At 40.1% G+C, this 72,089-nt stretch overlaps 2 protein-coding genes across 5 annotated transcripts; one reads left to right on the forward strand and one right to left on the reverse strand.

Annotated features, from left to right (window-relative positions):
- Window positions 1-3,042: 3,042 nt before the first annotated feature.
- On the reverse strand, window positions 3,043-50,146 carry LOC124301010 (cadherin-89D). 4 transcript variants are annotated; one of them, XM_046755634.1, is made up of 21 exons: window positions 50,093-50,146; window positions 26,384-26,519; window positions 20,881-21,011; window positions 20,103-20,261; window positions 19,494-19,602; window positions 19,204-19,406; window positions 18,839-18,967; window positions 16,942-17,890; window positions 16,239-16,397; window positions 15,969-16,146; window positions 15,160-15,418; window positions 14,699-15,002; window positions 12,891-14,524; window positions 12,177-12,389; window positions 11,449-11,537; window positions 10,697-10,780; window positions 10,511-10,579; window positions 9,520-9,723; window positions 6,213-6,416; window positions 4,696-4,902; window positions 3,043-3,939 (listed from the first exon to the last, which is right to left on the reverse strand). In XM_046755634.1, the coding sequence occupies exons 2-21, from the start codon at window positions 26,466-26,468 to the stop codon at window positions 3,510-3,512; spliced, it is 5,799 nt and encodes a 1,932-aa protein (XP_046611590.1). In that variant the 5' UTR covers window positions 26,469-26,519; window positions 50,093-50,146; the 3' UTR covers window positions 3,043-3,509. The 4 variants fall into 4 exon arrangements, with proteins under 4 accessions (XP_046611590.1, XP_046611579.1, XP_046611570.1 ...); XM_046755623.1 differs by lacking the exon at window positions 50,093-50,146 and adding an exon at window positions 49,827-50,084; XM_046755614.1 differs by lacking the exon at window positions 50,093-50,146 and adding an exon at window positions 27,669-28,031.
- Window positions 50,147-56,764: 6,618 nt separating this feature from the next.
- Window positions 56,765-59,205, forward strand: LOC124299429 (uncharacterized). Its single transcript, XM_046752625.1, has 2 exons — window positions 56,765-56,826; window positions 58,162-59,205. The coding sequence occupies exons 1-2, from the start codon at window positions 56,791-56,793 to the stop codon at window positions 59,158-59,160; spliced, it is 1,035 nt and encodes a 344-aa protein (XP_046608581.1). The 5' UTR covers window positions 56,765-56,790; the 3' UTR covers window positions 59,161-59,205.
- The last annotated feature ends 12,884 nt before the right edge of the window (window positions 59,206-72,089 follow it).

Genomic DNA, 72,089 nt, shown 5'->3' on the forward strand with positions numbered 1-72,089 from the left:
CCAGGTTTCCGGACGATATTTGAGAGCGAATTGTCGGATACGGGGTGAAAGCGGGGAAATATTTCCGCCCCCGCGACGCTTTCATTGCGTCCTCATAAGAGGCCGAATATATCATTCGTAAATAGGTTGCCTGTTCGCGGAGGCTGCAAGTCCAATTGTAATTGGTTTTAGCCACCGTGCTCCCGTTACCTCCCGCTCAACCAGCTGTGTCATGGCCAATTGCCTGATAATTCGAACAATTTTACTCAACGAACTGCTAGCACTTCACCCCCCTTCCTCCCCGATACACCCGTTACCTACGACACACCCACGCCTTAACGACCCGCCTGATTTTTCATACAAATTGCTTATTTTAAACGTACGGTATGCTTTAAGGGGACAGGTTGTAGACTTTTTTTTTTTATTTGTTTTTTAATGTCAGTCGGTATGAGAATGATGTATAATAGTATTAAATGATGACAATTACGATTAACGGTAGAACAAATGAAGACAACGTGTTATCGTGAATAAATGAACGAATGAATATTTTATAGAGATAAATTCTACGAAACTTTTGCAATGGAAACGTATCGAATGACATACAATTTTTAACGTACGTGAAAATAACACGGGTCAAAAAAAGGAATTGTTGTTTTTTTTTTTCTTTTTTTTTTTTTTTTGTTTCCTGGGTTTATATTTCAATCAATAAATTTTGGTTCTATACATCGAATAGTAATCAAAATCTTCATTTATTATTTATATTGTTTGCTTTTTTATTTTTTACGTTGATATATGAGTCTTGAAGTTTTTGGATGATGGTATAAACAGCGGGTAGCAGCACGTTGAAATAAAAAACATATTTTGTGCAATGAAAATGTTTTTTCTTTTATCAGTTACGTGGAAGAAATCAAAATTTGATATCTGTAACCTAGATTCAAAATTCGTATTGACCGGTGCAAGTTTCTTATTAACCACGAATATTGTCTCGTTATTTCTCGATTTCATTATCGAAGAGCTATAAAGAAACGATAGAATTTAAAACGTTTATAAAGTAGCATATATGTATATGAGTGCGCAATGAATAATTGTATAAATTGATAAAATATGATGCTGACATTTTATCGTGGTATCTGAAACCCTGTACATGGTGACGAAATTCGGACACTAAGATGGAGGCTTTTTAGTATTATATTCCTAAATTAAGGGTGTAGTTTCAGCGAGGAATCGATGAAAATGATCGACAATAACTGATGTATAATTTCCTGAAATTTCTTGAAAAATGATATTCAAAGGACAAGCTTCTCATTATCTTTAAGCTTCATATTTTTCACAAATTCCTTTCGACTCATATTCGCTGTGAAATATATTACATAAATTGCTGACCTGATAAAATTAATTTTTCAATTGACAAATGAATGATGAAAAAAAAAAATAAAAAAATGGAGACATTTTAATTGATCATTTTTTTTTTTTTTTTTTTATTACAGATATATTATCGTTACGATTATTGTTTATGAAAATTTACAGATCAATATACAAATAGTATGATACATTAACAGTGACTGAATACGTATAAAACATATTATATTGTTCGAATGAAGTCTTAAATCCTATTATAATTATTACAAGTGCACGAATTGACAGGAGAACTTCTCCGCAATCTTTGCTGCTGCCGCTGCGTTTGACTTTACATAATTATTACAATCTCACGACAATTGGGTTTACGTGATTTGACGCAGAAAAAAAATGAGTAACAATATACTGCAGAGTTATGATTCTAATTACAATAAATATATTACAAAAATAGATGGATGAAATTACGCAGCATGTTTCGAAGATGAGCTCATACACAACGACGGTATGACTACATCCGTACATAACTTCATCTTTAATGGAAAGCACCTTTGAGCTTTTTCGAGTACACTTGAACCTGACTCCGTGACGCACGCACGAACGCTCGTCAAATCAGCAAACAAAGCTCTTACGCACGCGGAAGAATGATGATTTTACACGAAACGCGTATAATAAACGAGGATATTCAACGTGTAATTAGCCACGCGTATGAACACTCGTAGACTTTCGACATGGATTTTCCTACGAGTTTCACCTTTCACACGAATCGTTAACCGTGTCTAATTACACCCTGAAATTATACCTAAGCAATCGTGAGCATAAATCGACGATTTGATACCCGGAAGTTGGAGAATAAGTGATGGAAAAAAAAAAAAAAAAAAAAAAAAAAAAAAAAAAAAAAAAAAAAGGGAAAACAACAACATGAACAGGAAAATCAACGTCTCGTCATATTTACAAAACTGAAATTGAGGAATCGCTGACCTGGGCAGTTTTGTACGTTATCTGAGTAATTCCACGTGAGATAATCATCTTACGTTAATTCACCTCGTGTATACCGTATTATGGAGGTAACGTACTAATTTAAGTTTATCTTTCATATTCACCTGCAGATATCAACAGCTGTACATCTTCGTGTCTTTTACGATGACGACGATTAACAGCGCAGCGAAACATTACAGACGACGCTGTTCGGCGTTTGGACTCTAATTCGATTTTCCGAAAATAAATAATTCGACAAAAACGTACTTCTGAAAAAAAAACCAAAAAGAAAAATGAAAAAAAAAAAAATACGAAGGATCGTTTGAGCCGCGAGAATATTTTTCTTTCGCCAATGAAATTGAAAAAATCAACCGCTTTGACCTAAATTTCTTTCGACCTCAATTAAACTTTTGTCATCACAAGATTGACTGAACAAAAATTATCTGTCGTGACAATACATATTTTTCCACAGATCAAGACGAAATATGGTATTTTGAATCAGCAATTTTTTTTCCTCGGTGCATTAAGGATCTCCGATTATTGTCGTTATCTTATCTGCGATCATTGAGATGATAATGAGAGATAATTTTATTTCTTATCAAAATAATTGCATATCTTTGATCTTATCTAGATGAAATTGTATGTGAGGACCCTCAAACACGGTACAAATGGATATTGATGGGACTCAGATATGGGTTAGAGAATTTATGCACTACGGCTTGGTTGTGGATTTTTGTATTTCTGTATTTGTTTTTTTTTCCATAACGGTATCCGTTTCAATTTTTTAAATTTTTTCTCTCGTTCGCGTATCCAATATTATTAAATATCAATAACAAACATTGCATCGGCAAGTTGCGGGGAGAAAATTGCCATGCAACGTACGATTCTTGATACAAGTTTTTTTACAGTCTTAAAACGAGCTCTTAATGTAAGAATGAACGATTTTTTTTCCCCCGGAACTTTCTATGCGAGAAAAAAAAATTGAGGATTCGAAGAAATAATTTTTTTCAAAACGAAAACGAAAAAACCAGAAACCAAACCGTAGTGCATAAGTCCCAGTTAGCCTGGTACTTGGGACAAATACCTCCGCCTGAGTCCCATCAAAATCCCAATTCATCCACACACGATGACGATACTCACGATGTTGCACAATTCACTGAACCCAGATCAACGTCGGGAGTCTTCAATCGGAGAATAACTTATCTCGGTCTCGCGTACATGACGTTGAACCTTTCGCTCTGACGCCTCGTCAGCGCCGCGGCGGCTGGCGTCGATATTACGACGTTTTGGGACTTGCCGTGGAGCGTCGACGCGTTCGCCCCCGAGATCGAGGGTATCAGGCCCTCCGTACTCGGGTGCTCGTGGATCACGGTCTCCGTGATGTTGTTCTCCGCCTCCGAGGGCAGCGAGTCCGGATCCGAGCGCCTCTTTGACCTCTTGAAAGCGCTCTCCGACGCGAAATTCGAGCCTGACGAGGTCGGCCCGTTTCCTGCGGACGAGTGGAAACGGTGACGCCTCCTAGACGACGGTAAATTCGCGCGTCTGACCACCGTGCTCATCTCCTGCCCGTGGGATATCTCGTTTCCACTGTCTCGACGATTCAGCGACTTCAACGAATCTTCGTAACCGCTGAAAGTTTTCGAGGGTTACGGATTAGACATCTCAAGAACTCGTACATTCAAGGCCATCCGATACGGGCCTTTTTTTTTTTTTCTATTTTTATACATCGCAAATAGTTTCAGCTAATTCCATTTGATCGGTTTCGAGTGGGTAGATACAGAAAAGGTTCCTAATAACTTTATACTAGTTTCAAATCTGTATGGATTTGATCGAACAGATTTGCACTGAATGCTTTGGGAGAATATCAAATCATTTTTTTTTTTTTTCATAAAATTTTGCCAATATTTCGCGTGGTTCACTGTTTTACCGACCATAAGAGATACGCGGCAGTTCGTAGAAATGTGAATTTTCGCAGATTTTTCATTGTTGTGTGCGTAACTTCAGAACTCATCCCGACAGTCACGAATTTGCGTATATTTTTTTTTTATCATCTCTACGGTTCTTTTGTTTTTCCTTTTTTTTTTTTTTTTTTTTTAATTCTTACACAGAGTTAGCCAAATGCTTGATACAGACTTCTGGAAATTTGCATTTTAAAGAGAAAAATTTTACCAGAGTCTACCAGAAAGGTAGAAAAAATAATTACGAAGGTATCGAAATTAAAATCATGCGGTGAGAGTTTAAAAATCAGACGAGTCTGGAAAATGTTGATTGTATAAGATTTGGGGGTGAAAAATTCTTTATAATTATTATGTTCCGTTGCGCTTCTTCTTCCTTCTTATTCCGATCGTGCATGATTTTTAAGGCGCAAACTTGGTTTAAAGTTACTTTTTAGAGATCCTGTAAAAGACTGACTTGCTGCTTTCACCACTTGAAGGACTCGAGGAATGACTGCAGTGGCATGTCCTCGCTACGATCCCTGAATCGTGGCCGCTGGAGTGGAGCGAGGCTGCCGAAACCTCCAATCCCGTCATTCCCGTCAGACCTGACAATCCCCCGGGAGCCGTTCTTCCCGTGTGCTTTGCGTTGCTCGATCTGAAAAAAGGGTACTTTATTGGTTCCTTTTTTTTTCTTCTTTCTCCCAGAGTTCAACGCAGGACAAAATCTCACACGTGGAGCAACATTCGCTTCGTATATACCGATCAAGCTTTTAAATTCGCGAAACGAATGACATGGATCGTTATCAGCGGTGAAAATCGATGCAAAGAAACTCGTTATAATCTTGATAATTGTTTTATATTTCGATGAAATTCAACGTACGTTCCGAACCCCGTCAATTTGAATCGTCGTTTCTTAATTTTATGATACAAAGGAAGTTTCGACCTTTAAAAATTTGTTCAGAACCCCAAATAAGATAACCTTGAATTGGAGACTTGAAAAAAGGAGAGTAAAAATCTTTCAAACCAAGCAAAGACTAATCCTAGTATCCAAGTCAGCGTCTTACGAATCCAGACTTCAACGTGATAGAGCTATAAAAAGCTAGTCGTCTACGGTAATAAAAATGCGTTGCTGTAAAATTCCTATGAATATACACGTCTGCAGTTCTTCGAAACGTAATTTTCGTAATCCAGTGTTTAATTTTAGTCCCATGTAGTTACAAGGCGTACCGTCACAAATTCAGGGGGAGAGATGTGAAGTATAAACAACGAAAAACGGGTTTATTAAATTCGACCCGTACAATATACATGTGTACGTATTTAGAAGACGTTTCAACGCAATTAATGTATCACACCGACCGACAAACTATGCGGTAAATTTATCACCCTAATTATTTCGCGTAGACGGTTGTTCGTTGCTGACGAAATCACAAAATATTATTCAGAGTGATAATTTATTGCCGAAGAACATTATATATAGCTGGACGAACAAAGAGGCCTGAAAATTCTTGCAAACAAAAAAAAAGTACAACCGTATGATTCGTTAGCGTCAAATATTCAGCGCTTGTCTTATTTTTTTGTATAAAAAAAAATTTTTTTTCTCTCTCCAATCGATTCAAAAAATTTTACAAAACCCAGGATGACGTAATACATGTAACGGAAAACGGTAAAAGTCTGAAAAATATTTTGAAATATTTTGGTGTTGAATATTCGATTTTTGTCCAGTAACCGAAAGAGAAGAAGCCAAATAACGAATATGCGTGCTTAATAAAACGTGTTTCGCGATTGACGAAGAGGTTCTGATTTTTTTTTTTTTTTTTATTTTTATTTTATATCACATCCAAAGCTAACCCAGCTTCTGGAATGAAAAATCTGTACAAGACATTTCGCTTTACGCTAAAACGCGTACGGGTATAAAAAGTTGATTTGAATACGCATTTAACGGTGTATGCAAATCGATATTCTTACCTGTGAAATCTCACGCAGCTTGGTTCATGCTCGTAGACACCCTGGTGCCTGACATCCCTCTCGAATGATTCCGGCTCGTAGTGATGAAGGCCGTCGACGAAGGTGGGGAACATTCCTGGCTTCTGCAGGGTGCCGTTTGGATCGGCAAGAGCGAAGCCGACCGGAGCTCCAGCCGCAAATATCGCGGCCTCCCGCTGCTGTCGGCTAATCAACAAATTTCATAACCGTCATAGTCTCGCCTCTGAAACTCGCGCTCGATTACCGCCTACAACTATTTTTCGTCCCGTCTCAATGCGAACAGAGAATATCGTAGAAAAAACGATCGTCTAAACATGCGTCAATAGCGTGGATCCGAATCCCTCTTCACGGTTGATTGTATTTTTTTTTTTTTTTAATTTTGTTGTCACACTACTGTGGAGAATGGATTGTAGGTTTTAATGGATGATTTTGACTTGAAAGTTTCTGTTTTTTTTTTTTTTTGTTTTTTGACCTTTAACTCGTGTACTCGTATATCACTATCAGTTGTATTTAGGGTCTAAATTTGAAATCATCAACATCCGGCTTGGTTTACAAATATTTATAATCTTTCGTCACGGGGTTTTTATATTCGGATGAAGAAAAAAAAAAGGAAATTTCAAAAGAAAGGCGTGTAATGAACGTGATGGAACAAGCGTGCCTGTTTTTACTCGTTTACATTTTCTGGTGATTTATTAGATCGAAGTAAATCGAAACGGAACCGTGTGCACAAGGATGTTAAGCTTCGGGTGTTCTAAATTTGAGTTTCTTGTATTAATCTTGACTTATTGTTTTGCCGAAAGATTGTCTGTCTCAGACGGGAAATTATTATTTTGTTTTTTTTTTTAATCGTATGAACGTAAATTAGGTAAACTAGTACGCGGAGTGAAATTTATATTTTATTTTTCAAACGATGTCGATGAAATAATTACAGTACGAGATTATGACTGAAAAGTGTCTAATTTGAAGAGGTATAAATAATTCACAAAATAAATTTTTCAGGACTTCAAAACCGACAGCTTGACAAAAACATTATGCATGTGGAATAAATAAGCGTTGCACCGGTTTGTCTCTTCATGAATAGCGCGAAAAGATATACATCCATCAACGGAAATGCAATTCCAAGTGACAATACACATGGGAAAATGGTTGGGAGAGGGGGGGGGGGGGGGAGAACCTGATCCATCGATCATAGACGAAGGTGGACGATATTTTTCGAAATCAACGAGCGTCGGTTGGTTTATAAGATTGTCTGGGGATAAGGGTGGATTCTAAGGAGAAATAACTAGTTTTTATTTACACACACGTGTAAATGCAAAGTGAATACACAAACTTGTTTCTTAAACAAAATGGAGTGGGTGTGAAATTATTATTGAATTATTGTTAGGATTAATGGTAGATTTCGTCGATAGGATGAGGGTTAGGTGAAAATGGAATAATAAATTATGTCTAAGCATACATGGTACAGAAGGTCCAAAAGCAAGCAACGACAAATGTGTTAAACAAGCGTGTTAGTAATGCCTGAACAAAATTGCACATGCGTAAGTATTGCATATATGTATATTGTATACATACGTGATAAGCGAACGTGATGTGAATAATTGGAAATTGTGATTTTTTTTTTGTTTTGAAATGTGTGTTTCAAGATTTTGAACATACTGCACCATGTATAGCGGGTTGTTAGATCTAATTATTATTGATTTTATTCTTACACAGGCTTATTACGTATCATTTATGCAGCGCAGAGTTAGGTATGTATTATTACAGCACGAATACAGGTACATTATGTCCAAAACATATCTACTTCCATTTAAAGTACATTTTTACGTGTTACACATGGTTTATTGTCGTAGCATTATACCGACGTTTCATAAAGATTCTATGTACATAATCGTAACTGGTACATTAATACTTTACACAAAAGACCTACTCCTACTCAGTTCATTGAGTCTAATGTAGTGTGCCGACGGAAAAATGTTCATCAGTCGACACGTAAGGTCCTGTATTATGATTTTTGCACATGGCTTAGAAATAATGATGGCAGATTAATTTCAAGATAAATAAAAGCAATCCTCGTCAAGGTTATTTTTTCTTCGAGTACTTATTTATAGAACTTTGTGAAAAGAGGATAGAAGACACAAAGTTTTTGATAACGTGCATTGAGAATTATCTTTGAAATACTCTAGGATTTTTTTTTTTTTGTTCTTTATTTCACTCGCAACATCTTCAATATTTTCAGACGTCTGTAAAAATATTTTACGAAATTTCGGGTAATAATCACGAGTATTGATCTTAACGGCACGTGATTTATTTCTGCAAAAAATTTAACGAACTGATGCATATTTTGTAATTTTTTAATACATTGAAGATAAAATCGTGAAACGAATATAATTTCTTTCCACATCCAAGCGCGCAGAGTTTAGTAGCTTGGAATAAAATCGTTGAATTCCGGAATGAATTTCTCGGCGGTATGAAGTGAAAGTGAAAGAGGGGACGCGTTCGATGGGCAGGTGAAAGCTAGGAAGAAGCAGAACCGCCTCAACAGCTATGATTAATCAAACTTCGGACACGCGTCCTTCGGATCATCCGTCCTCGCATTATCAACGTCAGAATCGAACTCGAAAAATCTATTTTATCAAGGACCCCGATCCCAGGAAACTTTCATCAGGTTCACCTTTGAATCGAGTGACCCACTCAGAAATTTACATATATACATTCTAAAGCTTGGACGTTCTCAAATGAAAACTTTTGCGAAAATCGTTCATCACCCAAGAATATAATACGAAAATGCAAAAATCACAAGAATTCGCTATTACCGACTGAGAGTATTTCTCGAGTTTTTTTCTTTTCTTTTATTCTTTTTTATTCGTTTGTTCTTTTTTTTTTTTTTTTTTTTTTTTTATTTGCAGTATGAAGAATTGCGACAAGTGAACAGGTCACAAGGTTCGCGGCACATTGCCAAGGTTGTGGCGTCCCCTACAAAAAGCAGATTAATCACGAACAATGTAAGAAGTATTAGCCACAGATGATGTACCTGATGTACAATATATTATTGACACACAGCGCAGGTTATTAGAGGCAGCAAAAAATAAAAAAGAAAAAAATAAATAATATAGAGAAAATAAAACCAAGGCATGCTTGAGGTGTAATTTTGCTGCGGTTACGAATCGATGAATGGTTAGATCATCGCGTCATTCAAACGACACGGAACTTGCCTCTGAATTACATCGTCATTCAAACGACGCGATCATTAGTTCTTCTGATAAAAATAATAACGAGGAAAGATTTCTACCGTTTGTTTCTCCGTACGCACGTAACGCAGAGTGCCGTGACCAAGGCGCCGACGAAGACTACGCATCCTAGAACTACGACTCCCACTTCAAGAGTCGACAGGAGGTACCTTTGATTCGTCTTTTTCGGAGTGTTTCCGGCTATTTCAAGCACGTGGTACTTTTCAAGTTCCCGTTTTATCTCCGACTTCTTGTTGTGGAATACGCTAAACGAGAAAAACAACCGTTAGAGTAGAGATTGATTCACCGATCTGGGCAATTAGTCGGACCCCTGAAAGGGTCAGGCAACTTTATAAATCACCCAAAAATGCCTAACCCAACCAATTTTATTCAATCGGTATTCAAGACGCCAAAGTTTTATACGGTATTTGTTTTTGCGGATAATTTAATTTACCAACGAATAACTGTATCTTTGATGTACTATACTAAACACTTATTCACATATCTCTTTCAAGTAAATCATCGAGACAAGCTTGTTCAGTCATTAAGCGAGTGACTAACTTTTTTCAAACTCAACGATTACGCGAATGAATTAATATACACCAGCGACGAACGATCGGTCTCTCGTTTTTTTCTTTGCAGATTTCTATGCGGCTTCATTACGGAATTCGTTTGCATAGTGTAATAAACCAGGGTCTATCGTCAGTTTAAAGGCTTCATCTATTGAAATTTCATCATCCGGTGTGCTACATGTTTACGTTATTCGGATACCGTTGCAAGTAATGCATTAACTCACAATCGACTCAAGCTGCTTACTTAAATGACCTTAGCTTCTTTTTATGAAAATTCTCCGAGTTTCTTGAACCGCGCGGAGAGATTGGAGACAGATTTGTATAAAGATAACTCGATGTGGAGAAATCCATTACCTAGTTACATGATCAAATTTATGTAGCGAAAATTTTGGAAGCTATTATAAAACACTTTATGATTCGATAATCTTATCGCGATATTATTCTGAAAATTTCACACGACTTTCCATTAGATTTTACTCACTTGTGGAGGGTGTCCATGTCTATCATGACGTTGAGATGTGGATCGACAGCGTATAAATACATGTCGGTTCTGAAAAGGAAGGAAGAAAGATGGATATAAAACGGAGGAATTCATCCTTACGCATCGCATAGATTTTGAATATCATATTAGGTATAGAAATGTAATTTGAATTTGAATGGAACTTACGAGCCGGCATCGATCAAATTCTTCTCAATATGGGGTTCAAGTTTTCTCACTCTCACATCCAGCCCTGTCACGTTGCGCAGTACCCTGAAAATTTTACAGCATCATTTAATTAATTTTTATCTATTTGCCTACTTAACTTTTTCACTCGTTTATTACTTTTTTTCCTCGATGTGAAATTGAATAATACATCTCGTTAAAATCATCTCCGAAAGTCGTTACGAAGCGCCTCAACTGCACTGCGATCCTTTCTCGTTCCCCTGATTTTCTTACCAACTCTATACAGCAACGATTGTTTGCTACCTTGCTACGTTTCCGAGGAATAAATTTGAATACACTTATACGACTTCACCCCACTGAATTGAATCCACAAATTTAATTCCCCGGGTAACCTGCCTTGAGGGGGTTACTCGCTCTTTTCTACACTCTTCGCGCACCGTATCGACTCTGCGACTTGCAATTATTTCCGCTGTGATTTCAAGTCATTTTTCGCAAATTCCAATCACTTTTTCCTACCTTGAATAAATTCTTCCTCATTTTTATCGGTTGTGCAAATATTTTATACGTTGCAGATGTTTTTATATCAGCTTAAAATAGCGGCGTGATGGTTTCTATTGATTATTTTCATTTGTATTTTCATATTGTATTAAAATTTTGTGAAACACCAAGGAACAACGTAATCGTTTCAACAGTCAATGATACTTCAAATCGGCTTATAGCCGTAACGTTTGTTTTTAAATTTCTTTCATACTTACGAAGTGATATTTTCGATTTGTCTCTCGATGTCGCTTGGTCTGTCACCCATAACCATAACGACCTGTTTGTGATCATCCAGAACGTAGACCTGTTTGAAAGTAAATTTTCCACATCGTTTACTGATATTTTGAATTTGGTTTTTTTTTTTACTCCATTGAAAATTCCTACGTGTTTAATAGTAAAAAAGCTCCTCCGCGGGATATAAGATCCAGGCTGTTAACCCGATACCCACACGTTCGGTTCAAATTCCCGGAGCTCGGTTCGTGACTGAGCGTAAAGTTCCGTGTCACAGTTCACTGGTTCCTTACGATTTAAAACGGAGCGTTCACCTCTGAGTAGCAATTCGCTCTGTAATCTTTCCGAACACCTGTAGGACCCAGCCGACTCGTTTCACGAGAAGGTCTCCGAAGGTCGAGCAAAGCGAAAGTACGTCCTTGAAGTTTACTGTCCGTTTCTTTAACACGCGCAGCGAATTTTCTGCTTTTATTTTCAAATTACTCAGTCACGTTTCGCTTCTTTTATCTATTTTTAATTCTTATTCATTCTTTTTCTCTATTTTTTATAACAGCCAGTTTTTTGGGACAGAAAATTTTCGGTAACCGACCAAGGCGAGAAATTATTTTTCTACTAAACCGCCGCTGGAATTTTCTCAGCGTACGAAGGCGAGGTAACAGCCTGAGCTGAGAGCTTTAAATTTCTGGCCAAGACTGCTGTGTGGGATACTCACAAAAACGTTGGCTATGCTGCTGCGGCCATCGTCTGCACCAGCTCTGTCCGTGGCCTTGACATCGAAGCCAAAGACGCGGCCGGCGTCTCGTGAAAAACTACCAACCGAACGGACTTGACCACTGAGTGGGTCAATGGCAAATCTTGGCGCGTCCTCTCGGCCAATAATCTGGTACCGTATATCTGCGTTTGTTCCCTCGTCCGGATCCTCTGCCTGGAATGAAACATTATCATTCTTCCTGTAATTTCTCTGTGGTTAAGACGTTGCGGTCATGGGAACTCGAATTTCTAGTCAGAGTAATTTTTCCCGGGGTTGGGTTCTTGGATTCAATATTTTACGGGATCAAAAGTTCTTTAATTTTGTTTGTTGCTTTTTGTCACAAGTAGAAGAATGCAAATCAATGATATTCTACATTTTTTTCAAACAAGATCAAATCTTGGAAAATTTTTATTTTTTTCTCCTAAATGTTAAGTATCTCGACTTGACCGTTAAATCGTTTTAATTTACTAGAGAGTGCAAGGTCAGAATGATTTCATAAAAATTTGAGTTTGTAGGCAACAAAATCAACCGTACAACTTTTTTACCAACATGATTCAAGTTGAGGGTTAAAGACATACCCAGTAGATTTCCAATTGACTTGATCGAGACGAAGGGTATACCTCTGAAACTAGAAACCCGCACCACTCAAGCGATACAAAACGACAAAGTGATTACCTCAACCCTTATAATTTCGTATCCGTAATGCGCAGTCGTCGGAATAGCCGCGACCATCGGACGTCCGTCGGACTTGAAGCGAGGCGCGTTATCGTTTACGTCCTTAACCCTGACGACGATCTTAGCTTCGTTAAACTCAAGCCCGTTAAGCCTGTCGCCTACCACGGGATAAATCATCGCCGGCATGGCGCGTCCATTCTTAACCCTGTCCACCCTGACCTTCATTTCATAAAGCTCTCTGCTCTCTCGATCGAGGGGCGAAATGAGGAGAAGGGTGCCGTTTTGAGGGTCGATGGTGAAGCGATCCTTGATCTCCGATTCCGTCGACGCGAGAGTGTAGCGGACGTGTTGCTGGCGGAACGAGTCGGACACGTTGAGCTGTACGAGCCTGAAAGGAACGGGATAGTTCTCCAGAACTTCTACCTCGTAGTACCGGTGCTGGAAGACGGGGCGCCTCAACTCTTGGCCGTCTTCCGGATCGACGACGTTGACAACAAGCATCGCGGTAGATGTCAAACTCGGCGATCCGAGATCACTCGCCGTCACGGTCACGTTGTGAAGACCCTGAGCCTCGTAGTCGAGCTGAACAATGGTCTTTACGAGGCCTTCCTTCCCGTCTATGCTGAAGTATCGACTGACGTTCTGCCGGTGAGGAATGTCGAACAGAACCAATCCGTTCCCGTTTCCGACCAGGTCTGAATCGTTCGCGTGGAGCTTCGCGATTACCGTTCCGACCGGGCTGTTCTCCGGCACCGAGGTACGGTAGACCGGGATCGGATGCTGGTCACCTCTGCGCTTCCAGACGTCCTCGAAGCCCCAGAAGAGCGGAGGATTGTCGTTGACGTCAAGGACGTTTACCTGGACCAAAACCGTGGTTGTCAACTGCTCGGTACCGCGGTCGCTGGCCGTCACATTGAACTCGTACATGTCGAGCGACTCGCGGTCCAGCACTCCGGTCACCCTGAGGACCCCGGTTTGCTCGGAAATGAAGAAGGGCACCTGCTGTGGACCGGGGACCAGGGCGTAGGACACAACGGCGTTTCTGCCATGATCCGCGTCATCCGCCTCGACGGTCCCGATGGCGTGGTCTTGGTACGAGCCTTCGGGGACGTTGAAGAGGTACCAGGACTTCCTGAAGACCGGGGAGTGGTTGTTGACGTCGGTGATGAAGAACCTGAGTGTTACGTTGTCGAAGAGTCCACCACCGTCGACGGCGATGATTGCCAGGACGATCTCACGCCCAGCCGGAAGCGCTTGGGATACCGACACTTCACCGGTACCAGTGCTTATAACGAAATGGGCCTTCGGCGTTCGACGGAATCGGTTTTCCCCGAAGGTCTCGTTCACTATGGCGTAGGTAACCTCGCCGTTCGTACCCTCGTCCTTGTCCGAAGCTACCAGACGGATTATCGGCGTTCCGAGAGTCACGTTCTCCGGTATCGCAAGAAGGGGCGCTTCGTCGTCTTCTCCGTTGGAACCAGACCCGCGTTTTCCAGCGACAAGATGATCCTTCGTCGATTGATTGGCGACCTCAATTCCCAGATCGGGGAGTATCACCATCTGAGTGAAGTTCGGCGCGTTGTCGTTCTCATCGGTTACAGTGACCATAAGTTGGGCCTCGGAATGCAGGTTGGCTGAAAATGCAGATAATGTCATCACCGAGTCTAGCGCGTGTCGATTAGATCGTCGTTTTAACCCAGATGGTGCAACTCCAAAATTAATGTCAAGTTTCCACAACCGGCACGGTGCTTTTTGCAATGGCACCGGAGGGTCGTGATCTTTCACAAGATGAGCCGGCTTTCACTTACCCTTATCTCTCGCCACCAGGCTTAGATTGTAAAACGGCTTGACCTCCCGGTCCAGCAAGCCCTCGGCATTTCCCTTGAAGAACACGCGTCCCGAGACCTGATCAATCGTGAACAAGTCACTCCCTTCCCCGTGAACAGTTATCGCAAAGTTCTGGTTACCACCGTCGTCCGGATCCCGTGCCATAATTCGCCTCATCAATGCCACTTCTGTGCCCACTGGACTGTTCTCTTGAATACGACCCTCGTAGATCGGAATCTCGAACATTGGCGCGTTGTCGTTCTCGTCTTCGACGATTACGGTCACCTGAGTCAATTACTCGAAAAATTATTTCAAGGTGTACCTGGCGACCTTTGGCATTGGATTTCTCTGGTCATTCGAAGCATGCAGGACTTCGAACGTCTTGGAATTATTCAACCAATCTGAGTTTTGATAACTCAAATTCAGGACTGAAAGTACTCACCTGAAATATTCCAACGCCTCTGACGTTGTCAGCAATTACAGTGATGCTGTAATTTTCCCGCGTTTCTCGATCCAGACCTTTTGGCGTGTAGAGAGTACCTTCAGCGGTAATGGCGATGCCCGGTACGTCCTGCTGATTCGCGATTAGGAAGCGGATATTGCGGGTCGAATTGGTGCCATTATTCGGCAACACTTGACCGATGAAGGCGCCGGGCATATTCTCCTTAACGCGAAAGACAAGCGGCATTCCGGCCGTCCTTCTGTAGTGAAAAAACGATGTTGGATAGTAAAAAATCTGACAAATCGGTCGCTAAATAGCGGCAATTAATTTCATCCTCATTCGACCTGCCTGATCGTGGGGTTGGCGTTCGTGTTGCCAGACAGGAAGACCCGCAGGCAGTTTTTAAACTGTAACTAGATCGTGATATGTTGTACTAGCGTGCAGCTACGAGGAGTGAAAAATTGGAAGAGAAACTGAGTAGGTAGATGGTCGCGGAGTGATAAGCATAAAAATTAATGACCACCTTGACTGAAACAACATATAACGCCCATCGCGCTGGCGACGAAATTAAGAAGACTGTTACAATTATATTTAGATTGCGCAACGAAGCCAGCTAGCTTTCGTCTGAGAAACCGTCTTACGATGGACACGGATCGGCCTGCTTTAAGCCCTGTTTTCACTTTCTCGCGTGAAATAAACACCTAGCTACCGCTTCGAGCTCTCTTGATAAATCATCCTGTAAACGCTTGGTAGCTAAACGCGCCACTTGGCTTCCCCTTGAATTACGGTTATTAATTACCCTCACTTACTGCGTAAATATTCCCCTCTCGTCCCCGGGGTCCACTACGTGGATGGAGACGTTTGTTACGATCATTAAGTCCCGCTCGTCCGTAACCTGAGCTTCAAAGTCAAACAACGATCTGTCGTATTTCTCGATCTCATCGATCACTGTTATCGTCCCCGATCGTTCCTCCACCGCGAATGGCACTGTAACAAATTTATCAATTTCTAATAATACTGCTAACTCAACTTTCATCATTCTTACTTATACGACTAACAGTTGAGGGTCCAGTTCCTACCTCCTTCGTAGTAGCTGTGCAGAAGATCGTAAATCAGATCATCCTTGGGCACAGCTTCGTTCACTCGAATTTGTCCAACGCTGGTACCGATTCCAACATTTGCGCCGACCCAAAACTCGTAAGGTGCTCCGATAAAATCGGGCTCCCCAAGATTTCGCCCTAGGCAGAATCGAAGACAAGTTAATTTAAGACTTTATGAATTTATTCTGAAAATTTGCTTTCACTCTGACTATCCACAAACACGGCGAAATCTTTATCAACATTAAATGAACGTGAAGATCTTCGCAAAGTGATGGAAACCACGACGGGTTGGTTTTGACACCTTTTTGAAAATCCCCTCGTATTTCAAGTCTTCTGACATATGCGTCTCGCTAACCCCCTTGCATTACCAATTAAGACTTTTTGCTACCCGGATTACGAAGGGAAACCCCTGCAATTTGTCAAGTTACCCACCTAACTCACGTTCTTTTAATCCGTTTTTCACGAAAATTTGTTTCCGAGAGTTTTCAAGGTCGCTGATTTCGACCCTGAGGTAAGGAACTTACAAGTCATGCGATTATGAAAATGACATGTGAAAAGAAAATGTAATAGAATAACGAAAGTCGTCGATGTCACTAGGGAATTTAATCATATCAAACAATCTCGTTCGTGCGATTAGAAACTGAGGAAATAGGATGACGAAAATTACGTAAAATCGACTTACCTCCAGAGCGGAAGGCTTCCACGGTGACGACCGCCAACGAGGACCGCCTTTCGCTAGGATTCGTGGGCTGATCCACCGCCTCTACAAAGATCGCATGCCGTCCTTCGATCACAGGACTTTCAGCGACGGAAATTACTCCTGTACGAGCGTCGACACTGAACGGCGTGCGAGCCGAAGCGTTTCCCTGCTGCTGGAGATGATAGAGAACCATTCCGTTCGTGTCCAGGTCGATGTCGAGTGCCTGAACCTGGCCGACGACGGTTCCAGGCGGAGAGTCACTCGGCAGCATGAACTCGTACAGGTTACCAGGCACGAAGGTCGGATTGTTGTCGTTGGCGTCAAGCAGGGTGACTTCGACCGTGACGAATGAAGAACTGCCCGACTTCTTAACGACGCTTGGACGCCGTTCGCGCGCGAACACCTTCACCTTGAGGGAGCTCTGTTGCTCCCGGTCCAGGTGACTCTGATCGCGTACCGTCAGCCATCCGGATTTGGCTTCGAGGGCAAAGGCGCCTGAAGAGTCTTCAAGGACGTAGTCAAAGTCCGCGTTCTCACCCTGGTCCCGGTCGACGGCGACGACTTGGAGGACGCTCAACCCGTTGGGGAGGTTCTCGAGGATGCTGATGTTGTAGGACTCGAGCTCGAACTCCGGCAGGTTGTCGTTAAGATCAAGAACCTCGACCTCGACTCGCGCCAGCGTCGTTCGCAGCGGGTTGTCCATTTGCGAAGCTTGAATCTGCATCGCGAACGTGTTTCCAGGCAAGCTTCGCTCCGCGTCAAGGTCGATCTCTCGTTCCAGGAACAGCGAACCGTTGTCCGGGTTCAGATAGAAGAAACCCCGCTCATTTCCCGCCGTCAAGTCGTAGCGGATACGGGCGTTGATGTCTCGATCCTGATCTAGCGCCAGGATTGGCGGCGTGAAATTCAGCTCCAGGTGGATCGGCCGGTCCTGAGATTGACGGGATTTTAGCCGTTGAATATCGCCGCGATTTCGATACAACGATTTGGATTATAACACCGTCTGACAATGGTCACGTTAACTCGGATCGAGGTATCGTTCCTTCGATTTGTAGATTCACGTAATAGATAAACGGTTGTCCGAAACTCGAAGATTACCTTTCACCGAAAGAAAAGATTTTGTTCCACGGTCAGGTGGCTGTGTCTAATCTCAGGCCACTTACACCTGCGGATTGAAATCGATTCTTCTGCTATCTGTGACTAGATACTTCCGGTAGCGACGCAGTATCGGACTTTGTTCTTTCGGTATTGCTAGATTGTGTTTATCACGGCTTTGTGCACCGTTCACTTTCACGTCGTGTCGGAATGTAGGTAATGCTAAAGTCCTTTCAGTGGATAAATTTATTTCTATACCCTGTTGTCATATTCAATACGTATCGTAATAACGAGGCAAAAGGCTGCGCCGCATTGTATTGACAGTTTATTTATGTGCAGAATTAACAGATAGCGTATTATTGAAAAGATGCAAAGTCACATGCTTGGTTACAAATTACACAATGGGACCGTTTAAATTTTATTATTTCGCAACCTAACTCTCGCCGGAAATTGAACTCATTGTCAATTGACATGATCAAACTTAGTTCATTTGTTTTTGTTACCTGTACGAATTTTTTCTACGGTAAAATTCGTACTAGGCACAGGGTTTGATGAAATTCTGCCTGCCTGACCGAGTATCTTATTTCGGGATAATTAGCTAATTAGGATTTTCAGTAGTGGATATGACAACCATAACAACCATTCAGATCAGTTCAGAGGAATCCATTTGAATAGGAATGCCTGTTAATTTACCAGTCCTTCGTTTAGAAAAAAAAAAAGAAACTTTCAAATTATTACTAGTGTCTGTTTTACTTCGTTTTTTTTTTTTTTTTTTACCACTCACCAACATTGGATAAAACTCGTATATCTGAGTCCTATAAACGTCTTGGGTAAACCTTGGATTTAAATCGTCGCTATCTGAAACAAGGACGGTGACTGTGGTATTGCTGGTTCTACTGGGTATCCCTCGGTCCTGAAAGTCAAACGTATTCATCGTTAATTATCTCACTAATCATCGCTGAACTCCATCGCACTTGACCATCGCAACTCAGGGAATTCAATCTTTCATCAATTACGTTAGACGCTTCAAATGCCGGAACGAAATGCCCGCGTATACTTTTCGAAGTGTATTTCAGCTGTCTAGGTTATTCCGGTTCAACTCGTCCATGTATAATTTCGCAACGTCCATGCAAGATCGTTCGAACTTACCGATGCCATAATAGTGAGAATGAATTCCCTGTCACCAGCATCGTAGTCCAGCTGTTTTGTCAGGACGAGTTCGGCCCTGTGACCGGAAGCAAGAGCAAATTTTCCTTCTTCGTTGCCCCGCACGATCGTATAGTGAACATCGCTGTTCTGGGTGTTGAGCTTGTCCCTGTCAATCGCGTGAATTCCTCGGAATATCGTCCGACCTTAAAATAATGAAAATTTCCGTTGAATCTCTTGACGAATGACCGCGGATGCGCGTGAGATGGAATGTGGGATGTTTTTTTACTCACCGATCGGAGTCAGTTCGTCGATCGTGACGTGATAAGGAGCGTCCACGAAACTTGGAGAATGGCTGTTAACGTCTTCGACAAAAACGGTAACCGACAAGTGTGCTGATATCTAAATAATGGAAAGTGATTTCGAAAATTTTTAGTCATCGCCTTTTTCGTCCCATCAACGCGTTAGTTCCGTCAAATTTCACGGCTCAGTGAGCTACTAATGATTTGATTTCTGTGAGGAAAATTTAAGACGGGCAAAAATGTTTCCCATCGATCTCGGGCATGCGGGTACATAGGAAATGGGCGTATTTCTCGGGCGAAATTGAATGGTTCATTGTCAATTGAGTGTGTAAGAAGGAGAATCTAGGTTGAATACCGCGGCGTGCCCCATATATTGTCGAATCAATAAACCATTTCCTACCGCTTTCTTCAAATGATCTCACGAGCCTAGCATGTGACCTAGTATTAGAGTCGGTTATTATAAACTCTGCATCCGTACAGGATGAAAATTAAAGTTGGCCAAATTGGTGTTTCGTATTCTAATTGTACGTTCGACTTGTTCTTCTTAATGCAAAAAAAAATAAATAAATAAATAAAAATTTCCGTTCCTTTTATACATACCTGTGAATTTCCCGCCCCCATGGCGTTGCAGACGACGCGAAATTTCAGCACGTTTCGTGGTGTTTCTCCCTCTTGCTGGTCCTCCAATGAACGGGCGAGAATTATGGCCACGTGCGTTGCGTTCAGTTCCTTGTAAGAGAAATATCTCGCATCTTTTTCCTGAAAAAAAAAAATTTACCTCGTTTCAAGATTAACGCATCGAATTTTACTCCATCTCTGCATGCGATCGTTTGATTTGATTTCTTATTATACGAAAGTTGTCAGTTGTCAGACGTTAACGGGAGCCAACGCGGGCTTCTGGCGTCTAATAAATGGAGCATGGCGTGTTCGTTTTTACAATAAAACGATCAAATACCGTACCTGTTCCAGTTCGGCTGTTTCACTCTATAAAGCAACGCCTTTACTTTACGTTCGAAGTAGATTTTCCCATAGGGGAGATAAAAACTGTCTGTTAAAAATCGTCAAACTTTTACCAATCTCCATCTTACCACCAAAATCCGATGCGATTAAATAGCCAACTCTCACGGGGTTTCCGAGTTACGATAGTGAATTTACTTTGTAACTTCGCATCTCGAATCGCAACGAAACGAATTGAGACGATATCCGAGGTTTTGAAAAAATTGAAATCTTGTTCCGCGCTTTTTTTGAACTTCTGATTCACTCGTCGCTATCACATAATGACCGAAAGGTGAGCGACGATTTTATACCGATAAGGACACCCGTTACGTGGGTTAGGTTTTTGGCCGTCGCGGCGTTGTTGATTGGGGACTTAGCGAACCTTGTCAACCGGCATTATGGCAAGATGCTTCCTGGGATGAACTTCCAAAGTGAGAACTTCGTGCTCCCTTGGCAAATTCCCCGGCAGCCTGACGAACTTCTGGTATTCCCCAGCGGGGTAAAATTGACATCCTGCGAACAAAGCCAGCCCACAGGACCGTTATCTGCGATCAGTAAGTCTTAATTAATTGCCACCACCTCGAGTATTTTATATCTCATTAAAAACTGATCGACACTGATCCGTTTTCTTCCGTCTGTGACATAAATAAATTGCAATAAGTATTTATAGCAATTATAAATAGGGATTTAAATAAGGATTAGAAGAAGAATTGCGTAATACAATTCGTTATTTATCTGGCCAAGCCTTAATGCGTAAGTTTTTTCTCGCAGAGTCGGTTCGCAGATACGCCCATACTTTCATTTTCGTTACAATTTATTCGAGTGTATCTCAAACCGACGATTTTTTTTTTTAATCATTTTTCTATAATTTCTTATGCAAATATCTAGCATTCGATTTAACATTTAATCTTCGATCTTGCGCGTATTAGTTTCAGCCTGTGTCAACATCACGATATGCTTACACACTCCCTAAATTGGTGTGAAAAAACATTTCTCTTTCATTTACGGTAAGGTGATTAATTTTAACTCTCAAATACAGCCGTGAGTTTGTTTCAATAAATAACACTCGAATTCTCGTTTCCCCTATATTTCGCTCACTCTCTCTCTCTCTCTCTCTCTCTCTCTCTCTCTCTCTCTCTCTCTCTCTCTCTCTCTCTCTCTCTCTCTCTCTCTCTCTCTCTCTCTCTCTCTCTCTCTCTCTCTCTCTCTCTCTCTCTCTCTCTCTCTCTCTCTCTCTCTCTCTCTCTCTCTCTCTCTCTCTCTCTCTCTCTCTCTCTCTCTATCTCTATCTCTCTCACACACACTCTCTCTCTCACTCTTTCTCTTTGGTCACGAGAAACGAACTTAAACAAGACCATCAAACAATATAAGAAGAGAATTAGAAGACTGGAGAAGTCACGACTACGTTATGGTGACGAAGAAAAACGTAATTAATTGCATCAGGATGATCTACTTTTTTTCGATAAGCATTCTTCATTCACTCTACTTACACTTGTGCTGATTCTTACGTCAAATTATCGACGTGATTTTTGACGATCACAGATTCCAATAATATCAAATGAACGCGAAAAATCGATATCAGATTGTTCACCACTTCTGGTTTAATGGCGAAGAAAACTGTAACGGTTTGCAAGGATTCTAAAGCTTGAAGGTACAGTCGGTGGCTGCGTGTTAAGCGTTTAATTGCACTCATACACGTTCAATTACGTCGTGATTATTATACGACTACCTGCTGCAGCGCGGACGATGGTGAAAGGGACCTCGGCGTTTTACGAGTTTCAATATTTTTTTCACCACCGTGAGCGTGACACTCCTTTTACTTTCAATCATATTCTCGACCGTCGCGTTGATCGTTCAGCAAAGTTTTGTGTTTTCCCTATTTCGAGTTGAAAGATCCTGCGATGATTGTACTGTTACGAATTTGTGTAAATTCTAGTCCAGATATTTTTACGGAAATTCTCTTTGACTTCCGGATATATTCAACGATAGATGAATAAGGAAATTCTACGTCGACGACAAGAAGCCCGTAAAAATTGACACTCGAACGTTTGGAAAGGAAAAGCGAAAAGACTGTGAGGAAAACGTAAAAAAATGAATTAGTCATAGTCCTTTCGAAAAATGTAGAATTTATCAGGGAAACGATTGAAAAATCTTGGAAATTTTTTCACAGATCTGTGTAGATACACATCTATACGATTTTTTTCTCTTTTTAAAAGACTGTTTTTGAACTCGTAAATGTGCAAGGCTAAAAGCACACATTATATTCAAAACAAGACACGCGCAGTGCAAACTAACAATGAATGAGTTCACGTTGAAAGTACAGCACGAATTGCAATAAATTTACTTTCGATATTAAATTTCATCATGCTGTACACATGTATGTACAAGGTTCTACGTGCATTCGATTCCTTTGTTCAAAGTTTTTCCATAAGGATTATTGCTGCGTTGAAAAAACCTTGCAGAAATAATTTCAATTACCGTTGATTAGCTCCATGGCACCTTATATGATTTATTTGTACAGTATCTCTATGACTGACTTATTCTTCTATATCTTTTTTTTTTTTTTTTGCTTTCAAATCACGCGTTGGTCAATATCAAAGTGACTGTACCTGTACATTGAGTATTGAGCGAGAAGAAAATAAGTCGTCCTAATGTAAAGTCGAATACCAAATCTAAATCTACTAAGCTATTAATTGGTTTAAAGAAATTTGAAACTAAAGATCGACATCGAATCCTTTGTAGGTATGCATTTCGAGCAGTTATGATTTTTGTATTTCTAAAGAGACCTTTTCTAGCTTATTAATAATACAATAATTCGATCGATATTCTGTCTATATATATACGAGTATACATATATACGCAGATCTTGTGATTAAACTAATGAGAGGTAGCGATCTTCTACGAACCAATCTTCTTCGTAAGAGAAGACATTATCTCATGCATTATTCACCCGATTCAATGGCACCGTCGCTGTCATAGATAACCCTCTGCTACTGCATGTTATACCCACCCACCACACCGAATAGCCTTAGCTTCCGGAGCAAGTGGAGCCGGTATGCCCAAGATAATTTAATGAATGCTCACTTGCATTGCTCCTTTTTCGCTTTTCCTATTTATGCCACGTTCTTGTACTTGGAATATTCAAATTTCTGAGGCGTGATGTATCGTTGGAAGAAAATTGTACCGAGTGAAATGAAATTAAAACGAGGGTTTCGACGATCAAGGATTGTATTGTTCTCTTAAAAAGACATTTAATCCTAGTGAAACGTGACGTTGATTGTTTCTGAATTTTTTAATATCTTTCACATTTTTATTCACGATCTTTGTGATCATTGAAAATATACAACTTGTCTATAGCTGTTACTTTCGTCGTAATTTCTTCTTTATGCATCTACTGTTTATAAGATAAGGAACTCGGACGTTTTTTTATTTTTAATTCGGTCAGATTTATTATTGTAGAAAAATGCCGATTGCTGTCAAAAAATATATAAACTGTCATATTTTCATGCGTTTTCTCCATGAATCAATCTGTTTTCGTCATATACTCAAAGATCATGAGTGGAAAATACTGGAAAATACAACAAAGTGACATATTGTTGAACCGATTCATTTTCGACCATTCAGCGACTCGTATTTCGCATACTAAAAAGTTTCAATCATTCCATATCACGCGCGCTTGTAATAATCTGGAGCTGGATCAGTGAATTTTTGATTACATCAGACATGGTACGCGGTAATCGAACGGTGATAATCGGTGTGTGACGAGAGAATCGACGGGGCCGCAACTCTGAGGTGAAACATTTTTTCTCTAATACCTGCTCGAGAAACGTTTTATAGAAAGTCGACGGTTTTACGATAGTCCGAGCTCTCCCTCCGCCTCCGCCGCCTCCGCGTCACCAGGCCAGTCGATCGTTGATTTTACATCTGCATTCGTTGCCCAACACTCTCATCGTCTCAAAGCCGGCGGACGAGTGTTATTCAATATTTATAACTCGTCCATTCGGAATTTATACACCGGCAGCCAAACGCTTCATGACCTTATGAAACCTCCGCCGACTTACCGATTTGACGTTTCGAGTACGATCGGAACCTGCCTCTGGTTTTCAAGTATATATTTTTTTTTTTTCTTTGTTTTTTTTTTTACCGATCAGAAACGTTGGTCTTTATACGTACCATTTACAGGGATTCGCCAATTGCACGAAGACAGTCGGTGATCGCTGACCCCGACTGACCACAGATCTTCAACCGATCTTACACGATCACTGGCGTCAGCCTTTAAAGCTTCCGCTGATAAATATCAAGCCGTTTTCTCCACTAGTTTAATTACACTCCGGCACGTAATAATTTGCAAGCCGCATTCGTTATCCTTACGTATCCAACACGGCTGTGAAATAACTCCTAATGCATAATTCCGCCATTTACCTAGCTTCTTGGACGTGATTAGTTTACTTTTTTTTTTCTTTTTTTTTTCAATTCTATACCTTTACTCCTTCGTGAGGAAGGAAAAAAATCCTCACGCATGTCGCGCGTTTATTTTTACCACGTATGTTCAGTTGCGCATTTGGTGAAACTGGAGGAGTAATTTAGCTGTTGTTTTACTTTTTTTTTCTGCCAAAACGACCACATTCCGTTTTGTTTCGTACGTGTAATATTTCTGACTGTTTGAGGAGTCGATATATACCTTCAGCAACGTCGGATGGCAACAATAGCGCCATGGTTCATCGCCATTGTTGTAGCAGATCTGGTTTTTCTTTACGCTATCAATGGGAAATTAGCATCCTTGACAGTGGTAATTAATGAGATAACTGTTTTATTGCCCTGACGGTATAAGGCTGCTGTAAGTGCATATTGTGGGAGGTTCGGGACCTCGATCTCACGATACCGAATGCTAATTGTGAGAACATCAAACCGGTAGGATGAACGGATAACACACACTACGCGTAACAAGCTGCTCGCCACTTATCCGTTCAATTTGTACTTTCTTGTGCCACGCATCTTCCTCCTCGTATCTTTCCAGCAAATCTTGGTACCGAAACTATACCGCTGTCAAATATTATATTTACCCACCCAATCACCTCGGGACTAGGTTGAGATTACGAATTTGAAACGTTTCGGGAGCACCAAACTTCGAGTTTTTTGGTGGCGAAACTTAAAGTCAAGAAATCAAACTTTGACGAAACATCAAAGTGTCGAATGGTCTGACAAAATACCGAAAAGACATTATTCCGACAAGTCAAAATTCCGAAAGTGGGGAAATAAGAAAATTTATAAATCGTAATATCGAAATTCCGAACGACCGAAGATTTTCAGTTCCGTGGATTTCTGGCTTGGTGAAATTTCGCCACTTTGATCATTCTTTGTTTCGGATTTTCGATATTTTCACATTCGGAATCCCGGCTATTGTGATTTTTGGTATTTCTGATTCTTTACGCCCACTCGTAGTAAACTACGCAGTGTGATTATGTTTTAATTATCAGAATTTTACTTTATCGAAACTTCATTTATCGGAACTTTGCTCTATCGTAACTTAAATTTTCGGCATCCTGCATTCCGGAACTTCGACCCGTCGGGCTTCCGACCATTCGAAACTTGGTTGTTTCGTAAAAGTTTGATTTCTTCGCTTCAAGTTTTGCCGCCAAGTAATTCGAAATTAGGCGCTTTCGGAACTTTTCAAATTTAGAACTTCAACATCGTCCCGTCATCTCGACCCGAGTCACCTACAGCTTTTAAGAAGCGAGTACAAAAATCGATGTTGATTAACAAGTGACGTAAAGATAGAGAGCGAGAGAGAGAAAGAAGATGTTCAACGTAAACTGATCATCGGCTATAAATACAGTTCGCTCCGGAATTAATCAAATTTTCCGTATTTCTTCCGGACGACTCACCTGAAGCCCCACCAGCAAATGTCACGAAGAGGAGAAAAGCTGCTAGTCGGGTTTGCCAGAAGATGACGCACCGTGCGGCCAACATTTTGACCCGCTCTGGTCTTGAGATTTCAAGCTCGTTTTTGCGGGAACATCTCTGCAAATCGGTAAAAAGAACATCGCGGTATTAGATTTGATTTAAAAATGTTTAACGTTTATTTTATGGCTAATATAAAACGGGACACCGTAAATTACAGATTGTATCGCACTGCCTTTTTCAGCTGAGCAAGTTCTGAGCAAATGTCGAAAGGCTGCACACGCGCTGTTTTCCGCAGTTAAATTTATCGTTCAACTTTTGCCGATGTAACAATTAAGGCGTTAGAATCAGTTTTTTGTATTTTAATCAGTTCCGGGAATCGTTTATCCTCGAATAATGTAAGATCTCTGAGCTTTATTGCATTGGGAGGACGGTTGGAATATGTTACATGCAACGCGGAAGATGAATATTGCGAGTCTCCGTTGTCAGGTGCGATAATTACTTTTACGATAATGCAGTTTATTCTGTTCGCCTCGATGTCGAAAGTCGATAAAATAATGCAACATTGTTGATTTCGAAACGTTTCTAGAAACTATCCTAGTAGCTGTTAGGCGCAAGTATTATTCTCGGTTGAATGGCTATTTCACAGAGAGTTATAACAGGGCTTCTAGTTCTCGGTTGAGATCAAACTGCAAAGTGCAGGATACAGGTACACGATATTGTACATACGTATAAACATTTTGTTAAAATATTGCTTTATCTCTAAATTTGGACAGTGTAATTACGAGCCACAGTCAAAAGTTGCAGCTACACGTGTGTGCCTGTGTGCGTGTGTACAAAAATATGCAGCATGTCTAGTCGACAATAAATTTTTTTTTATTAAGAAATAAAACTTCGCGTGTCGCGTGTCTCTTGAATGCCAATTTGAATTCTTTTACTTCTTTTGTGATTCGCCTCTTCGTTCGTTTCTTTTATTCATTCTCCTTTTTTTTTTCTTGCTTTCTTTCCTAAAACGTTTCGGCAAACTACAATTTTTTTAAGGGAAATTTTTACACTTATCGAAAACTGCTGTTGCGAATTCTGTCTCCGCAGCACTGATCAAAACGAATAAAATAAAATATAAAATAAAAAATAAAAATAAAACAGAACGTCGGCAGTTATCAGCAGTAATCGAGAAGTTAAATTGAAGCGATTGATCCGTAAGATCACTCTTGCGGAATTTTACCGTTGACACTCGTTCGACCTACTCCAAAAGCTTATCAAACTGACCTTGATCAAATTCCCAGGAAGTGTCCGTGAAAAATTAAATTCCAATTCCAATTAAGTTCCTATCGTCGACGGCACTGATCAGCGTACAATCATTAATCACATACACAAAAACTGACTCGATCGAGAATATTCACCGTCGTCGATATTCCGTCGAAAGTCGGCGAACGGTGATTTTCACTGATTGCGAATACCTGCGACAGACGCGAAAAAATCGGCACTGATCGGTGAACCGGGAATCGGTCAAGTCGACTTTTCGACTGCGGCCCAGACGAGGAAGGACTGCGGCATGCGACCAAAGACTAGCCTCGATCAGGCTGCGATATCTACCAACTGGGTTTGGTTGGGTAAAAACTTTCGACTAGTTTCACGTTTCACGAGTGACTGGTATAGGGATCGGTACCCGGAGTGGTCGACGTCGATGGCTCGCCGATCCCCACGCCCGATCGAGTATTTCATCCAATCGAGCCTCGACGTCGCTCGATTTCTTACCGATTTCACCACCCCGTCGACGGTTTTTCGGAAAACTGAGTGCCGTCATCCCCTTGGTCGACGATCGGTCGACGGAGGATGAGGAATTCGAGAGAAGAGCTGCTCGGGGAAGAACCGATGATCCTTTCGCTTTCGGCGGCCATCCAACGACCATCGCCAAGAGGTATTAAAAGAGTAAACTGTCCGTTTTGCTTTCTTTCTCGACCGTCTCTTTGGTTGCCGTGCTTATTGTCATCCTCGGCTGTTGTAGCCACGGGCTTGATGCTCATTTTCTAACCCATAACGGTCCAGGCAACGATGAGAATTCATTTTTTAGTTACATCGATCGGAGAGACCGTTGCGTGTGGGTTTTTTTTACGCTCGGTATATGTAAACACGTGATTCTGTTTAGGCAGAAACTTTCTATCGACTTTTTGTCTTTGGGAATGCTTGATCCGAATTATGCAGAATAAACAAATGGTGTTTTTTTCTGTCTCTTTCTTTGCTACTCGACTTAAAATACCTATCGTGGGTGGTTGAAATTTAACAGAATTACATCGTTTGGTCAAAGGCAGTGAATGTTTGCGAATGAAAATTGAAAAAACGAACGATATCCATAGCCAGCTTGTTTTTCTCTCAGGTTTCATCGCAACGCGAATTCATTTTCATTTTTGCCCTAACAAAACGGTTAAAATAAAGTTTTTCTCTGCAGTTTTCTCGGCCCAGCTACGCGATAGAAAGTTTATATTTATGATATCGAAAAAGCAAAACGATATACAACCAGGCCGGTTTGTGATTCAAAAATTGTGTAGGATGGACACTAATCCATTACCATTTCAATCAGACAACAGATTCAGCCTCAACAATTGCAACACTTTTGCGTAATTCGTGATGATTTTGATACAATTTATGTTTGCGTAGGTATACGAAGAGGCCGATCTGTTTTGACGAATCTGTGATACTCGCGGTTAAATATTTCCTGTCACGATTGCATTCGTTAAAGAAGCCAGTTTCAAAACTGTTTTGCGATATGTTACTTCATTATTCAGAGATTGGCGAACTTTGTGATAAAAAAAAAATTCGCAGCCAACTTCAGTGCTCAAGAAATGAATGTACCTGCCTAAACAGACATTAATTTGCTACGGAGAATGCATAAACCGTTCGAGTTTTAAGGATTAAATACGGTATGAAAGTTGACGAGTGAGTAAAAGTTGTTTTCATGAATTTTTTACTATTAACAGAAATTTGCAGAAGAACTTTTGCACAGACAAAAGCCGTACGTACTTCCTTTGTCTTGGAGTGGTGTAATTTTTTTCTCACAGTTGAAAATTATCGATGTGTAACAATTCTGTATTTTACAAGGTAGTTACAAGTGTATACGCGGATACGAGTTACAACAAAATTGCACGTCGGGGCGAGGCCCGTAATTTTATCCACCTAAAACGTCAACCTTATGGGAGTTTTGATGTACCTGCCGGTTTAACTTTCAGCAACGGATAATCATTGCCGATTGTTGCTTCACGTTTTTGCTCACTCACAGTTCCGTGTTATACGATCTATTGTACATAGCGAGTTTTAACCGTAGAAAGTAAAAAACATAAATACTGCATCTCGGGTGGAAACCTACGATTCAAATCACTCTCAAACGCATTTATACGTGACAGCGAACACTCGTTACACACCCGTCCAACCGATCACCTTCACTCTCTTACGAAGTACCATTCCCTCCAATTTGCCTTACTTTAGAAGTAAACGAGTGATTGTGATCGTCATTACGCTGTTCGAAATAACCGTTTTCTAATTATTTTTAAACGTTGCTCCACTCGGCCTGTCTCATTTACATTCGCATTTGATTCGCTCGGTGGTTATTCATGCAGTAAATATTTCGGGCCAAAGAGTATAGGAACCTGTTTCTAATTACCTAAACGGGGATACGATGATATAAGGCGACAGATGTCACATGATGTAACTTGCAGGAGAGCCAGATATTGCTTTAATGTCATTGGCGATATGATTTCCTGATTTTTCAGCCTCTGCGCTTGCAACATCGTTGATTTATTGGTCGGCTTTGAATGTATTGTCTTTTTGCCATTTCTATCGGCAGTATATTTCGCATTTATAATCACCGCTTCCCAAGTCGGTTCCAGCTCGGTATAATTCGTCCGAACAGTAGTCATCGTCGAATAAAACGCTCCTCGCTTTCTGCAACCGATTGATTCATGCTCTGTTCACGGTATGAAACCAATTTGCAGCACGATTTAACCATAATATTGAAAAGAAAAAAAAAACAAACTTCATCAGTCCAATTCGTCCGACGATTCGATATAAGTTTAAGGTACACCGGCCGATCCATCGACGATGAAAAGGCTGATTTTTTTTTTTCTGAGGGAAAGTATGCAGGATTGTTAAAATCCAATTGTCAGCTGTCGATTAAAGCCAGGTTAAGACGCGAGAGGATCTACATAATCGGTAATTTCGCAACTTAATCGAGATTTTTCAGCGAAAGAAATAGATGTTTTTTTCAAGCCAAAACAGAATCTCCAACATCTCTCGAGATTACTTCACTCCATTCGGTTCGACAAACGACGAGGATGAGAGATCGCGTTAATCTAACAGCTATGCGATGATCGGCATGATTATTCAGAATCCAACGACCAATCGATCGAGACGCAGCCTGGCTTAGATTCGCTTTCGTTCTTTAACGCTCTTCAACGGTTTCACTCTCACAGCAATTTATATATTTCAAAGGGACTGCCATGCGATCTACTGAATTGAAATTTTGATGACTGAACGTTATACGGCCGATCAGACCTTCCTGATTTTAAATTAGATGATCGTCTCCAATCACTTTTTTTTTCCCGACAACCTTTCATTAGTTTTCACTTGTTACGACGAGTGTGAGAAACTCGTTTACTTCGGCCAATTAAATTTCATAATCGCGCGTCAGGGTGACACTAATTTTCTGAATCCTGATTCCTTGGCTTCGTTCTCTGAATCACGAAAGTTTTCACCCATTATTTTATGTCTCAAACTCGATTTCAAGAACAAGTAATAACGGTTCTGCAAAAATGAGATGATTTTTTTCCCTCGTGCCGAGGAACGTCCGATTCTCGTTATTAATCTAATTTGCGAAAGTTAATGTCAAAGCGAAATTTCAATCTTGTTTAGAAGACTAGCCGTGAAATCAAAGAGGGAAGAATATATAGTTGTGCAATTCTCAGCGAACTTGAAGTTCTGACCCTAAATCCACATTCGACAAATCTATGGCCCGAGTTTGTTTTACCTGAAATATCAATAAAGACTGAAGCAGGATCTTTTCTCGGTATCACCGTCTCATTTGCATTACATAATATATTTGTAGTATTGAATATTTATATAATTGGTACAATCATCGTAAATTCAATGCCGTAAGCGCGTAGAGGCGAAGCAAACGAAAACAGCGAAGAAAAGATCGAATTTTACGGGTAAACTTTGGTCTTCGGAAATCATGGCGAATTTCTCCAAGTGCACTTGGGACACAACGACGCGACGCATACACCGTGTCGTTGAATTATTACGAAGTAGGCGAAATATGAAAAGTTTCATTCCCGGACCACAGCGGGAGTTTCTGGCTCTAGTTTCAAACGATTCTTACGTACCTACGCAAAAGCTGTAGGTGTTGCCTCGCTTCCGACGTAGTTTTACGACGGAGAATGGAAAGACGACGACTTATTGCGGGATGGTTGAAAAATTCTTTACGATTTACATTTTGGCAACAATCTGTAAATAAATTCAAACGGTCCTTGAAATGTTCAAGGCATTAAAATCACTTGGAATTCATTCCTTATTATTCCGTTTACCGCTTGCTCAGGTTTAAGAATTGGATTTTTTGCCTCACTAAATCTTCGACTTTACTCATTTACGATTATTAAAATTGTTCGCAGAAACGAAAAACAAGATATCTCGTCGTGCAAACACTCCTGATTATCCATAAATATATTATCCTTGTTGCCATTCGAGACTTTATCCCAAGTTTTTATCGGCTCGTAAAGCCAAGTGTTCACTTTTGAAACAACCTTTTTTTCTGACAGTGTGAAAATCACAGTTGGTTACAATATTTCGTGCATACGTTACACTTGAACTGGACATTTTTATAAATATCTCAGCAGACGCGAAAAGTACATGATAAAAAAATGTCTTGAAAAATAAACAACAACCGAATACACTGAAGTACCGAAGTGATTGGAACAAGCTTCTCGCTCGATTGAATCGCGAGATACCCAAAGGTGGTAAGATATTGCTGACTTCGCCAATTATTGCATAGGAATTTTACCGAAAATACATTAGTAATTTACTCGTAAAATTCTCGGACTTAAAGTAAGTATTTGAACTAACAAAAAATTAATACATCGCAGCAATAAAAACGTCTAATTGATTTGTACCAATTTTTTTCAAGTCTAACGGTATAACAATCCTGATTTGCAGATGAACCGAGTCATTAACAAACCGTGTGGAAATTTCGTAGATCATTTTTATCCAGGTATAGGTTACGCTTTTCGCTTAAGATCAATGCACCTGTACGATAAATATATTCACACCTACGCGTTCAGAACTCGTTTCTAAGATTAGCCAAGCTTACGAGGCAATCGAAATTTAGCATCAGTTGGGAATTGTTATTATTTGGCTAGTTGATATTTTGTTTTCACAGAAAATTCTAGAGCTCTAATAATTTCTGGTTTGATTATTTTTACTATTTTATTTTTTTTTTATTTTTCGAACAGCATGTTGTTGGTTCATTGTTGCTGAAAAGATTCGTTGAAAATTTACAAAATGCATCTTTGATCATCCGATTCCTACAATTACTTGGGCTTTGAATTTTTTGGTAAGAATCAAGCTTCAAAATATCAGCAAAAACAACGCACTTTTCTTAGTAATTGTAATACGATAAAAATTTATTCCCGAAGGGTTCTACTTTTGTGAAATTTCTGGTGTTCTAATATTTTTGATAAAAATTTGTATTAATATAGGTAATTCCAACGACCGAACGACGTCGGAGTTGAAGAAATAATTTATCAATTGAGTGGAATTTGCTTTCTCCGTTCCGCAGGTGAATTTCTCAGCTATCATTACTCGCGGACCCGGGTTACGAGCCTGATAATATAACCGATTGGCCGAGTCTGGGACAAGGCTTTCTTTGATCACGTTATACTTAGACACGGTCAAGTAATGCCGAGCGAAAGGAATGGAAAATGACATTTTGACACGCACGGAAAACGATCCGGGCAAATTCCAACTGCCGCAGCCTTTATTGTGTACACAAAAGGTGGTATAATCGTGGAGAATAGCAGAAACAGGTTAATTAATGAGAATTTGGCAGATTCCTTGAGCTCAATATTCGAGACAGAATAATAAACGGTTGAATTTTCTTCTGCCAATTCATCGTTCCATGCTGTTTGTTGAAAGAAAAAGCGGAACTAAGGTGAACCTCGACACGTTTGTAAAAAACATCCGACTATAATTATTGCTTCATACTATGCAAAATGTTGCGACATCGTTTAATCGTCAGTTCTGATAATTATACAAGTCGCAAATTATTCGCTATTTTTTTATATTTGTTTTTTGTTTACAATTATTTGTCTCGTCACCGAGTAGCGAACAGCCAATTATTTTCTCATTTACTATGAAGAGGACATTTTATTTATTACCTTAATTTTTTTATGTAAACGATACGTAATTAAAGGATATTTAAATTGAAAGAAAGCATTCAAAACTGTGACAGGTTTTCAAAGGATACGTTTTTGATCGTCTTATTTCTTGATTCGACAGTTTCACGAAAGTCGCGCAATCATTACGATTGCGACAGTCTCGTGATGGCTGTTAAAAGGTTTATTTTTATTTTATTTTTTTCCGCTCCGGTAGTGAGAACTTGAACGGTAATTTGATCGCATGTGTGTTTCGCATAATATTTTTCTACGGGGCGTGGCGAATGCTGTATAATTTCATCAAATAGGAGATTCGAACGATAATATTAATTGCTTCAAGGTTTCCTACACACGGCGGTATTCTACAATTACATTCATACAATCAAAATCGAACGATCTCTTTCAATTATTGACCAAGCCGGTTAAATGCGAAATCGGAACATTGAAAGAAATGCATCAGCGCTTTGGTATGCAGACGTACCAACGTTTTGAAATTATGAATTACTACGGAGCAAGCGAACGAGTCGCGACCCTAGATAAGCGTCACGCAATATCAAGAGGTGCACGAAGCGTGGCGAACGGCTGCAGGAATTCAACGGCGTCGGTATAAATTTCCGAGCGGATTTCAAAAGGATCGGCGAAGATGTCCCTGTTCGTAAAAAAGCAAGAAACGGGATATAAAAGTGAATGAAGTGTGAGTATAAATAATAATTAATTAACTAGGTTAATTATCACGTTCACGCATAAGTTAATTAGCAGGTGCAACTATTGCGGAACCTTGCGGTCGTATTCCTCATTCGTAGATTAAATAATCGCGAGGATGAACGGGGGATTGCAGAAATCCTTATCAGAGTATCCTGTGATGCATCATTTCGGAATTGAATGGTAACAAGAAATGAGCAAACAACAAGCCGTGCAATCATAGTGCACTCTACGTCGAATTACAAACGAAGAAAAAACCATAATCTAAGTTATACGCGATGGCCTCGGTTGTATTAAACTTGGACGTGTTGCAATATGCGGTATAAAATGAGACTAGAAATTTACAGATTAATTCAACGTTTCGTCAGTACGTGAGGATATACATATAATAACGTATGCTTACGTATCGCCGTTTCATGCAAAACCAACAACTTGTGCTGCCTAATTAACGCGTTAAGAAAAATTATAAACACCGTTAGCTGGTCATTGAATACTCTTCAGTTTAATTACCGATTCATTCAAGATATCGCGTTTCGGATCATTGGCGGCTTCAACTTCATGTAACAAGTTTTCAGTTCTTATTTTTTCTACAGCTTTCATCAAAGAATCGGGTAGAAAAATTCAGGTGAGAATACAACAGACTCCTTTTATTTTCACAAAAATTCTTTTAATTTGTTCAGTAATACAGGAAGAGCCCTGTCATTTTCCAGACGATTAATTTAATAAAAAAAATTATGAACTCGTTTCTCTCTATCTCGCTCTCTCTCTCTCTGTTTTTACTTCAATTTCACTCGCGTTTAATTCTATTGTACCTCATTCGTTCGATGTTACATAATTATTATAACATCTTTTTCAATGAGAAAAAAAAAGAAGATAAATAATTGCAACCAATCGGTAACGCTATTGTCATCGTCTCGAAAGTCAATTCGTACGTCTTCCTTCGAACACTCAAGAAATCGTAATTTTTCATCATCCGAACATGTTTTCGTGCTGAGCAGAAACGAAGGACTTTCCAGTCGTTATGAAATATCAATTTCCTCGCCACCTGTGGCTGTCTTCTCTATCTGTGCGCTATTTTTGAGACGCCACGTGGATTCCCTGAGGGCGTATTTCAAGATAAGACGGCGCCCTCGGCTCATCCTCACGGTTTGAACACTTTTATCTTGTCCGTTTGAAATATGGTTTCGGTTTATACGATTCAAACCCGAGATAACCCTCGATTGCCTTCGGTATTCCAAAAGGTTTTTGGTTCGAGTCTGTCCTCGATAATCGATTGTCAGTAATCAAATGTGAATTACGCGTCTGTGATTCCAGAATTACAAAATTCTCTTTATTTCGTTATTTTCAGAGAGTTATGAAATGCTATTTCGGGTGAAAATCCGATCTCAAACGATCCAATAACTATTCACATAATACAGTCTTACGATATTTCGACACTTGTCATTTTACATTTTACAGGTAATTTCCAATATATTTGTATATTTTACTAATTCCAAATGGTTCCAAATAATTTCAAATGTAATTAAAAATCTCTCTGCATTGATTCGAATGTTTTCGCACAGTTTTAAACTGCGATTCGTTACAAATTTTCATATTAATACGACGTCAAGTCCCTACTCATTTAGAGTATTTCAGAGTAGAATTTTCGAAGTGAATTGAAAAACGACATAATTCGTTTCTGTCAAACCATAAATCTCGGTGCTAGATATTCCATCTCATTTCTCAATTTTTCCCGTCAAACACTTTCTGGCTCCTGTTTTGCATCAGCAATTCAGAGAAAAAAAGGCGGCAGAATCTATTTGGCATTGTATTGGAGCAAATTTGCGCGTGCAGCTATTTGGAGAAAACGGTTGAAAGCTCATTTGGATATTTTCGGTCGAGGAGAGAGCGAGCTATCGTTGAAGGCCAAAGGCTAGCTTTGTTTGCGTATTCTTGCGCGCTTCTGCGCTCGCTAAATTTCTGTATTCCATCCGCAAGAAACTCCGAAAACTCGAACACGCGCGAGTTGGAACACTGAATTAACTACCTGTCTTTACGGTTCCCGCGTACTTGACCTCAGCTAACCACTGTCCCCGTAATGTTTACTACTCTGACAATCTGCTCCACCTCGCCGCATAATGTCGCTCCACTCGTATTTTATCGTCGGCCTAAATCTGTCCGGCTGAGAGCCGGCCCTGCGATTTTAACGCAGGCCTCGACTTCTCCTGGATGTATAAACCGACTTACAGGCCGTTTCGACCCTGCCCTGAGAGATATTTTTACTCGAAAAAAACCGTCAGCAGAATTTTCGAATTTTGTCGAAAGGATTTTCGGTGATTTTCATCATTTTTTCGATAAACGTCACCAGGATCACTCCGACAAGGTTTCTTCTTCTTCTTTTTCTTCACCCTCTCTCGTAAAGAATTGTAAAAATTACTCGTCAAACGGTGGAAAAAACATTTGACAAGAGGAGTGACACGGTTTTGAGAAACACATAATGAAATGTGGAAAATTTAACGCCCATCGATAATTTCAAAAATCAAATATTCCCAGCATTGTTTTCTGCGGATTGTTAATTCTGTTGTACAGAGCACACAAGGTTTTTCGACGAATACAATTTTCCGTTCTCATCAGACTTCTCTCGTTTATTGACAATTCTCTGTCAACGTTTGGCTATCGAGCCGTGAAGCTTGAAGTAAAAACAGCCTTTTCTCAATGTTGCTAGGAATGAATAACCGCTATTTGACCGGGCCTTTAGGCAGGTTAACTGTCAGCATCTGAGGTGCCAGGGTCAAGTCAGTGAATCAGTCGATAGTCAAATTTCACCGTTCCGCTGACTCTGATGAGAGGTTTTTTCATCTCCCATAAGGCGAGTGGATCGCAATTATGAATAATTACTCGCTTTTTTCTATCTTTTATTTCACCGTAATTTTGTATTTGATATATCAATGAATAACCGATTATCGCCCAAAGTTACTGTACAATATATTAACATTGTGGAGATGGTGTATATCAATAACGGTTGTCAGATATTTTTTAATTCATAATCATCAGGAATTGCGCAATTTTCCCGTTTATTTTTTTCTTGGTCTCCGTCAGAACAGAAAGTTTTACTAATTTCTTAGAACCTCTATCTGGCCTTTCTACCCAGCATGGCACAGTCTTAATTACACATTAGACATACTTTCTTCCTCTCTTTATCTCCGTGCTCAAAACCGAGATAGATGTACCGCGTATAATGCTCTCGAATTTTACCTCGTCAGCTAGAGCAAACTTTTCATCGTGTCAAGCGATCAATTTCACCCAAAACCCGTGTAAAGCGATCCTTGGTCTAAAAGTCCGCACTGTTGTGCATAATTTAATTCAACCGAGTATCGTGATAGATTGATAAAAATCCGATCCAATATGCTCAGTGTACCCACAGTGAAAAATCATACCCACATGTATTTTCATTCGAACGCCGAGTCGATAATTTCAAAATATTAAACCATCACATTGAATAAAAAAGAAATTGCATTTTTGCAAACGCGCAATCGTCACATTTCTCTTGATCCGTACTTGCGAAATAACGCAAAATTTTACGTGACACCTGACGTCTGCGTCGAACGAAGAGCTTGTTATATAATTCCTCGCGTTTTCAGAACTGTTTTGCGAATATTTCGAGTTCCCTATCCGAGCATGCTTCAATTACTTGACAATAATTCCTCGTCGAATGTGACGGAAAATGGTATACAAGAAGCGGAAATTTAATTCCAGGTGTAAAACCGAGGGCGTCGGAACGTCTCGGACGTCTGGGGTCGAATATGGGTATGAAGATCAAGGCGTTGATGTTCGAGACTCTCGCCATTTGCACGTCGCTTTCGCCAGACTGTTTGCAGTCTAGACTCGACAAGCTACGGCCCTCCAGCTCCGTGACGGGGTTGCTTTCAACTTCTCCTGCAGCAGTTTCCCGACCGTGGACGTGCTTCCATTATTCCTAATCCCGCAAATCTCGAAAATTATCACTTTGTCCGGTCTCATGGGTTTTCGACGGTTGATCCATCCCTTCTCAAGGGATACGAAGAGCCAAGAAAAATATCCCACAATTCCGCGTCAAGAGTTCTTTTCACCGAATTTTAGCCAGGAAATCTGTGTTCACGTTTCTTTTCTATTTAATGAAATTTTAACCGGGAGTGAAAAATTTTAAGTGGGATACAAAATTATTAGTAGCTTGAAAGTATTTTTAAACGAAAATTTGTATATCAACGCTGTTTTGAATTATTCTTATTTTTTTTTTTTTTTTAACTCTAAAATCATGAGAACTGACACTTTGTTTAGTTTTATTATGACACACTATTACATCCAAAAACATTAAGATATCGTTGTAATTACCATCGATGAAAACATTTCTTGAGTATTCTTAGTATGAAAAATGAAGAAAACGAAATAGCCAGAATCGCAGGTACCTGAAAATTGACCGTGAGGAGGAGAATTTCGATTATATCGACTAGCGATTGATTCAATTTATTATCAATTAGAACTTTGATTGGTTTCACAGATCCGCAAATGTTTGAAAAATTGCGTCACCGCTCTGAAACGAGTGCCTACTTAAATTTTGAAATTAACCATAAAATCTCGAACCACATGTGAGCTGAGGAGGAAGCGCAGCTGAGGAGAGCTGAGACATTAAACGGAAGGTGGAGAAAAGGTCAAGAACCTCGCAATTATCTACCATAAGCAGAGTAGAACATTCACGGTAAAAACTACAGTGGACAGGTTTATTCACAAGACGGGCCAGCCTCGAGAGTTCACAAATTTCTAACACGTGTACAGACGCATCTGTAGAAGATATAAACGTCGACAAGACCAGAAGAATGATTGTAAACCGCTTATCTTGCTCCACTCGTTGAATGTTGAACTTTGAAAAAATTCCTGTAAGCGTGTAAAATTGTTCTTGAATTTAATCAGACAGGATCAAATTTGCAAGTTTACCATGAATTCCCAGGTAGACAAATTATCGCGAACCATCAGCCATTGAAGCCGGAATTCATATACCGAACATTTCATCATTAAAATCATAACGACATGAATTATCGCTTGGGTTAATTGACTCGCATGAACCGTGATATTTATAGAGATAAAAAGCACGTTGCGATCAAATTAGATAATTTGCCAGGTCATTTATTGAGGATTTATTTAACGTACGCATAGTCCGGTAAAAACATTGTCGAGACGATGATAAGATGAAACTATTAGAGTTTCAAGGTGCTGTTAAATTGATCGAGTTAAACTCGGAGGTTTTATACAGGATTCAACCGCAATGGCGCGGTTATTAATAATAACTAATCGAAGGTCCTTATGCAATTGAATCAAGTCCTCAAAAGAAGCTTACGGTTCGACCTACTTCGACGGTAAACGGATGAACTTGTTCGAAACAAATTCTCCTCGAATCTCCAGCGTCAGGTTTTGTGTAAGAATGACGAAGTACTTTCGACAAAAGCATTAAAATTAGCTTACAATTCCCAACCAGCGATGATTTTTCTCGTGGAAGTCTTATAATTGGTCAACTGTCACGCATCGAATGGCACAGTCGCTTAACTAAATCTTCGCTCTTTCCATGATCCTTGACCGATCTTCCGTATAATCTGCGTATCATTAATACGTATAATGAAATTTTACAGCTCTATTATCCCGTCGTAAAACTTGACGATTGTCAAAATTATTATTATTGGATTTTTTTTTTGTAATATTTTTTTCAAACGTTATATCCACAATTTAGTGTTGTAAGATACATCTTTGAGTGTATAATATAATTCGAAAAATTACGTAGCCGGGAGGCAGTTCATTAAAACTTTACTGCCACACTCCGATCGAACGCGGAGAACATTATAAATCGAGACGCGTCAATTCTGGATCGCCTCTATTTTACGGGTTTACTTGAAACCGGTGAGAATATCACGCAATCAAAGCCTCAACGGCTAACGATCATCCCCCAGATTCCTATAGATGTCGTGTACTTGAATAGATATCAGATAATACCGCTTCCGACAAAGTTCGGTCGTTATTGCCGTTCTCGCAATAATCTCTGCAGTTCCGGATTTCAGCTTCTCCATCGCTCTTCGGAATTCAATTCTCCGCATACGTATGTTCGTCTTGTCGCACAAAGACCGGAGGAGAATTCTGCGAAACAAAATTATCAGCAAAGCACTTTGTCCGATGTATTTAAAGCCGTTTCTATTGAATCTCCGATAACTTTATCAACGATAAACATACGCTGTTACAGACATTTGACGCGTGAATTCTACGTTAGAGATCGATTAACTTCTTAATTTTAAATCCTAATACCGTGACGATGTTAGACTTTCTGTAGAACAAGTTGAACCTGCCTCACGAACAAGGTGATGGAAAATATTGTTTAGAAATGAAGGTGCAGCAGGTGACGCCTGAGTCCTGATCGAACGGACAATATCTGAGTGGTAATAAATCACGGTTTTCCTGTCGTTTCCTTTTTCTTTTTTTTTTTTTTTCTTTACTCTCTCTCCGTGTCCGTCGGTAGCGAGCACCTGGTAGAAAATACCAATTTCCAACACAGTATCTGAAGGGGGGGGTGGAGGGTAAAAATGACCTAGCTCCGAATTCCACCGAAGTTGGAAACCAATAAGATCGCGACCTTGAAGCCGTCTCCACCTACGACTGGATCCATTGAGGAACTCGGGAACTCGGAGGTCCAAAGCATGGTCGGCAGGACCTTCCGAGGACGCTAATGGAATACCGTTTCAGACCTTGGCCTTTGACGTCACATATCCTAAGAGCAATTGAATAGGTAATGCGAGCTTTCGGATCCCCGATCAACGGATATGTTACATTATACGTACATGCAACGAGCCAGTTTCACATACCGAAATGAAAATCGACGAACGGGGTGAGCGAATTCTCGTGTTTTTTTTTTTTTTTTGTCTTCTTCTCACCGCGGGAACATAAAAGCTCCGCATAAATTTTTAGATAACTTACTTCCAGTATATATATACCGGGACATTTCAATTTCCGTTATTTAAGTCAGTCGACATATTTTCGCGAGGTTGCAATTAACTGTTTCTCTCTCTCTCTCTCTCCCTCTCTCTCTCTCTCTCCCTCTCTCTCTCTCTCCCATTTCTCTGTAACTTTCTTGTATTTTTCCAGCGTTGTCATAGACATAATAAATTACTATACTATTCTATTCTCTTTATCTCTATCTTTTGCTCCGCACGTTACAACGTCACTTGTAGGGGCAGTTTGATATTTTACCAACGAGACGGTAAGGTTTGAAAAATTTCGCCCGTACTGTGGATCCAATTCGCTGCACGCAAGAGTCGCGGGATGAAAGAAACGAATCGGCGAAATAGGAGGTGGAAAAAAAACGGGAACACTTCTTTTCGCTCAAAGTCTGGGGAATAAATTTGTGCGCTTTGCAGACTCCTCGCCGGCCGGCCGGCCTATAATCGAGCTGCTCGGACGTGACCGTCTGAGTATTCGCGTCGAGAGTGTAGAAATTACGTGGGCAATAGAAAGCTGTCAAGTAGATCGTCCCTCCCGCCTTTGGCGCGATTCACGGTGCGAATTTCTGCAGCCTTGAAGGACGCGGAGACGCCTTGCCCGCGTATTCTCAGCGAATTCTCTTCCTTCTCTGCCCTCCTTTTATTTCCCTCTCTGCAATACTGTCATGTCCCTGAGTGTTTCATTTCCGCTTACACTAAGGTATGCTGCACTGTTTCACGTGATTTAGAGACCAGCTATTCGACTCCACCGACTAACTCTCCTACATCTCCTTGCAAATTTCCCAACCTCCGTACATGCGCGTATATACATACATGCCGTAACACATGCCGAAACACCCGCGTCTCAAGATCCGTTCGCATGTAGAGACAGATTATCGATCCCTCCGATCGATATCTTTTTTCGATTTCATTTCAATCCGGTCTTTCGGTTTTTCTTCGTTTTCTGTTCTTTCTCTACCTGAGGGGTTTTAATTTAATCTTTTTTTACGCCTCCTTCGTCTTTTTCTCATTTCGTTGACATCGATCAGATGAATTATTCATGGGAGAAACGGCACGGACATGTGATTTTACATTGATAATTTCAATATTATTGCAAGGATTCGGTTACATACAAATTTTTATCGATCAGCAATCGATCACGGTCATGTATAGTAACGAAAATATTGTCACCGTTGTTTGGAAATGTTTTTTTTTTTTTTTTCTTTGATTTTTTTCGTCACAAATGAGCCAATTTTAGTGGGAAATATTCGATAATATCAATAAAACAATGCCAAACATTGACGATGAAACGATCACGAAAGTGACGATCCTGTTTCTCTTTGATTCTGCAATACGTGTCGACTTTGCGCTCTTGAAAGCATCACTTTTCGCAGGTAAAAAAAAAAAAAAAAACGATAAGAAAATAAAATTTCACTTGTACCTTAATATTCTTACGTATTATATCGACAGACACTTATTTATCAGATATTTGACGATGCTGATTAAAAGTTTTTGATTTTACAGGAATTCACAGCATTCGGAATTAATTTTTTTTTTAAGCAGTTGCCAATCGTTCCAAAAATTATTCACCTGGCAATAAGGCGAAGTCGTAAATCGATATCTACTTTGGTCACTATAATTTAATATTCAGGAATCAGCGATCTTGTCCGAAGTCGGGAAGTCGACTTTGGTATCTGGAACAGCGATTATTCCGGCCTGTTTGTCGCGATCGAGAGATCAGGAAGATCTAAGACACACGTTGCATAGGTCGAACTCGCGATTATCGGAGAGGTAGAAACGATATTTTGTTGAAATGTTTCCCCGCTCGGTGCAGCGGCCTTATTTCGAGCCATCCGTCGACCTGTGAAAAATACATGTATCGGGGTAAAAATTTTATTTTTTTTTCCACCGGTTTTTCCAGCCGTGCGGTCGAGTCGTCGTCAATCCTCGTTAGACGAGCCAGACGGAGTGAATCGCCGTATGGAATTGATGCGCATATAAGAAGGTCCTTACGGCGTTGACAACACGGATTTATCTCCACTAACAACAAAAGGTTCTTTTCTCGCACGTTTAAGCTCGGATATAAACGCCCCCAAGTTTTTCTGGGTCTCATCAATCCCCGAAATCCTACTTCGCCGCGATGATAATGGGGCCAGAGTCAACTTAGTCGAGGAGGGAAAAATTTTCTCGTCGTGTACCAGAAATTGCTATAATCATCCTGCGGTTGAAATATGATTCTGAGAAACTTCCTAACTGTGGGAGAAATTCGGTAAGAGGGTGAGAAAAACAAATGTTGGAATTCAAACAGCTGGAACGATGTTGAAATTTCTTTAAAAAAAAAAAAAAAATAATTTCAAAAACTTGCGTAGCTCTCAGAATTTTCACTCGAAACTTCCACCCAAGTTACTTTTGTGCAATGTTCTCGACAGCGAGAATTATAATCGCAAAAACTGCTTGAGCAATTGCTGCCTTTTAAACTTGTTTTTTTTTTTTTTTTTGTTTTTTTCATCCAACCCTGCACCCCAAAAATATTTGGAATGCGATAATGCAAATTCAAAATGCATTATACAATATTCTTTACGTATACAGACTGGAAAATTTATAGTCTACTTTAAGCTCATAACCGTTTACGAAACGAAAAGAAAAGTGTTGATAATGCGATCGGGGATAGAAAAACGTCGGTTAGCGCAAAAAAATCTTCGCACTTTCCGCGGCTGATGGTAAAACGGAGGCGTGTTTTTTTTTTCTTTTTTTTTTTTTTTTTGTTTTCCTGCAGGCAAAGTGAGATACAGTTGTGTGCGCGGCCTTCTAGGACGTCGCAGTGCAGGATCATCGAGCTTTTTATTGTTTCCCATCCAAAGCCCCGGAGTTTAAACGGTGGAAAAACCGGGCCGGATAAACCTGGTGTTATTTTATACGGTTAATGACTATAATGGTATCGCGGATATCAAAGCGACAAAATAGAGCGGCGTCGGCAAGGCCGACTGCAAAATATATGCAGATCAAGTTCAAGGCTAATACGAAAGCCATTTCGCTCGAGCTCCGCCTCTGCCGACCGAGCTTTCAAAAGCCACGGAAGAATGTCTATATTCATGCACGTAGGTATATATTTCCCCGCATGCATTAGACTATTAAAGACACGAACGCGGGAAATCTTGCTCGGATATTTTCACCGGCATCCTTAATCCGTCGTTATATCCACTCCTCGCTTTCAGCCGGCGCCAATATCTCCGTGCCAGAACCGAACTCGTTCCTTAATTTAATGTCGCGCGAGATGATTGATATTTGGTTCAACGCTGAGGAATCTAGTCGCAATTGTTTTATCGAAAATTGGGAAGAAAAAAAAAATAGAAAATGGTGAACGGTTAGAAGAATGGCAGAGGATCAAAGACCTTGATCAGGAAATTTCAGGCTTTCTAAATTTTATTTCAGGTCAATTGTCATCGGCAACGAATTGTGATTCTGTTGCTGTAAGTGAATCTTGAAAAAACAACAAATGAATAGATAAGTATATTTTTACAGTCTGCAACTCTTCGGGCAAGAAACTTTTATCACGTGAACGAAAGAAATCAGTTTAAAAAGATTTCAAAATTAATTCAGACACTCAACAATCTCTTTTGAATGAGTGTGATTTTTCTTTGGGAACTGAAACCTGATACGAAGAAATATTAACAAACAATAAAAATAAATAATCGGCGGTTTACGAAACTGCAGAGATTTCTTTTCTGACTCTAAGCGTAATGTAAATCAGACGAGTCAATTTTCATTTCCAGGTAACTATATCAACGCATTTTCTGACAGGCAATAAAATTCACTAAGCTTCGAAAAGCCCGAATTGTCATAATAATTTTGCTCCGAATTATTATTTTTTTTTTTTTTCTTTCCTTTTTTTTCCCCGCAACGCGAATAAATCCGTACTCTTTCCGTTTAGCAAAGTTATAACGCTGACCGATCCGTTGCTTATAGAAACGACCGCACCGCTCGCGTTTCTTGCTCTGAAACCCGCAGCGACGAATAAAATATATGTTCTCAGATAAACCCAGTCTCTGTATTACAATACAACCACATAAATGCAGTTAATTCTTCTTTTTGCAAACGTCTACCGCGTACGGCTGTATATTTCCTTACGATGTATATATCACGGTACAAGTACTTCTTATTCCGCAGCTTCTTTATCCCGAAGTAAACGGATGTGAAAATAATGGATGTATAGTTTTTTGTTCCTATTACTTCCCAGTCTCCTTCTCATCGTTCAGAAGCTTCTGCTCTTCGGTATATCGTGTAAATTAGTTATTATACATTTATCACCGTGGCTGGGAACAAATTCGCAATATAACCGAGAGGCGATTTATCGAGTTACATTTCTTCTCGAGGCGTTTATCGAAGTCTAAATACCTTCGTGACAGAATTTACTCAATCGCAAAACCGCATCGCCTCACATTACATCGCCACGTGTAAATTTACACCGACCGAGTGCGTACGAGCGATTTAAATTGGAGTTAAGTATTCGATGACGACACGGTCATTGAAAAGTGAATGTCTGGCCGAAATATCGCTTCCAGCCGGCGTAACAGGTTTCGATAAACACTGGCGTACGCTGTAACGCAAATAACTAACTGACAGTTAACGAACAGAAAAATAATAGGTAAAAACAAATGACAGAGAAAAAGAACCTGTAAAGTATTAACCTTAACTTGTGCAACATCGGTTCGAATTTCAGATGTAGGATGAAAATTAAATAAACGGCACTTTGGCATAGAAAAATCCGTAACCACTGGAATTTTTTTTCTTTTTTTTTTTTTTTTTTATTCTCAAGTTTATGCGAAAATTTTTGCATCGTCGTTCGATGTATACGCACTGAAATTTAGGACAGCTATAACTTTATTCGTGCCGTTGCGACGGCGTAAATGGATGCACTTTCCGTAATGCAGTTGATTGTTGCAAATGATAAGGAAACGCGGTACGCGAGAGTGTCTTTACTGGATTACAGTTTAATCTAGAAAGGTAGAATCGCGGGAGGCGGGAAAACTATATTAGACAATAGCGAACTGCTGCTGCGCATCCTCGATTAACTGTAGAAAAGCTCACTTACAATTATTGTAATTACCCAGCAACCGTTAACACACGTGCGTAATGAATAAATGTTTTTCAGACACGTATTCTCATGAATCAACTTTCTTCATACGGGTGATGAAAACACAACCTTCGTGTTCGTCGTCAATTATAAACATCTCTCTCTTTCACATTTCCGCAACGAAAAATTCAACCGAACACGTCAATGTACTTCTGAATCTAGTTAGTCCATTCAGCATGAGTTTGAATTAATAATATTCGGGATATGGCTGCATTTTTGTGTGCGGGAGTTTTTCACCCCTCAGAAACTCAGATCTCAAGTCATTTTTGAGCTGCATAGCCGGCGTTTTGATAAAACGATAAAATTTTACGTTTTTTGCGTTTTTCTCAAAAACCGCTAACGATAAATGAAAAATTACTTCATCATTGTGTGTAAAGCGGAAAATTCTACATCGAGTTGTATCCTCATGTGGCGGAAGCGGAGTCGGATTAACAAATCGAGAAAATAAAATTCTACTTATCGACGGCATCTGGGGAATGTTTGTGAAATAATGCCTTTTTTCTTAATTTGTTACTCCGACTCCGTTACTGACATATGAGGACCTAACTCGATGTAGAATCTTCCGCTCCACACGGTGGTCAAGTCATTTTTCATCTCTCGATAACGGTTTTTGAGGAAAACGCAAAAAACAAAATATTTATACAATAATATAATATATAAAATAATATAGTGTACACAAAAATGCAACTATATGTTCCGAATATTTTTAATTCAGACCTATTTTGACCGGACTATAGTATTTTAATGAACGATTACAGCGTTGGTCTGTCTGACCCTGAACAGCAGTAGTAACAACCACAATTTTTCAGACAAAAATTACAATATTACGAACGGAAGAATGAACCAGCGAGAAAGAAGAAGCGGCAAGCAGAGGATGGAAATCGGGGCAGCAGTTTTAATGAAATTCGTATCTAACTGTACAGCCGGGGTGAGCACGATGCGCAACGCTGGCCATTGTGCGCTGGTCATCGAAAGCGTGAACAGCTGCTTGATTCCATCTGATCAAAGACTGAAAAACCCGAGTCCGCTGCGAGGCTGGGTCCGGATTAAAAACCACGAGTCTTACATGCTATTCCTCCAGGTTTTATAGCCGCTGCACGCAGCTACAAATTCTACACGATACGAATCCCCTTACAAAGGGGATCGCGTATCTGTTCTTCTCTGCAGACATTGTTCCGAAAGCTTGTGCACACAACGGAGCCTTTGATGCGGTTTAGTTGAAAAACCGACAAAGACTCGAACTTACGATTAGGCGCTTGCGATGCGCGTTACGGATGCTGCATTCAAACTTAACATCGTCAGATATCATGGCTGGCGAGAACGCAAGACTTGGACGTCGAATTTTTTAAACGGTTGTAACTATCGATCGGCTTCTGTGTTGCCGTAAAGTGTGACAGAACTAAGAAGGAATCAAAAATTGTAGAATAGTCGTAATATCGAATTATAAAAAATGCGAATATCCAGCTTATTGAGTTTTCGAATGCAGAGTGTCGAATTGTAGAAAAACCAAAATCTAGAAGTATAAAGTATAGAGAATCAAGAACCGGAATTTTGACGATTCTATATTCTGACTTTCGGGGAATAAGGATTCGTAAGTGTGATTTTTAATGCTAGATCTATAAATCATGGATTGTCGGATCAGATTAGACAGAAATAAAATTTTCATGTAATTAAATTTAGAATTTTTGTTTCTACTTAGTATATTTTTAGTCGTTCCGACGATTCCGTATCTGGCTTTCAATACTTTAACCATAATTCTAACCGTTCTACTAAATGACTTTTCTGTACTTGAATTTTCAATATTTTGAAGTTTTATAAAATAAATTTTTGCGTCTTTGAAAATCTGATTACTACAACTTTTCTAATTATCCGATTCTTCTACGTTTTTATCACCACTTATACTTTCTCAGATTGGTTGTTTTTGTATTCAGTTTTGATTTGATGAAAAGTTGATGGGATCAGTCGAGGAATGAGGTTTTAGTTTGCAGACAATTTTGAGAAAACTAGAAAAAGTCGAAAATTAACTAACGTTAAAATCGTTTTATAGAAGTTTCAACCTTGATATTTACCGAAATAATATCATAGCAGTGTAATAAATCAGGAGTTTTGATTAATTTAATTTCAATTTAACGATCGTCACCCATTGACAAATCAATATGCAAAATTTCAAATCAGTTGAATAAAAGAAGGTGTATATACTAATGAGAGAATTAGGTACGACGCGAGAGTGTTAAATTTAGCACGGTTCGGTATAAAGATTCAAGTACCCAAGTCGGTGAATACATCTTAGGTGAGAACACTCGTCTTCTATTTTAGCCTCGTTTCTCATTAATAAAGTAAAAAATAATTGAATAATACCATTGACCAAAACTAGTACGTGTATTGTAAATTTGGAATGTGATACGGGATTGAAAATTTGGTTGAATTGGCATAAAAGTAAAAAGCTCGAATCAGTGGTAACAGATTCGAAAAGATCATTCCTTACAAACAAGCCTTAGAACTTGGTTACATTCAAAGAATCGGGACGACAATGCGAGTTCATTTTACTCCATTCTAGACTTGGGTTAATCGATCAAAGGTGTGTACGCGTATATTTGATTAATTACAAAAGTTTATACGGCATAATTTCAGGGCTGGCTAATTGTAAGATACCTTAATTACCTCGACTTCAATGCACATGGTACGGGCATAGAAGCTGGTAGCGGTTGAAATAATTGAATCCATTCTCACGTGTTAGACGACGGCGGCACAACGGCAGCGTCGCGTGAACTTTTGATAAAGGATCTGCAGGATTCGCGCCGATGAAATCCTGCTGTTAGCGAAATTAAACCGAAGTGAAAAAAAAAGAAACGGTGCTTCTCAAAATCGTGACAAGGAATTACAAGGAGCGAAGACTGCGCCTCCGGTATCTCGACGAACAAAGTACAACCAGCCTTGTGGCCCAGATCCGTGACCCTGATGGAGATCCGGAAACACACATGTGCGAGCGAGAAAACAGCGCGGTAAGTGTATGAAAATTCACCCGCGGGATGATCAATTCATCGCTCAACCGTGTATCGCGTTCGGAATATAAGATCTCATCGAAAGCAGCATAAAACCGATGAATGTATTCATCGCGCACGCTCGGCGATCAGCCGACAAACGCAAGCTAATCGTGGTCTAGATGCTTCAGAAATATACCGCAAAAGGCTTTCGCGCTTACCTCAAATTTCCGAACGATTCCTTGGAGCCAAGATTTTTCATCCCACCAAGTGTCGCAAGAATTTACATCTCGGTGTACGACTTACCATCCACTATTTTTTTTTCTCCCTCTCTTACGCCAATCCGCATCGTTTCACACCACGAGTATCGGATGTATCGATAAGCGCGCGAAAATTCGAATCTCGAGCACGTGCGCGTGTACGGTTTGTCTTTTTCTTTTTTTTTTTTTTTTTCTACTTTCGTTTGGTTGAAAAGATTCGAACGTACTTGCCAAGCTGACGGCCAGCGATCTACTGCATGGAGCTGGAAATGGGCAGTTCGTTTCAGGCAGTCGGATAGTACTGGTTGTTGGGACTGGTCGACTTGCTTGAGTTACCAGCGGCTTCAGCCTGCCTCTTACCTGTTATTTCACCTGGGCTAGGTGCAGCCTCAAGTCCAGATACCGGTGAGGCAAAAATCTTCCGGGTCGTTCTGCGGATGCCGGTGGCATGGCAAGGCTAGAAAGGCGCGCAAAACGAAAGTGCAGGACATCGCTTAATTGCAGCTATGTAACAGGTCCGATCATAACTTACTGACGCGTAATTCACGCACGCGATCTGCCGAGTGCGTTTCCTTAGTATTCACGTATCTAGTATTCGAAATTCTTAGCTGTCGAAGAGGTTCGGTTCCTTCGACAAATTAAATTCCGTCAGCCAGCTGATTGGCTGTAAATAATGAATATTTTTCTTTCTTGGTAAGTTTTCTTACGAGATAGTCGCACGATGGCTATTTAATAAATTGTTGTATATGTAGAGTGTGAGATCTGTTTGAAAATAACAAAAATATATTGCAAAAAAATATAGCTTATGTATCGACGCTGCTTTTTTAATCGCATAAATACTGTTGACAATCTAGTGGATTCGTTTGATTTCGGTCTAATGTGGTTTGTTTTGTCTAGAGGATTGAGGAAAATTGTCTGCAGTAATTGAAAACAACAAATTTCCGAATAAAATGATCGTCATCGTTGAGTTAAATCGAATGAATTTGATAAATTTGTAATCAATATAAAACGATTTGAAATTAAGCATCGATTATGTTCGATAGTTCGTTTCGAATTTCATTGTTTCCTGCATTTTAATTTTCAAAAAATTTCATTTGTGTAGAACACGGTAAGGATTTTGAGATTATTCAGTCTACGAAAAACATTCGCTATGCCTGTATGGTAAAGCCATGACACATTTTTCAAATGTAACGATTGATGGTTTATCGACGAATTACCAACTTAATTGCTAACAGCTTGAGCTGCAACTTCTGAACCGTTATTTTATAAATTTTTTAGTCGTGACACTGTTTTGACTGGAGTTCCACGGCTGCATACATCCTGAATAAGTTAAAACCACACGGTGACCATAAGTTGCGTCGATACGTCGAATAAAGTTATATTTAGCGAGGAAGATATCTCTCCCTCCCAAACCAGTTTTTTTTCTATGAGTATAAAAAATTTACCGCAGGATCACACATTTGATATTCAATTTTTTTTTCCACACGACGAAATAAAATTATATTACAATAATTAGGTAATAAAAGCTGTCGTTGATTTACATTCCAGAAATCGTTTCCAGTTATTAGATCATGGTTGTATTACTAAACCAAATGACGAAATCGGTAAGTTATGGCGCAAATTTAATGAAAAAATAAAACCCCAAAATTCAAAGATCACGTGCATTTGTCAAACATCGTTTAAAATATTCAAATAAAATTTGTACACGGTGGCTGAAAATGGCATATTTTTCCTGTTTTCTGTACTGGTTACCCTCAGACTGATAGATAACAGACATTTTGACGGGAACGAAAATATGAATGCAAAACGTTTAAATGTCGATAATTTCTTTACCTAACGGTAATTTTTTCTCAAGTATTTATTAACAGCTGTCTTCAGATAATTAATTTATGCGAGATTGATACGTAGGTACGTTATAGTCGGAAACAGAATGTGAGATCAGTCGTAAGTCAACGATCGGAATAATTTGAACGGAGGGAAAAAAAATTTAGGAACAGGCAATATTACTTATTCAGTAACCAACAATTAGCCACGTGGCCAGAATGTTTTTATAAAATTAAAAAAAAAAAAAAAAAAACTCCAAGATCAGGTAATAAATGTAAGCAGTGTCCGTGTTTTCGTAAACTTGTAAAACCGGCTACCCGCATGCCCTGAATAGTCTCTATGTCGTATATAAAATTCCACCGTTTGCTTATATCTTTCGACAAGTTGTCCTTGATATTCATCCCGGTATTTTGTTTTTTAGTACTTTTTTAAGTTAGAAAGCCGCAGAAATGAAGCAGGCTCTCGACCTGCAGTTCAGTTTCGATCGGACATGGTGAAACCGTTCTTTTTTTCCGTAACGAAACGACGAAATATCAGCACGATTTTAAAACGTTAATCGACGCCATCCGACAGATGTTGAATTAAGATTTATTCACACCCATAGGCGATGACGAAGTTCCACGCGTCAATGGAATTTACTCAGTTATAACGATTACCGCTCGCTGTACGATGTTCATCAAATTTATCGACTGACATTTAAACCTGTGCGGTAAGCATAGAGGAGTAAGAATGAATAAAATCTTCTTTAAAATCAACGTTTCCGAAGACTGGTCCGAGTCACCGAATCGGCGTTTGATCCTACGAGTGTGTGTATGAAAACTATGACGAATAATTCGAATACGCATCCCAGTTTCTGTTTCTTGTTTTATCCCGTTACCCTACAACCCGAGAACATAACGTCGTTCTAACTCTAACCGTCGTTCGAAACGTAGGTACCTTGAAATTTACATAATATATAGATAGATATGCCGGCCTTATTAGGCGTATCTTTGCCTCACGCGTAAACCATACAAACTTGAATACTACAACCACTTACGGAAAATTTGACGAATTTTTACCGCTGAAAACAAAGAGGATGAGACATTTTTTACAAGCTTTATATTTTCCACTATTTTTTTTTTTTTTTTGTTTTTTTTCATGCATGAGGAACTTCTGAGTTGGATTGACGAGGTCGTAAACTGCGGCTGATACTTTGCCACGATAGGATAAGAAAACTCTCCGTTAATAAAGCATTCTGTAAAATTCTACTCAGGATCGTATTTTTTGCTGTCTGTATAACTTTACGTTTTTTCCTTGAATAATTCTCTCGTCGTTCGTTGGTTAGTTTTATTTTTTATGCAATCGGTGCTCGTACTTCCCGAATCGGTCAGGCATTATGCAACATCAAACGGGTTTAAATCTGCGATTAACATTTATGGATGAAATTCCGGACTGTCTGAGCAAAAAATTCGATAAAATTGGATACGATAGCAAAATGATTCTGTCGAATCAAGGAATAAACTTTGAAACCCCGGTAACTTGAACAAATCAAATCCGATCATCAATCAATTTCGAGTAATAACATTATTGTATCATATTTAGAATGAAAGAATCGTGCTCGTTTACCAGTTTCAATAAGCTTTTTCGCATCTATTTTTTAACAGAACAAACAACCTGCATATCGATAAATTTATTTCCTCAGTGGATTACAAAACTACAAATTACAAAGTGTTAACAGGTTGAAATCAATAAACTTGTACTTGATTCGAAAAACTGCATACTTGTAGATTGTAATTTCATTTCAATGAAATTTATAGAAAATCAAAATATTATGATAGTTGATCGATAAAGAGAAGAAACACCGTCCGTATTTCGGACAAGATTTTAGTAACAGCAGCGGATCAGCACGTCCAGAATGAAAAGCTCAATTTTCCTGCTTTTCGGTTTTTCGATTGACGTACAAATCCCGGTCAACCCCAACCCAGTTTGATGCCTAATTAAATTGGGTGATTTACGAGCAGAGGGTTGGCAGGTATCCATTACGTGAGTTACACACCCATTATAGTGATATTAATTAACTGTATGGCTCGAGGAACTCGTATAACGTTGGAAGAATAACAAGAAAAATTTACAAACATTTTTCTGTATTTTCACGACGAGCCACGTTTTGTCCGAGCTATAAGCTCACCGCCAGAAGCGCAAATTACAAAAGGAACTATTCCGGTGGGTCAATTTGAACCATGTAGCTGTAAGTAGAGATTTCCTTCTGCAAACGGTCCTGAGGGCACACACATATATATATATATATATATATATATATAGATCGTAAATCTCCATCTGAGAAATTTCGATGAATGAAAGGGGAAAGAAAAAATAATGAGGGGGAAATATTCAAAATGTCAATTCCTCTCGTTCGATGATGTAACTCGGCGGAAAAATATACCGCCGAGGCCGAATTCGAACGACTGGTTTGGTAATAAAATATATTAGGTTCACTTCTGACCAGCCCTGATTTTTTTTTTATTCTCCTATTTTTATCTTCGCATTTACTGGCCTGAACACTTTCTCCTCGCGAATAAAACGAATGAAAAAAAAGGGGAGAAATGAAAAAATGCAAACGCATGCCATGCATCTTCCTATATAACACTCTTACTCCGAGTGAAATTTTTTTATCGATTAAATATCAACACTCGCCGGCCTTGGTGGGTAAAATAATAATCGATTCAAAGTCAATCGATTTCTTCATACTTGGTTTTGTAGAGATTTGTAAGTTTTATTTTTTTTCAATTAGTTTAGTCACAGGTAGAAACTGTAATTTTTTAAATTTCAATCGCAACGCAATTGATGTTTAATAATTTACAGTTAATCGATATATACTGATTCACGATGATCGAATCAAATAGTTTTTGGAAACCTGCATTCGATAACCGGCAAATACATAAACTACAATAGTCGGAATTTTATACACAAAACGTTCCCGCTTGATTGCCGAAAATTAACAATCAGGATAAAAGAAACTTAAAAGTTGACAATAAATCTTCGCAGAACATGTGATGAATTTTTCCAGGAGAGAAAGATAACTCCGGTTGTCGTTTTGTACCAGCTTTCTCGTGACATTCGAATGCTTTCTTTGGAACAAGAATAACCGTCTAATAAACACTCGCTCCCTCTCATTACCATCTTAGCAATAATAATTAATAAGTCGCTAGCGAAAGTGCGTTACATTTCGATATCCACGCCTTAAATTCTGTCAATCGCTAAACCTGTGCTGTCTAACATGTTTTTTTTATGCCTGAAAGTAAGTAGCGCAAGTTTGTATAACGAATTGCATAAATCTGTATTAGCGTGTGTTGTTTGCCTCGAGTCAATTCTGCTACACAATTTTTTTTTTTTTTTTATTTTCTTATTTTATTCAGATCATTTGTTCGGTTAATTTTCTTCTCTTTTTCCAATTTAACGGGGATTAATATGCGAATTAATAGAACGAGGAAGCGTGGCTCCGCAAGTGTCCATAACGCATTATTTGACATACTTTTTGTCAATCTGTTCCGGGCGGTTCCCCCTGATCTTTTGCGAATCGATGGTTATAACTGCTCTGGGTCGTATCCTTGGAAGTATGGCCATAAAATTGAAAGAAGTCGAATTGTTATGTACTACAAGGCGAAACTCGTAGAGTGAAAAATGTATTTTTCTACTCGACCGCATGCTACGACCGGCGTATATATGCACCCTGACCGCACTCACCACTGTATCGTCGATGAAACCTTGGGCTCTTTTCCACACTGTGCAGTCGCCCTGCAGGCTGCTGCGGGAGATAAGCCTTCCACTTCACAGCGTTTACCAATCAATTCGATCAATGAACGATATTGTTTCCGCACGCTGTTTCGAAAATTAGTTTTTCGGAGAAGAACGATAGAAAACGCACGTATCATCGTCCGAAATGTTGGATGAATTTAAAAACAACGAACCATGCGCTGCGGGTGAATCGATTTGACAGATGAGAAATCCTAGCAATTGCATTGAAAAATAATTGGATTCGTATTTTTCAGCGTAGGCAATCTTTGAAAGTTGAACAGATTGGATAAATGTTTTGACAACGTCGGTAATTTTCTCCCAGATTCTTCATCCGATAAATTCATTCGTTGGGTCGCTCGCGATTAGGTGATGGATCCGAATGAGATAAATAAAATCAGGGATCTACCGGAGCGCCGAATTGACTGCGCGAGGGTCTGGAATTCGGTTCTAGAATTATCATGCGGTGATTACTGCTACGTCTAACTCTGCTCGCGTTGGGTTTACGAGTTTTACTATCCCGACTGTCGATGGAGTCTGTTTCATAAAGTGAAAGTAGGATTCGTCGGTACGAACGTGATGTGCGCAATCTATGTCAAAGTTAACAGAATGACGTCTGTGAACTGAAATTAACAAATAACTAAATTTCTTGAAATTGGGTGGATAAGCGATTGGAAGACGACTGATTTTTTTCATTGCAACCAACTCAAATCAAGAATAATTAAGCAAGTAGAATTGGGAGATTTATTTTGGTTACAGATGAAACGGTAGACTCAACGAAACTCATCCAACTGCCAACAATAGTGTTGAAAGGTAAATTCAGAGTCCCGCAAGCTCGCGAAAAGCGACACAATTGTTGTCAGTTATCAGCGCTGGAAACTGAATAATCTACCGTTGGTAACCAAATACCTTCCGCTGGTAACATTCCTAATTGACCATCGGAAGGTAAGACGACCTTGTTTCTGTAAGCGGGTGAATGAATTTCATCAACGACAGATATCACGGAGAACATTGCGCCTGCTTTGACAGACTTTACGCAAAGATTAGAGAAAAGTTCTTACCTTCAAATGCGAATCGTGTATTCCGGTGAAACTTGCCGAGCGATGGGTATAAACGCGATTGCGGAAATAGCTGTTGATGCATCGCGCATGTATTGTGAAGTGTAAAAAGAAAGTGTTATCCGGTAATGGATGAGCATTGAGGTTTTGAAACGACTAAACACGACTTTGCCATTAAGACCCGATGTAGCCTGACTTTATATAAACGAGCCCAAGGGACGTTGTCGTTTAGTTATATACCTGCACCTTCTCGAGCTTCGCGTGGCGAAAATATGTACATCGTTGCTAAAATCAGTTACACGTTACTGGTAAGAAACAAATTACACCACTGGCACTAATTGCCGTTAACATCTTTCATTTTTCATGTACAAAGGGTCGATTGCATGCTCGTAAACATTTTTTTAACGGGTGGGTGAATTTACACATCATTAACAGGTTGAAAGTGTTGTGAGTTCTGTTCGCTTACATTTACCATTATAGTAGAATGTCTTATACTCGATCTAAGAAGGAGAATATCGCAATTGCACACCTGCTTCTATAGACCTTTTCCTTTGATTTATGGAGTGTTGAGAGGCACGATGAACAGAAATCTGATGAAGATTTATTGAAATCTGTTCAACGATGTTACACCCGGGATCTCATGGCGGTATAAAGTGAGTAACAAAGTTGAAGCAAGCCTATCGCATCCCGCCTTTTATCCCACCAAGGCTTTTTATCCAGCTGATGTAACGCGACTTTGGCCAAATTCCTTTTCGTCTCGTAAAAATGAAATAAAATAGGAACGAAGCGGTGGGAGTCAATTCCGGAGGTAGCGGGACATAAAATTGCAATAAATGAAGAAGATCCCTCAAGAATTTTCTTTCGGAACTTCCGTCTCGGTTAAATCTGAAGCTTCTCAAGAGGTTATAGGAAACCTTTACTCTTGCTCTGCCTCACGCTGAGAACTCCGACGTTCTTAATTAAAGCAATGCAAATTAGAGAAGGTGAAGAAACAGGGAATGGAAAATGAATGGGAAACATCCACACTTGTGACGTTTCAGCAAACTTCACAGTATATTTGTTAAAATATTCATTCGTTATTCACAAACTTGCAATCTTGGTTTTGTTCAATTTACTTATTTTTCTTCATCGTGTTGTATCAAACTCTTCATCTTTGGTTATTCTTTTTCCTTTTTTACTGTAATTCGTATCCTCTTGGAGAGAACAACTTATTGCCATCAACATTTTACATAAGAGGCGAAATGCAATCACCATCAAGACTTTTCGTATTACAGACTCACGATTCACGATCCCCACGTATTATTTAATTTCTGACAGTTTTCAACAATCGTGTATGGATTTATGAGAAAGTTCGCTATAAAATATGATTCTCTCCATTACGAAGGAACTTTAGTCCACCGATTTTGTCAAAATTTAACCAAAGTATCGAGTATTTGGTGGCGAATTTTTAACACAGTCGTAAATGGGCTTTTGATTTAAATTATTTCTCCTTGAAAATGAAACAAGAAGAAGAAAAAAAAATACGAGTTCAATTAGCAGCAAGACTTTTTTATTAGATTAATTTTCGTCATATGTCTCGCGGGTGCAAGAGCGAAGCTTTTTCGTAAATCTCACCAGCATCTCATTAGTCATATCCGTTTCAGATGGCACAGAGCTTTCTGCGAGTGAATTGTGGCAGGATTCCGAGTCTCGCTAATCCTCCACTAACACACAGGGTGAATTTTCCGTCCCGACTGTACCTCCCGGGTCGTGAAAATCTTGGTGAAAAGAATCGCGTCGTAGGAAGAGAAAGAGACCAAGGAATAGAAGCGTCAAACGATACCGGCGGAGTTCGAGAAAACGATCTGCAAGTCATACCCTTGGCGGTTTACCGCGATCAGCGAAACGGGTTCCAATATCAGCCAATAATCTCGCGGCAGTTTTACCCGAGTTTCTTCGAGTATCCGAGGCATTTGCAATCTGCGGTCCCAAACTCGAGGCGTCCGTTTTCCCGAGGACCAAAATCGGGACGGCCAATAATCAGCGTGGCGAACGAGCCGAAACCAATAACAAATTCGAAGTTGCCACAGCTGTTCCGGATCGCCGACGATCTCGGTTACGGGGCGGAAATTCCGGGCGCGGAAAAGCTCGTCCTGGAATTGACTCCTCCCGAGGTCGATGGCTCAGGGATTCCGGGAATTTCGGTGGACGTCAGGCCCGTATTCGAGGACTCGGATAATTGCGAGGAGGATCATGACCGCCCGGATTGTCAATTAGCGACGGGCGGCGTTCAATCGGCATTCAATCGGTCCGTTGATCCGCGTCCTGCGTTCTCCGGAAGTCCAAGAACCGTCGTCGAACGTATCGAGATGAAGATGGAGGCTTTACCCCGGGCTTTTGACGCCGGATATTGCAATTATCCGCACCGTAGTCGTCTAGATATTAACAGGAATCCTACCTCGAGTCTCACCTTCCGGAAACACGGAGCTTACGAACAATTGGCTGCGAACAATGTTCACAACAACAAACCTTTTGGTAGCTACAAGTTGGCGAGAGATGAAGAGCCAAGATCCTCAGGCAAAGGAGGATCTTCTTCGAATGACGGAAGAGTGTTGGAGTCTAATTTTAAGGACACGAGAAGTTATTTTACAGACATTAAGTAACGGAATGTTTTTTTTCTATCTCCATGTAAGGATGGTCCGTTTTCAGAAGAATTATTTTTACGCGAATTAAGTACTTCAGATGTCGATTATACAAAATTGGTATGGAGGTTTTGAATTCGGTAGACTGTGATACGGTGGAAAATTGATACATCTGGAAAAAAGGAATAAAGAAGGATACGATGATTCAAAAGATACAATTAATCGAAATATATATTTCAAGAGTAAGAAATTTGAATACAGATATGTACAAACTGTACGAAAGAACTCGAAACTGAATATTCGTCTCATCGATTTGGTAACAAACTCGTATAACATATAATCTTTGAAATGTCAAAAATTATAATACAGCGATTGAATTTGTCGCAAGATTTTATTATCTTATCATATTACTCAGCTTTGAATCATATTCCATCGTTGCAGTTTAAAATTTTGCTTCGCAATCGTTCCGATCATTCAACCGTCTATTTCAAAGTCAACATTTTTGACTTTCTAATTTACACTCCATCGATCAAATCCCTTCGAATCGATGAAATTTTTGATTGTTCAAATCTTCGGGCATCGACGATTTAGTCTATTGTACAATTTTCATTGTTTGCGAAAAAAAAAGTTTCGTCAGTTTCATTTCTTAATAGTTGTAGTATTGATCGCACGAAATCCTGAAACAGCGATTCGTCCTACATACCGCCGAGAATTTCGCTGATTTCCATGCGGAGAAATCGCGTGCCGCGGCATCTCGTTCGTGCCGATTTAAATCGGGCGATTGCAAGACGGCTCTTGACGTCGGTTTGACCGTGTCTTAAACTGCGGGATGGGGTAAAAAACCGAAAACCATAATTGACAAAAAGCGAGGTTGTAATGGCCGGTTTGTCGGACGGTGGGCACAGCTGAATACCAACCGCGGTAAAAGTTTAGTGGGGAATTGCACGAGCCGCAGGTAAGAAACGCTTGTTCCGAACTACCTGCTTTCAGATCTTCTCATGCCGCCGGTGCGGCACTAAAACTTGAGCGTAAACGGACAGTCGTAAGAAACGGAGACTAATTGTAAGTGCGGATGTAGTCACGAGGCATAGATGAGCGCCAATTATGCCAGTCTACGCTGGGTGAACGTTATTGCTAATCACCTGAAGCAAACAACTTAATTAATTTCCTTGCGTTGAAAATTAATTCCTCCACAAGTAGGTACAGTGCCGGGTTCTTGATGCAAATTTCCCACCGTCGACGGATGCTGAACTCCAATTTCATTTACAGATATAGTGACATTTAACGTTCTCTAAATGTTGATGTATAATTATTAGGCACGATAAATCTTTTTCTTAAGAAGTCTTTTTCAGAAGAATGACTTCCCTATAAATTGCCTGAAAATAATAATTTCTTCCCCGAGCTTCTTGGTATCCTCAATTTTCGTTCAACCCGAGTCAGTGACACTAAGTTAAAACAGAAAAAAAAGAGAGAAAATCAAGGCGATCTGCCGGCGAACCGATTCGGATAAAATTCAAGTCACGCCTTACGGCACGCAACTGAGCATTCTCTCGCGTGCTTGAATTCGTGTTTTGTATGCGGATGACGGCTCGGCTACGGCTCGCTTTGACTGAACTGATAAAGCTAGTTTTTGAACGAGGTTCGATCACCCGGCGCGGTTGCAAATCGAACCGAATCAGTATTTCGAGCCGAAGGGTGGACACCGCGGCAATTCCATGGAATAATTGCAATCAGGGTTTGCAAAACGAGGGTAAACACTTCCCGTGAATTCTGATTACTTCATTGTTTACACGCTGAAAGCTCAGCTCAGCGTGTCCATCTCCGCCTTCGTATCACTCGCGGCGGTTTGGCCGCCGGTATTCTCCTGCGAAAAGTTATCCGAGCGTATCTCAATGCGCGGAAAATTTGCAACATTGCACCGTCGGTCTTGTTATTGCATTGAAATGATTGCGACGCGCCGTTACAGCGAAAACTCTGAGACTTGAGCTTTTGGCAGCGCGATAGCGGTAGTAAAATTGAACGCTGATGAACAGGGAAGTATATAAATTACGAATCGTTCTACGACAAAATTTCATTCGCTTTATATTGCGATTCCCCGACGACAAGGTCAATTAATTTCAACTCGTTGCTGCATTCAAAGCCAATTTTATCACCGTTCATTTCTCGATCTCTCTCTCTCTCTCTCTCTCTCTCCCTCTCGAGAAATACAACTGAAATATGAATTACGAAGTCTCCTGTGCTTAAGAGAAAGCAATGACGTAACAGACGGGTATAAATCTGAATTCTACACGTTCTGTTTGTCGGTCAATTATTTTCAAAGTAGGTTCAAAGTCATTCGTGAAGTTTAGATACAGTGATGAAGGATTCATCGAACTTAGAGCTCGCTGAATTATGCGGCTTCAAAATTAATCGAATCAATATTTGCGAATTCCTGTGCGAAAATTAACCGCAACAATAATGAGGTAAATTTTCTAAATTCCTTTCTCCGATTGTAGTTAGCAATATTTAGTTTAGTGCTGGGTTATCAGATATTTTGACAATGAAATTGGGTGAAATTGATTCTGTAATAAATTCAAATATCTTTACCGCTTCTTCAATACGGCTAAGTCACATTTTTTTTCCGGATGAAACGAAGATAGCTTTTTCAGGCAAGTCGTTGTAGCCCCAGCTCACAAATAGTGGGCTTAAAACTCGTAGATAACGAGGTTCGTCGAGCGTTAGAGTCTGTTAAACTTTAGAGACGATTCGAACTCGAAATTTGTTGAAACGAAATCTCCATAAGTACTTATGCAAAGAGAAGCCATGTTCTCATTGTGCCGCCTGAAACAATAAACGAAGCGTCTCGAAGTAATTATAACACCGTAATTAACCGAGAGCAATTAACAACTCGGTTTCATGTTCGGAAGATAATACCGCTGCAGTTTCTCGAAGCATCTTCAAACCGGAATCTTGACTCCGCCTCGACTCCTCCGGAATATGCGTTACATCCTTAAAAAGTAACGCCGCGATATCACGATACCCGTAGTAATTAGCTTGTAATTAAAATTGTCTTCATAACCTGGCAGCGTGGCCCGGAATAAATGGACGCAAACTTTTCCTCGGGCCGTAATATGACTCCTAATTTCCTCGGCATATTTTTTACCCCTCGGTCCCACGTCTGAAGCCTCGAGCAACCGTTTCAGGAGATTTGTTCGCCAAAAATCGATACCGCTTAGTGATGATTTTTATTTTCACGATATAATAGCACATTCGGCATTTAACGAATCTTTGTACCAGGGAGGTACGAAGATCTCTGAAAACGGGTGAATAGAAAATAATGGAACCGTGAACACAAGCTTGGATGACGACACTTAACTTCGCAACGCTTCAAGATGGTTGAAAATTTAACGAATACGTTCGATTTCACTCTACGATCTCTCATTTTCTCATCCAATACCGCAACGAAGTACAAGAATGAGCGTCTCCCTAAAATCGTCGACTGGATTCAGTTCGAGCCTCTTTCGAAACGAATCTTCGCACTGGTTGAGAGAATTTCCTTCCTCCCTTAATTCTTAGCACCCTGCAGGACACTCCGAGTTCCCCGACTTCTTTGACTCTCATCTATTTTCACCCCTTGGTTCGGAACGAAGCACTAAAATTGCGAGGCTGCAGTCAAGTTAAATTGCAATAAGAGGGTGGGATAAAGAATCGCTTTTTCTTCGCCAGGACACCCTCTCCGAATCCTGCTTCCGTAATCGCGCTGCAAGTCGAGTTCGACGCTGACGGTGACAATTATCGAACATCGGTGCCTCGGGTTGTCCGAAACTCGCCGGGCTTCTTCATCGATCATCTCTGCAGCTTGTAAACGCCATTCTGACCGAACTCTATAGCGTCCCTTCCTTTTTCAAAATTGATAAATTAATACCCAGTTGATACATTATACCTGTCTTGACGTGACGATGTTTCTTACAATTAGCCAAGCCGGCTCAGTTGCTCCTGTAATAAATTGCGACAGCTAAGTTAGGCAATGGTAATCAGCAACGACACGTGATCTCATGCGTGACGTATTATAACTGGAAAATATTTATATGTCTACTCTTTATTTCAGAGATGAAAATATCCGGATAACTGATACGCGTGGCTCGAGCTTAAAGTACGTATATAGCTCCGTTCTTAAACCCGGGTTCAGAAAAGTTTCAAACTCTTCAAGACCTTTCTTTTGTCAAGTGAGAACTTTGTTCAGGTGCGGCACGGGTAAAATTTTTAACAACGACCGTTCGAGTGTTATTTCACAACCGCCATTCGGTACTTGACTACTCTTTTCTCAGGGGTTCTATGCATCAACTTATTTATTTGACGATCTAAAGAATGATAAGTCGTGGAATTTTTCAATGGTGAAAGTGATTTTAGGCGTTAACGTGTTTTATAAGAAAATTCATAAGTTATTTTTCGAATATTTTATGAAAAACTGTAGACAAATCTACCTATAGCAATTTTTTCAATTTTTTCACAATAATTTTGGGGACTAAATACTGAGCCCAATGTTGAAAAATTGAACAAAACTTAGAATCTACGAAAAAAAAAAAGATGTGGAAGGATTCATAAACACTTCCCTGAAATTCTTCTATGCAAAGTCTCTATTCACGGGCTTGTACAAATGTATTTCAGAAAGCAATATGCGTACAGAAATTTTCTCAAACAAATTTCTGCAAGGACATTAATCATTCAGCATTCGTTCGTAACGTCATTTTTCCACACTGTAATAATTCAAGTATCCAAACGCGGCTGTCAAAGTGAGCCAAGATTTACTTTTGACTGCGATATATTATGTACTTTTTACACGTACGATGCAGATGTATTTTTTTTTTTCTTCTCTCATTCCGGGGGAAAAAATTCACCGCGTAAGATATAACGTTGATGTAGTGCGTACATTTATCTCGTATTTCCACGCCATTACCTGGCACGATTGATTGCTCTGCTATACTGCCGAAAATAAGCATCGATAAGATTCGGAAGAAGATGCGGGGCAGTAAACCAGAACTTAAAACCGACACGTGCGGGAGGCCTGAGATAAACGGAAATATATCGTTTTCGATAAAAAAATTTCGAGAACCCATTCCGATACTGGAATATTGATCATGTTCTTTTCTGGTGCGGATCAATCACGCGTCGAATAAATTGAACAATTGTACAAAATTCAAACAAAGAATAAACCACACTTTGAAACTAAATATTCTACAAACGTATGATACTACAGGTACGATGAATTGTTTACGACGTTTTTCGAATCGACAATATTTTTCAAACTCGATGCGAATAAACGATTCAACTTATACGAGTGAAATCACAACGAAGCTGAAAATGAATGGTAGTTGTTTCTTTTCTTTCTCTTTTTTTAAATTTTTGTGAGGCGTGTTTCCTGTATTTTCAACACTGACGATAAAAAGTCTTAGCGCTATTTGCATCGGTTAAAAAACTTCTTATGTCTTCTACAACTCTATTAATTTATCACACGGAATCCGCTCTCCTTATCATACTGGCGGAAAAGTTTGAATTAATTTTAAGTAGTACCTCGAAGCCAATAATTAACTTCTTTTCATGCCTGATCCTATTTTCCATTTTTCTTTTTTTTCTTCAAATTTGTTTCTGCGGGTTTTTGCTCGGAGCAGTTCGGCTTGTTTTACATCCTTTTATCAAAGCTCCGGTTCAGAGAACGTATAACTTGAATGGTTGGTCTTTGGCAGCCTTACAGCTCCTTTTACAACCGAGAAAGAAGTGCGCGCTTGGATTTCTCAAGCCAATTAAATATTTAGACCATTCGACTTGAGCTCGGGGCTGAAAGGGAGGAAAGAGAGGTAAAGGGGGAAAAGAATACGAAGGGTAAAGAATAACAGACAGTGAAAAAAATTCGATGAAAAAAATATTGTACATTCAAGAAGGTGTATAATTTACGAAGAAACATTGTTATATTTGCATTCAATTCTTTTCGTATTCCGACGAAAATATCATCACGTCGAGGGAACTTTCTCTGATTCTCATTCTCGCCGAAAGATAAAATAGTCCGTTACAAAGTCGAACGAAGAGCGAGACATGCTGCAAGCTTCAACCTATGTCAAAGGGATTCGCAACTCAGTTTTTTCCATCGTGCTTTCACTTTTTTTCGTTCCGAGAGACGTTATTTGCAGCTCTGTAATCTACGACACGTATTCACTCAGTTTTCGTACCCTGAAAAATTCAAATATCAACGAACGTGAGAAATTTCGAATAGAGATCAAGTATATTTGCACAAAGGTTTGTTCTCCACTCTAGTTTCGATGTTTCATTTCGAAGGGAATGCCTGTGACTAATTGTTCGAATTGAAAATCATATTAGTAGATCTTTGAGAAGTGATTCAGTCCAGAAAATTAGCTGTCGGTAAGATAGGATAATATTAAATCGATGTGACAAATATGTGACGCTTATTTTCAATCATCAAAAAAGTAACGAAAGCAAAATAAAGTTGGAGAGGGAAATGAAATTGTACGAGGCTCGTTAAATCCATGTTCATTCTTCTCACAATACATCCGTATAAAAAATCAAATCATCGTGGATAAGAGGCAGCGTTGAATCGATATATAAAGAAAAAAAAAAAATCCGTGTAGTAGTTACGCATAATGTGTCAAGCGTCTTGAGTGCCAACGCAGGTAGATTATCAATGAAAAATCCGAAGCACGTAGGCAATATCCATAGAGACGATACGCGCGTCGTTGATCTCGGTGTCTCTTTAGGCTAATACCAGCCGTTGTATCGTTTATAATAATTATGCCGAGTATAAGATAGGCAGCGAGCCAGAGGCGGTCTCTACGCGTGCAGTAAAAGCGTGAGGCACAAGTGTGTATGTAACGTGAATTACGAACGTCATGCAGGGACGCGACAAGGTTTGAACCCAGACTGACCCCGCATTCCTAATTTCTGTCCCGGCTGCGAGTGCGAGGCGGACAAACGCGACGACTTTATGCCTACTGGTCCATAGAGGCGGACACGTAACCGTGTAATTCCCCCCGGCTCTTCGGAGGGATCGCATCATGCCTCCGAGTCTATAGGCGCCACCATTACGCGGCGGATGGGCCGCAGGACCCACGACTGTAACGCACCTTACGTACATGCTCCGCACATTAGTGTCGGGGATCGAAATCGGGACGAAAATTGGTCCGTATTAACGGCAGGACGTGACAGGACTTGCCACTCGTACCCCAGGGTTGATGCCTGCTTTATGCCGCTGTTCCTTCTCGCCTGTCAAACCTCCCACACGGCCATTCGACAACCCGCTTCTTGAACCTTCGACCCAACCGGCGTGTCGATCAGCTTTCGATTTACGAGATCGGAGAGACGAACGATTCTTGGCTCACCCTGTGACCATGCCAACCTTTCCAAGCTGGTCCGCCAGAAATTGAAGGATGAACGAAACAACTGCGGTCGTGCTTTGCACTTGTTCACTTTGCTGTGGTTGGCCAAAGATTTGCGGTCAATATTTGGAAGCGATTATTAATTTTCGCCAAATTTTGAAGGGTTAAAAAATGTCATTTTGTAACTCGAAGCAGAGCTTAGATACTTATATATTTAGAACAGTTCATTTTTTATCCAAATTTTCGTGCAAATCGGTCGAATTATTTGTTTCGCTATTCAAGGTACGCCGATTTTTGCACATATGTAGAAATACGTTCGGTACTTGGTGGAAAATTTTGATTTTTACAGAAGAAATTTGATCAGAGTTTAGAGAATTAACGAAGGAGAAATTCCTATTTATAATTAATAACGAAAATGTGAAAATTACTAAAAATTCAACGATCGAGGACATGAGGAGACTCGTTGTTAACGGGTCTATGCCAATGGCAAATATTATTCTAACACGAATAACTATGTTTGTAGATATTTAATGAAAACGAATAAAATTTAATTCCAATATAAATATAACGAAAAACATGACCATTCACCGTTACGGAAGTTGTGTACTATGTTAAATACACGTTTTAAATTCATGTGCTTGCACAGCTGCTGGAAACTTGTACACTCAAAGTATAACGCCTGGTCGTAAATTCTGGAGAACATCGAGCACGTGGTTACAATGAGGTATAATATTATAAAATATCTTTGATGAAATTTGTAAAATCATTACTCTTTTCAGAAAGTGTTCGTTCGATTTCAATCCGATGACAAGACATCGTGCCCTAGGAAGAGTATCAACGCTTTTCTATTCTTCTCACCTTGTTTAGTCTCTTCCCCCGTTTCCAGGAAAACCTTTCACGCTCTGAATAGATCTGCACGTTTGATTCCAGCCGCATGTATTCTCTAAGGTTTCGAACTCCTCCGACCATTTTCCGGAAAGAAATATTACGGACTTTGTCAGCCGCATTCGACATGAGACAGCGTGCTTCTAAGCCCGACCTCATTCGTGAGAGATCTCGAAGTAGACCGTGAGTGCTGAGCTCGAGGGTGGAGTAAACTTGATAGAGTACGAAGCCGCTTGCAGTTCGCACACCCTTTGACTCGCGAAGCTTTAGAAAATTACCTGCAATTGCTTCTAGACCCACACCGTGGCTGACCGAGTTGTGCCAGTGCGAGTTTCCAGTTATCTTACAACCTGGAAACGATGTTTCACAAACCTACATCTATAACCGACGCTTCAGGACCGTTGTTGTCGTGGCGATTCAGGAGATGGAGAAACCACTTGCCACTAAAAGGTTCCAAGATCGAACTTCACAGCGACGTGTATCAACCCAGTTAGCAAACTGTAACTGCCCTGATCTACGGACTACGATTCGACTGATTGAAGAGGATTCGTGATCGACAAGCTAAATTTTATTGCAGCGTTTTCAAACGCCCGTCGGAAAATTTGAGAAATCACCAGGTACTCGGTAAAAATATAACGATGCTGATGTTGACGTTGTGTCTTTGTTCAGCGAAGTGACAATTGAGGTCAAACAATCCATTGTTCAGTCATCGTCACAGCTCATTGCGAAATGACAAGAAACAAACGAAGGGTGTCACTACGGAGAGCGATCATTACCGAAAGCTCAAATATGACTTCCACGTGACATTTCTCACCAGTCATATTCCACCGATAATGCGTAAATCATGCAAATTTTTTTCATTATCTCCTAGACACTTGGCGGTACAGACTGTACGCGGGTGTCGTAGACATTGGAGTGCGTGCGTACGTGAGCTCGTAATAAATAACCCGATACACAACGAGCTTTGCTATATTCGTTCTTGGTTCCTCGACGTGGTTGTAGTACCTGCACTGGGTTGTGGGCGGCAGTCAACTACACATGCACTAGGGCCCAGGGGGAAACGTTACACATAATCTCGTGGATGAGTTAGAGGTTCTGGAAAGGTGAGAAACTTGGCGAGGGACTGAGTTATGGTCTTGGCTCGTGGCTTTTACGTGTGGCCCGCGTCTTCCGTCCTCGGTCCGTGCCGACGGGACGATTAGCTTGGCCAAGGAAAACGTGTTCGTTCGTTAGAGTTCGTTAGAATACTGCCTCGGACTCTGTGGAGTTCGTTCATATTAGATTGCATCTTGGCTTATCTACCATTTTCATTTCCCAAACTTCCTCTGGCTCAGTAGCCTGGTGCAGTCCGCTTTCTTTTCGATACAGTCGCCGGAATGCTTCCTCGGAACTCGCTTGATCCCTTCCAGCTGGATCCTTAGCTCTTCATAAAAGAAGCCTCTATCGTTTCACGAGAGAGAATTTTCTTACTATTAAATTGTATTGAGTACAGATATTTCAACGTCAGGAAACGGTAGAAGCTTTCATTCCGACGGGGTAGAATCCCCGACAAAAATCACCAGAGGAACGTTTGTTCATTTTTGCGGAACGATTCAACATTCCTTCGCAGCAAAATTAACAATTTTGCAAAACTATGCCTGCCATCATTTTAATATATAATGGACGGTGTCATTAGTATGTCATTTGGATAAGCTTCGTGTAATGTTTGCGTTACTGTTACTAAACTATGATGAAACAATTTCCGATGCTATAACCGCTGCGCAAATACATAATCATTGAATTATTGTCCTCTAAAATGACATGAGCGTTGCAATTGGTATCTAACGTGCACTGAAGGGTAATATTTTAAATGATTTCATTGAAGATAGACATTTAAAATGCAAATTGCATTTTGCATTTAACATTTTAAATGTCTTCAAAGTAACCATTTACATTTACACATTTAAAATACGTTTTCGAAAGCATTTCACCCAGCAGTGCCAGTGCTAACGGCATACATGCAAGCTCGACCGTGCACGTACAAGATCGAATATTGGAGGTGAATATTTCATCCAGGAAAATGGCCGTGCGTGGACGTAATGCAATGAGGGACGTTCACTGTGCAGGCGGAAAGTTGGAGCGAAGGCTGAAAGCAGGAACGCGTCCGACGGTCGTCTAGTTCGCTGCTCTGGGTACCTAAATCCTTCGACGTTGCTGTTCTGAGGGGAGCCGTCGATTGGCTTGTTGATGAAGTTATTCCGTCCTCCCCCAGGAAGTGACGTCATATCTATCCACTCGTAATACATACAAATACAAGCAGCCAGTTACGCTGCTCCCAGCGTCATTCCATGTGCGTCGACGTCAACGCGAACAAATCAAAATTGTCACTCCTTTAATTCAGTCGTCGAGAGTTTCGCTAACGATCAGAGGAATGTTGGCAGTTGTTCTTGGTAAAAATTTTATGATAAATAGTTATTGCTTTTCAAGATGCTGATTAATGGTCCGGTAATTCAGAGAAATGACGGAGGTGTTCAGAAAATTTTCAGTCCTCGTTAATGCCGAGTTCAGGAACTGTTTATAGAATGTTAATAATAAACTGTAATACTATATTCCGCAGAGTTCAGAACTGCCGGCTACCAGGAATCATTACATTATGTAGGTATAACGTAACTATCTATCAGATATGAAAGTAAGCGCAAAATGTCAGCTGCACGCCTCAGCTAATATCATATTTCGTACTTTACATACTGCCAAGGATTGTTATTACACAGTCAGTAGGGATTGGTATACTGCCGTGGGAATAGTTTTGAGCAATATTTTTTTAGAACTAACGCTATGCATACTTGATAAATTATTTCTAGCCTTGTGCAAGATGGTTTGAAATAGATTTTAATTTCAATCGTTTTCTACGATTGAGACACTGTGTCAAAATGTGAATCTGTCCAACTAAATTATTCGTGAGTTCATGAATTCATGCATGTGAAGAATTTTTGCGGTCTTCAATTATCATTATTTAATCAGCACGAAAAATCCAGGAAATTGGGAGGTTATTTACGTATCAAAAGTGAAGATCATTTTCAAATCAAGAGTAAGAAACAAGATTACATAAATTTTGTCACACATCTAAATCACTGATAAATCATTTGGCATTATCAATTTATCGAAATCCATTGAATCACTTCTCCGGTATTAAAGTGATAAAAATGTTTTCAAGTCTGCTGCACACTTACACAATTCCATCAAAAGTTTAAAGAAAGCACTAAAGAGACTGTTTATCAGAAAAGACACTCAGTTGAAAATGCATTGCTAGTATTTATTCGCCGTGTCCTGATATCGACTATGTGAAGGTAGTGAATTATTGTGACTGCGTCCATTACCGGACAGCATGGAGTGTGAGAGATCGCAGTCGAGTAACGCGAAAGGTCGGAGATAGTGCAGTACGGCACACCTGCATTCAGAAAGTGCATTTTAATTAAACCGAAAGAGCCGTTGTATACCTATTGTCATTTTACAAGAGGGCGGAGATGAGGAGCGGCATGACAAGGGGATGCTGGGAAGAGGCGCTGCTTCCTCTGCCTCGGGCGCAACCCATTAGGTACAAAAGCTGAAACGTGCTTTCACAGAAATTCGCGTCATTTCGTTTCGTTGCCAGACTCTAGAATCCACCGTATCTCAAGGACCGCTCGACCCGAGTAAGTGCGAATACAACAGAAACCACGGAAGAAAATCAACGCGACTTATGTCGGTTTTGTTCGTGTAACAATTGCTTCGTTACCCCGTCGCGTCGGGAAAACAAAGATATTGAAATTCGAGTCGATATCGAGCTTTATCGGGAAGAACGAGGAACGAATACTCCTCCCTTTTCATCAACAACGCGTCCTTCTGTAACGGATACCCGTGGTTCATGAACGGACCACTGTGGTAGATGGAAGATCGGCAATTAGCTTGAGAGCAGCTTTCATTTCACCCAGCGAGCCCGGCGAACCTTTGACGAGACGGATTTACCCTGGGAGGTTTTGGTCGAGGTGCAGGCCACCCATGATCCTCCGGATTAGCATATAAGATCGGAGGATCCAGCACTGCCGAGTTTCCGTTTAGGTTAACAAGCGCACTTCGTGATCCCACTCGTTTTTTCTTTATGGTTCCTTTCTCATTCACACGGACAAATTGATGATACAGATATCGTTGGATCTAATCGATAAATCAACGCCGGTGCTCGCGCACGTGGTGTAAAATTGAGTGCAGGAAGAATGGATGAAAGTTTGAAGAGGCACTCGTCACTGTGCCGCAGTTTCGACTCGCGTTCTCCTGCAGCTCTGCGACCAATGGAATGTTTTTTTTTTTCCCCGATAGATCGATGGGCTTTGAATTTATGAGGCTGAATTTGTCAGAGCAATTTACTCCTCGTGCTACCTTAGAAGAACTCACAGGTAGAAGATGCCTCCCAGCTATCTATCAGCTCCGTTCAACAGGAATGCACACATAACTCAACGCTACGAAATCGATGTTGGAATTGAATCAAGCTCGTAAATCAGATAATTCTGGTCGTGTGCCCGACGATTCCCACAAATTCGAACACCGTATCAATTAAACTTTAACCGAATGGTGAAAAAGGCGCTTATAATTTCGATTAAAAGCAGTTTAACCGAAGAATGCGACTTTGATGCAACGTGTGCTAATAAAAAATTCTTGAACCTAGTTCTAGCTCGTGAAACGTTGAAT

The sequence above is a fragment of the Neodiprion virginianus genome, chromosome 1, assembly GCF_021901495.1.
Source record: "Neodiprion virginianus isolate iyNeoVirg1 chromosome 1, iyNeoVirg1.1, whole genome shotgun sequence".
NCBI lineage: Eukaryota > Metazoa > Arthropoda > Insecta > Hymenoptera > Diprionidae > Neodiprion > Neodiprion virginianus.

What these genes read in the sequence shown, in the direction of transcription:
- LOC124299429 (XM_046752625.1), top strand. Translation starts at nt 56,791, where the DNA reads ATGTACATCGTTGCTAAAATCAGTTACACGTTACTG. An exon ending in AAATCAGTTACACGTTACTG is followed by an intron (nt 56,827 to 58,161) that starts GTAAGAAACAAA and finishes TATCCGTTTCAG; the next exon opens with ATGGCACAGAGCTTTCTGCG.
- LOC124301010 (XM_046755634.1), bottom strand. Translation starts at nt 26,468, where the DNA reads ATGTTGGCCGCACGGTGCGTCATCTTCTGGCAAACCCGACTAGCAGCT. An exon ending in TGGGGGCGGGAAATTCACAG is followed by an intron (nt 19,603 to 20,102) that starts GTATGTATAAAA and finishes TCCATTATTTAG; the next exon opens with ATATCAGCACACTTGTCGGT. An exon ending in GAGAGGGGAATATTTACGCA is followed by an intron (nt 15,419 to 15,968) that starts GTAAGTGAGGGT and finishes TTTTCACTACAG; the next exon opens with AAGGACGGCCGGAATGCCGC.